The 61,659-nt window shown below is 51.8% G+C and overlaps 1 protein-coding gene across 1 annotated transcript; it reads left to right on the top strand.

Moving 5' to 3' along the window:
• Positions 1-2,366: 2,366 nt before the first annotated feature.
• On the top strand, positions 2,367-51,240 carry LOC139230310 (neuronal pentraxin-2-like). The gene is made up of 7 exons (XM_070862134.1): positions 2,367-2,437; positions 15,210-15,405; positions 15,478-15,903; positions 38,912-39,137; positions 41,641-41,885; positions 47,754-47,933; positions 51,007-51,240. The coding sequence occupies exons 1-7, from the start codon at positions 2,367-2,369 to the stop codon at positions 51,238-51,240; spliced, it is 1,578 nt and encodes a 525-aa protein (XP_070718235.1).
• Positions 51,241-61,659: the final 10,419 nt, after the last annotated feature.

Raw genomic sequence — 61,659 nt, 5'->3', positions numbered from 1 at the left:
GGCGGGAGGGGCTTAGTGCCCCGCTCTGGTGCTGATGGGTGTTGCTGAACAGTCCAATTTCTCCCCCTTGGTTTTCTGTCTCCTTTTTTAACATGCAGTAATTTCGTGACTAGTTAGAAAACGTTGCCAATAATATTCCAGCGGTGACAACAGTCCTTTAAGATTGGTTCATATTTGTCAAACAATTCTCCTCCGAGCTCGTTTATCACACAAAGTGTCTGAGCCTCACTCTTCGTTTGACTCAAGTTACGATGTTGTGCGGCTGAGAGTCTGTCATTTGTAACAGAGACAGCGGAGTTGGTGGTGGTGATCAATTGCCGATAGTCTCAGGGACCCATTTGTTTTCCCACCTTACATCGAGCCGTACACTCGAGAAGTGTTCCAACAAGTCAAAACTCCCTGCTCCCTCACTTGGGCCAATTACCGCTGCATCAAATATAACAGCGGCAGTGAATCTCAGCCACAACTTTTATGAGTTCATAAATCACTTGGACAACTTTAATCCAACTGACTTGGCATCACTGTGAAAACTGTCAGTGTGTACAAAGTTTCAAAAAGGAATTGTATATCTACAGTTCTGGTCACCACATTACAGGAAAGATGTGATTGCACTGGAGAGGGTGCAGAGGGGGTTTACCAGGATGTTGCCAGGACTGGAGAATTTTAGCGATGAGGAAAGATTGGATAGGCTGGGGTTGTTTTCTTTGGAACAGAGGAGGCTGAGGGGAGACCTGATTGAGGTGAATAAAATGATGAGGGGCCTGGATAGAGTGGATAGGACGGACCTGTTTCCCTTAGCAGAGGGGTCAATAACCAGGGGCATAGATTTAAAGTAATTGGGGGGAGGTTTAGAGGGGATTTGAGGGGAAATTTCCTCACCCAGAGGGTGGTGGGGGTCTGGAACTCACGGCCTGAAAGGGTGGTAGAGGCAGAAACCCTCACCACATTTAAAAAGTACCTGGATAAACTTGAAGTGCCGTAACCTACAGGGCTACAGACCGAGAGCTGGAAAGTGGGATTAGGCTGGGTAGCTCTTTGTCGGCCGGCGCGGACACGATGGGCCGAATGGCCTCCTTCTGTACTGTAAATTTCTATGATTCTTGTCTCACTCCAGAGACTTGAGCACATAATCTAGGCTGACACTCCCAGTGCAGTACTGAGGGAACGCCGCACTGTCGGAGTGACAGTACTGAGGGAACACTGCACTGTCGGAGGGGCAGTACTGAGGGAACACTGCACTGTCGGAGGAGCAGTACTGAGGGAACACTGCACTGTCGGAGGGGCAGTACTGAGGGAGCGCCACATGGTCGGAGGGGCAGTACTGAGGGAGCGCCGCACTGTCGGAGGGGTAGTGCTGAGGGAGTGCCGCACTGTTGGAGGGGCAGTACTGAGGGAGTGCCACATGGTCGGAGGGGCAGTACTGAGGGAGCGCCGCACTGTCGGAGGGGCAGTACTGAGGGAGCGCCACATGGTCGGAGGGGCAGTACTGAGGGAGCGCCACATGGTCGGAGGGGCAGTACTGAGGGAGCGCCGCACTGTCGGAGGGGCAGTACTGAGGGAGCGCCGCACTGTCGGAGGGGCAGTACTGAGGGAGTGCCGCACTGTCGGAGAGGCAGTGCTGAGGGAGCGCCGCACTGTCGGAGGGGCAGTACTGAGGGAGCACCGCACTGTCGGAGGGGCAGTACTGAGGGAGCGCCGCACTGTCGGAGGGGCAGTACTGAGGGAGTGACGCACTGTCAGAGGGGCAGTACTGAGGGAGCGCCACACTGTCGGAGGGGCAGTGCTGAGGGAGCGCCGCACTGTCGGAGGGGCAGTACTGAGGGAGCGCTGCACTGTCGGAGGGGCAGTACTGAGGGAGCGCCGCACTGTCGGAGCTGCCGTCTTTCGGATGAGACGTTAAACCGAGGCCCCGTTTGCCCTATTTTGAAGAAGAGCAGGGGAGTTCTCCCCGGTGTCCTGGGGCCAATATTTATCCCTCAACAACATCACTAAAACAGATTATCTGGTCATTATCACATTGCTGTGTGTGGGAGCTTGCTGTGCGCAAATTGACTGCCGCGTTTCCCACATTACAACAGTGACCACACTCCAAAAGTACTTCATTGGCTGTAAAGTGCTTTGGGATGTCCGCTGGTTGTGAAAGGCGCTATAGAAATGCAAGTCTTTGTTTCTTTGATCCATGCTGACACACGATCGTGTTGTTCAGGTGAAGAGAGTGAGAGTTGTTGCCCATCAAAGGAAGGTTTAACCAGATGACGGCTGGTTTTAACTCCTGGCGTCTGGGATAATCGAGCCGGCAGCAGCCTGACCACGGCACGGGGTCGCTTTCCCCGGTTATGCTCTGCCGCCCTGGCCTGGCTCCTACGATGGGCGGCAGCAGAGCCTGTCGACCTCAGGTGGCACCAAGAGACATCCATCATGTTTATACCGACTCTCGGTACGTCCAAAAGTGCTTCCCAGCCAATGAATTACCTTTGCAGTGAAGACACTGCTGCCGTGTAGGCAAACGCGGCCGTCAAGTTGTGCACAGGGAGATCCCACAGGATGCAGTGCCAATTCAACCTGTTTTGACGGTGTGTGTAGAAGGAGGAACGCAGTCCATAGCCCTGGGGGAGCCCTGGTACCACATCAGAAATAGGAGCAGGAGTCGGCCATTCGGCCCCTCGAGCCACTTAATACGATCGCGGCTGATCTGATCTTGGCCTCAGCTCCACTTCCCCGCCCGCTCCCCATAACCCTTCACTCCCTTATCATTCAAAAATCTGTCTATCTCCGACTTAAACATACTCAATGTCCCAGCTTCCACAATGCTCTGGGGCAGAGAATTCCACAGATTCACCAACCTCAGAGAAGAAATTCCTCCTCATCGCAGTCTTAAATGGGCAACCCCTTATTCTGAAACTATGCCCTATAGTTCTAGTCTCCCCCACAAGAGGAAACATCCTCTCAGCATCTACCCTGTCAAGCTCCCTCATTATCTTATATGTTTCAATAAGATGACCCCATTATTCTAAACTCCAATGAGTACAGGCCCAATCTGCTCAATCTTTCCTCATAGGACAACCCCTTCATCCCGGGAATCAACCGAGTGAACCTCCTCTAGTCTGTTGCTCGAGGTGTGAAGGTGATTGACCCAGTGACCCACACTGGCATCTTGATGGCTGTTTGTGTTCTGTGGTCGGTGACAGATCTCACTGATGCGGCTCAGCAAAGTGTATTGACCTGTTTGCTGGTTTTCCCCGGTGACCTGCTGTTGTTGCTCAGACACCGCCTGTCACGGGACGTGTAGTAAGTGTTGTGTATCTGTAAAGCATGCACTCCCATGTTCCGCCACCAGGGAGCTCATCCCCTGAAGTCCCAAGGAATCCCAGCATCCCTTGGGAGCACTGTATATAAGCCGGCCCCTAAGGCCTGTTCCTCACTCTGGAGTGTCTTATTAAAGACTGAGGTCACTGTTACTTTAACCTCCCTGTGTGCAGTCTCATCTGTGTTAGGAACACAACAACTGGCGACGAATATACGAATCCAACGCAAAGATGCAGCAAACTGTGGGCATCCTGGAGAAGTTCTCGGAGGGTGAGGACTGGGAAGCCTATGTCGAATGGCTAGACCAGTACTTTGTAGCCAATGAGCTGGACGGAGAAGGAAGCGCTGCAAAAAGGAGAGCGGTCCTCCTCACAGTCTGCGGGGCACCGACCTACAGCTTCATGAAAAATCTTCTGGCTCCGGTGAAACCCACAGATAAGTCGTATGAGGAGCTGTGTACACTGGTTCGGGAGCAACTTAACCCGAGGGAGAGCGTGCTGATGGCGAGGTATCGGTTCTACACGTGCCAGCGATCTGAAGGTCAGGAAGTGGCGAGCTACGTCGCCAAGCTAAGGCGACTTGCAGGACAATGTGAGTTTGGTGGCTACCTGGAGCAAATGCTCAGAGACTTTTTTGTATTGGGCACTGGCCACGAGATCATCCTACGAAAACCTTTGACTGTAGAGACACCAACCATCAGTAAGGCCATTGCGATAGCACAGGCGTTTATGTCCATCAGTGATAACATCAAACAAATCTCTCAGCACACAAGTGCTAGCAATGTTCATAAATTAACTGGAACTATGTTTGCGAGCAGAAATGTACAGGGCAGAACCCACGAGTCTGCAACTGCCAGCAGGCCTCAGGTGACCCAGATGACTCAGAGTCCACAACAAAGGATGAATGCAAGGCAATTCACACCTTGTTGGCATTGAGGATGCTTCCATTCTGCCTATTCATGCCGCTTCAAAGGGTATGTTTGCAAGATCTGTGGAACAATGGGGCACCTCCAACGAGCTTGCAAATGAGCTGCAAGCTCTGCAAAACCTGCTAACCACCACGTGGCAGAGGAAGATCGGTCCATGGTGGATCAAAGCAATTTCGAGTCTCAGAGCGAGGAGGCAGATGCTGAAGTACACGGGGTGCACACATTTTCGATGAAATGTCCCTATAATGCTAAATGTAAAATTGAATGCCTTACCCATAGCCATGGAACTGGACACTGGCGCTAGCCAATCCATCATGAGTAAAAAGATGTTTGAGAGACTGTGGTGCAACAAGGCACTCAGACCAGCCCTGAGCCCCATCCACACGAAACTGAGAATGTACACCAAAGAGCTTATCACTGTCCTGGGCAGCGCCATGGTCAAGATCACCTACGAGGGCACGGTGCATGAACTGCCACTCTGATTGTCCCGGGCGATGGCCCCACACTGCTTGGAAGGAGCTGGCTGGGAAAAATCCGCTGGAACTGGGATGACATCCGAACGCTATCACATGTCGATGAGGCCTCATGTACCCAGGTTCTGAACAAATTTCCTTCCCTTCTTGAGCCAGGCATTGGAAACTTTTCCGGGGCGAAGGTGCAGATCCACTTGGTCCCAGAGGCATGACCCATTCACCACAAGGCGTGAGCGGTACCTCACATGATGAGGGAGAGAGTGGAAATCGAGCTGGACAAGCTGCAACGCGATGGCATCATCTCCCCAGTGGAATTCAGCGAGTGGGCCAGCCCGATTGTTCCAGTACTCAAAAGTGATGGCACGGTCAGGATTTGCGGCGATTATAAAGTAACTATTAATCGTTTCTTGCTACAGGACCAATACCCACTACCTAAGGCAGACGACCTATTTGCGACGCTGGCAGGAGGCAAGACGTTCACCAAGCTCGACCTGACTTCGGCCTACATGACGCAGGAGCTGGATGAGTCTTCGAAGGGCCTCACCTGCATCAACACGCACAAGGGACTGTTCATCTACAACAGATGCCCGTTTGGAATTTGGTCGGCTGCAGCGATCTTCCAGAGAAACATGGAGAGCCTACTCAAGTCGGTACCACACACGGTGGTCTTTCAGGACAACATATTGGTCACGGGTCGGGACACCGTCGAGCACCTACAAAACCTGGAGGAGGTCCTCCAGCGACTGGATCGCATAGGGCTGCGACTGAAGAGGTCAAAATGCATCTTCATGGCAACAGAAGTGGAGTTTTTGGGGAGAAAGATCGCGGCGGACGGCATTCGGCCCGCAGACGCCAAGACAGAGGCTATCAGGAACGCGCCCAGACCACAGAACGTTACGGAGCTGCGGTCGTTCCTGGGACTCCTCAACTATTTTGGTAACTTCCTACTGGGGTTAAGCACCCTCTTAGAGCCCCTACATGTGTTATTGCAAAAGTGAGAACTGGGTATGGGGAAAAAACAAGTAATTGCTTTTGAGAAAGCCAGAAACATTTTATGCTCCAACAAGCTGCTTGTATTGTATAACCCGTGTGAAAGACTTGTGCTAGCATGTGACGCGTCATCGTACGGAGTCAGGTGTGTATTACAACAAACTAACGTTGCGGGGAAGTTGCAACCTGTCGCCTATGCTTCCAGAAGCTTATCTAAGGCCAAGAGGGCCTACAGCATGATTGAGAAAGAGGCATTAGCGTGTGTGTTCGGGGTAAAGAAAATGCATCAGTAGCTGTTTGGCCTCAATTTTGAGCTGGAAACCGATCACAAGCCCCTCATATCCCTCTCCGCTGAAAACAAGGAGATAAATACTAATGCCTCAGCCCGCATACAAAGGTGGGCACTCGTGCTATCAGCGTATAACTATACCATCCGCCACAGGCCAGGCACCGAGATCTGTGCGGATGCTCTCAGTCGGCGACCATTGGTCACCACGGGGGTGGAAATGGCACAGCCTGCAAACTTGTTGATGGTGGTGCAGCCCGCAGACTTGTTGATGGTCATGGAAGCGTTTGAAAATGATAAATCACCTGTCACAGCTCGCCAGATTAGGACTTGGACCAGCCAAGATCCTCTGCTGTCCCTAGTAAAAAACTGTGTACTGCATGGGAGCTGGGCCAGCATCCCCGTTGAAATGCAAGAGCTAATCAAGCTGTTCCAGCGGCGAAAGGACGAGCTGTCCATTCAAGCAGATGGCCTGTTGTGGGGTAACCGCATAGTGCTACCCAAAAAGGACAGGGAGACGTTCATCTCGGATTGCCACAGCACACACCCGGGTATAGTAATGATGAAAGCGATAATCAGATCCCACGTCTGGTGGCCCGGTATCGACTCTGACTTAGAGGAGTTAGATGTAGTCCTTACTACAAGGGGTATGGCGAGAAAGCAGGAATGGGGTACTGAAGTTGCATGTTCAGCCATGAACTCATTGAATGGTGGTGCAGGCTCGAAGGGCCGAATGGCCGACTCCTGCACCTATTTTCTATGTTTCTATGTTTCTAAGTACGGCAATGCAGCGTGTGCTCAGTTGAGAATGCGCCCAGAGAGGCACCACTAAGTTTGTGGTCCTGACCCTCCAGACCATGGTCGAGGATCCATGTCGACTATGCGGGCCCGTTTCTCGGTAAAATGTTCCTGGTGGTGGTGGATGCTTTTTCAAAATGTATTGAATGTGAAATAATGTCGGGAAGCACCGCCACCGCCACCATTGAAAGCCTGAGGGCCATGTTTGCCACCCACGGCCTGCCTGACATACTGGTCAGTGACAACGGGCCATGTTTCACCAGAGCCGAATTTAAAGAATTCATGACCCACAATGGGATCAAACATGTCACCTCGGCCCTGTTTAAACCAGCCTCCAATGGGCAGGCAGAGCGGGCAGTACAAACCATCAAACAGAGCCTTAAATGAGTCACAGAAGGCTCACTCCAAACCCGCCTGTCCCGAGTACTGCTCAGCTACCGCACGAGACCCCACTCACTCACAGGGGTGCCCCCGGCTGAGCTACTCATGAAAAGGACACTTAAAACCAGACTCTCGCTGGTTCATCCCAACCTGCATGATCAGGTAGAGAGCAGGCGGCAGCAACAAAATGTAAACGATGGTCGCGCCACTGTGTCACGGGAAATTGATCTGAATAACCCTGTCTATGTGCTAAACTATGGACATGGTCCCAAGTGGATCGCGGGCACGGTGATAGCTAAAGAAGGGAATAGGGTGTTTGTAGTCAAACTAGACAATGAACAAATTTGCAGAAAGCACCTGGACCAAACGAGGCTGAGGTTCACAGACTGCCCTGAACAACCCACAGCAGACACCACCTTTTTCGAGCCCACAACACACACCCAAAGAATCAACGACACCACCCACCCCGGACCAGGAAATCGAACCCATTACGCCCAACAGCCCAGCAAGGCCAGGCTCACCCAGCAGCCCTGCAGGGCCAACAACACGCCAGCCCAGCGAGGGCACAGCCAACACACCAGAACAGACATTTGTACCGAGGCGGTCCACCAGGGAAAGAAAGGCTCCCGACCCCCTCACCTTGTAAATAGTTTTCACTTTGAGTTTGGGGCGGGGTGGGGGGGAGTGATGTTGTGTATCTGTAAAGCATGCACTCCCATGTTCCGCCACCAGGGCGCGCATCCCCTGAAGTCCCAAGGAATCCCAGCATCCCTTGGGAGTACTGTATATAAGCCGGCCCCTAAGGCCTGTTACTGACTCTGGAGTGTCTTAATAAAGACTGAGGTCACTGTTACTTTAACCTCCCTGTGTGCAGTCTCACCTGTGTTAGGAGCACTATAGTAAGGATGTTTCAGAGCGATGCAATCAGACTTACTGGATTTCTGTGACCGTGATGCCTTGTACCACTAAAATGAGAGGTGATTAAATTACTGATTCATATTAAAGGAGGTAACTGCCTCTTGTTGCACAATCGCACCATGAGAAAGATTATTGTTGCTGGTGAAGTATCCGTGCTGATTATTGTCCGGGTGACCAGGCCAATACTGGGAGCTGCTGTGGGAACACAACCCTCGGCCACTGTGCAAGACTTCATTTGCAATTTACCCCCTCCCATTTTGTCCCCTCTTCTCCTGAGCACGGCCTCATTCAGCAGTTCAGTCCCAGGGGCTGCCGTCCACTACCTCGCCCATTTTATCCTGTGGGGGTCAGGATGGCCAGCAGGGTATTGAACTGTGGAGGGCATCACAATGATGCCTATTCCAGATCTCACCTAAATGTTCTCTTGCACACATGCACACATGTGCACACATTCACTCGCTTCTTCCTTCTCCTTCTTAGGTGGTCCCTCATGTTGAGAATGACTGGCTTCCAGGCCAAAAAGGGATGAGTTCAATGAGTTCCCTGTGTTTCAATGAAGGACCTAATATTCCAGATCCTGAACTACATCGTGAAGGGTGGAAGATGCCTGTGGGTGGATTTTTTTAACGTGGGGTGACCGTTGCACACCAGCCACCACACGGGCTTGACAGAGCGAGGTCTTGGTCCAGTGGCGAGGGTTGACCAGGACGACTGGAGACCAGCTCTGCTGCACGGACCCAGTGCGCTCACATATCGCACAGTGTGGGCTGGGCCCCTGCTGCCCCGGGCCCTCAGCTCTCCTGGGCCCTGTAACTCACACACACTCACACTCACACACTCTCACTCATACACACACACACAGGCACTCACTCGTATACACACTCACACACATGCACTCACTGACACACTCACACACACTCACTCATATACACACACACACTCACATGCATACTTACACTCACACACTCACACTCACGCACAGTCATTCATACACACACACACTCATAGTCAATCATATACACACTCACACACACTTGCACATGCACTCACACTCACTCACACACTCACACACACACTCATTTATTCACTCATATACACACACACAGACTCACATACTCACTTATATACACACACTCACATGCACAGTCACAGACACACACACACACACACATTCTGATTTGAGGATTTATCCACTAATGAGGCAAGAGCACCAGGAACAGCCCTTTCCAAACCTCTCTCCTGAAACTTCTCCCTCTAAATTACTTCCTTCCTGTCTTCAGAAGGCTCCCAGAAACACTTCGCCTTGAGCACTTTCCGTCTCCTTAACTTTCCTACCTTTACTTGCTATTCCGTGTTTTGGCTGTGATTGGGAGGAGTTAGGGCCTGGGGTGTGGTCAGTGCTGCCCCCAGTGTCTGGAATCGAGAGCAGGGGCATGACTTCATTCCCACCTTCCCTGCCCCCCCCCCCCACTGTCCCATCCTCACTCCCCCCCTCCACCGCCCCATCTCACCGCCCCCCCCCACCGCCCGATCCTCAGCCCCCCCCACCGCCCGTTCCTCAGCCCCACCGCCCGATCCTCAGCCCCCCCCCCCACCGCCCGATCCTCAGCCCCCCCCCCACCGCCCGATCCTCAGCCCCCCCCCCACCGCCCGATCCTCAGCCCCCCCCCCACCGCCCGATCCTCAGCCCCCCCCCCCCACCGCCCGATCCTTAGGCCCCCCCCACCGCCCGATCCTCAGCCCCCCCCCACCGCCCGTTCCTCAGCCCCCCCACCCCCACCGACCGATCCTCAGCCCCCCCCCACCGCCCGATCCTCAGCCCCCCCCCCACCGCCCGATCCTCAGCCCCCCCCCCACCGCCTGATCCTTAGGCCCCCCCCCCACCGCCTGATCCTCAGCCCCCCCCCACCGCCTGATCCTTAGGCCCCCCCCCCACCGCCCGATCCTCAGCCCCCCCCCACCGCCTGATCCTTAGGCCCCCCCCCCACCGCCCGATCCTCAGCCCCCCCCCACCGCCCGATCCTTAGGCCCCCCCCCCCACCGCCCGATCCTTAGGCCCCCCCCCCACCGTCCGGTCCTCAGTCTTCCCCCCCCCCCCCCCCCACACACACACCTCAGGTGGGGGGTGATGTGAGGCAGCAACATAACCCTCAGCTGGGCCGGTTTATTTACCATGCGCTCCACCATTTCGCCCAGTGTTGTGTTTTCACTTTGAGTCATCACAGAGAGGGAGAGCCGAGTCACAAATAGTACAACTACAAGGAATAGAATCATTGGGCACTTTGTTTCATTTTAGAGAAACATCCATCTTTATAAACCACCCCCAGGGTGGGCGGCCAGTAATAGAAACATAGAAAATAGGTGCAGGAGTAGGCCATTCAGCCCTTCGAGCCTGCACCGCCATTCAATGAGTTCATGGCTGAACATGCAACTTCAGTACCCCATTCCTGCTTTCTCACCATACCCCTTGATCCCCCTAGTAGTAAGGACTACATCTAACTCCTTTTTGAATATATTTAGTGAATTGGCCTCAACTACTTTCTGTGGTAGAGAATTCCACAGGTTCACCACTCTCTGGGTGAAGAAGTTTCTCCTCATCTCGGTCCTAAATGGCTTACCCCTTATCCTTAGACTGTGACCCCTGGTTCTGGACTTCCCCAACATCGGGAACATTCTTCCTGCATCTAATCTGTCTAACCCCGTCAGAATTTTAAACATTTCTATGAGATCCCCTCTCATTCTTCTGAACTCCAGTGAATACAAGCCCAGTTGATCCAGTCTTTCTTGATATGTCAGTCCTGCCATCTCGGGAATCAGTCTGGTGAACCTTCGCTGCACTCCCTCAATAGCAAGAATGTCCTTCCTCAAGTTAGGAGACCAAAACTGTACACAATACTCCAGGTGTGGCCTCACCAAGGCCCTGTACAACTGTAGCAACATCTCCCTGCCCCTGTACTCAAATCCCCTCGCTATGAAGGCCATTTGCTTTCTTAACCGCCTGCTGTACCTGCATGCCAACCTTCAATGACTGATGTACCATGACACCCTGGTCTCTTTGCACCTCCCCTTTTCCTAATCTGTCACCATTCAGATAATAGTCTGTCTTTCTGTTTTTACCACCAAAGTGAATAACCTTACATTTATCCACATTATACTTCATCTGTCATGCATTTGCCCACTCACCTAACCTATCCAAGTCACTCTGCAGCCTCATAGCATCCTCCTCGCAGCTCACACTGCCACCCAACTTAGTGTCATACGCAAATTTGGAGATACTACATTTAATCCCCTCATCTAAATCATTAATGTACAATGTAAACAGCTGGGGCCCCAGCACAGAACCCTGCGGTACCCCACTAGTCACTGCCTGCCATTCTGAAAAGTACCCATTTACTCCTACTCTTTGCTTCCTGTCTGCCAACCAGTTCTCAATCCATGTCAGCACACTACCCCCAATCCCATGTGCTTTAACTTTGCACATTAATCTCTTGTGTGGGACCTTGTCAAAAGCCTTCTGAAAGTCCAAATACACCACATCAACTGGTTCTCCCTTGTCCACTCTACTGGAAACATCCTCAGAAAATTCCAGAAGATTTGTCAAGCATGATTTCCCTTTCACAAATCCATGCTGACTTGAACCTATCATGTCACTTCTTTCCAAATGCGCTGCTATGACATCCTTAATAATTGATTCCATCATTTTACCCACTACTGATGTCAGGCTAACCTGTCTATAATTCCCTGTTTTCTCTCTCCCTCCTTTTTTAAAAAGTGGGGTTACATTGGCTACCCTCCACTCCATAGGAACTGATCCAGAGTCTATGGAATGTTGGAAAATGACTGTGAATGCATCTGCTATTTCCAAGGCGACCTCCTTAAGTACTCTGGGATGCAGTCCATCAGGCCCTGAGGATTTATCGGCCTTCAATCCCATCAATTTCCCCAACACAATTTCCCGACTAATAAGGATTTCCCTCAGTTTTTCCTTCTTACTAGACCCTCTGACCCCTTTTATATCCGGAAGGTTGTTTGTATCCTCCTTAGTGAATACCAAACCAAAGTACTTGTTCAATTGGTCTGCCATTTCTTTGTTCCGCGTTATGACTTCCCCTGATTCTGACTGCAGGGGACCTACGTTTGTCTTTACTAACCTTTTTCTCTTTACATAACTATAGAAACTTTTGCAGTCCGTCTTAATTTTCCCTGCAAGCTTCCTCTCGTACTCTATTTTCCCTGCCCTAATCAAACCCTTTGTCCTCCTCTGCTGAGTTCTCCCAGTCCCCAGGTTCGCTGCTATTTCTGGCCAATTTGTATGCCACTTCCTTGGCTTTAATACTATCCCTGATTTCCCTTGATAGCCACGGTTGAGCCACCTTCCCTTTTTTATTTTTACGCCAGACAGGGATGTACAATTGTTGTAGTTCATCCATGCGGTCTCTAAATGTCTGCCATTGTTCATCCACTGTCAACCCCTGAAGTATCATTTGCCAATCTATCCTAGCCAATTCAAGCCTCATACCTTCTTTAAGTTCTGGACCATGGTCTCTGATTAACTGTTTCATTCTCCATCCTAATGTGTAATTCCACCATATTATGGTCACTCTTTCCCAAGGGGCCTCGCACAACGAGATTGCTAACTAATCCTCTCTCATTACACAACACCCAGTCTAAGATGGCCTCCCCCCTAGTTAGTTCCTCAACATATTGGTCTAGAAAACCATCCCTTATGCACTCCAGGAAATCCTCCTCCACCGTATTGCTTCCAGTTTGGTTAACCCAATGGAGTCTCCCCCGGGCACTAGGCGGAGTCAAATTGTAAATCGCCATGTTTATGATTTTTCTACAAATCAAATCCGCCCCCCCCCCCGACCCCCAAAGTGCAGAGAAGCAGCTGGCAGTGTTCACAATGATACAGTAAATGAGAAGAACACTGTGCTTATCATTCATAGAATCACACAGTATTTACAGCACAGAAACAGGTCCTTACCTCAGCTCATCTGCTGCTGAAACCCTCATCCGTGCCTTTGTTACATAGAAACATAGAAACATAGAAAATAGGTGCAGGAGTAGGCCATTCGGCCCTTCTAGCCTGCACCGCCATTCAATGAGTTCATGGCTGAACATGCAACTTCAGTACCCCATTCCTGCTTTCTCACCATACCCCTTGATTCCCCTAGTAGTAAGGACTTCATCTAACTCCTTTTTGAATATATTTAGTGAATTGGCCTCAACAACTTTCTGTGGTAGAGAATTCCACAGGTTCACCACTCTCTGGGTGAAGAAATTCCTCCTCATCTCGGTCCTAAATGGCTTCCCCCTTATCCTTAGACTGTGTCCCCTGGTTCTGGACTTCCCCAACATTGGGAACATTCTTCCTGCATCTAACCTGTCTAACCCCGTCAGAATTTTAAACGTTTCTATGAGGTCCCCTCTCATTCTTCTGAACTCCAGTGAATACAAGCCCAGTTGATCCAGTCTTTCTTGATAGGTCAGTCCCGCCATCCCGGGAATCAGTCTGGTGAACCTTCGCTGCACTCCCTCAATAGCAAGAATGTCCTTCCTCAGGTTAGGAGACCAAAACTGTACACAATACTCCAGGTGTGGCCTCACCAAGGCCCTGTACAATTGTAGCAACACCTCCCTGCCCTTGTACTCAAATCCCCTCGCTATGAAGGCCAACATGCCATTTGCTTTCTTAACCGCCTGCTGTACCTGCATGCCAACCTTCAATGACTGATGTACCATGACACCCAGGTCTCTTTGCACCTCCCCTTTTCCTAATCTGTCACCATTCAGATAATAGTCTGTCTCTCTGTTTTTACCACCAAAGTGGATAACCTCACATTTATCCACATTATACTTCATCTGCCATGCATTTGCCCACTCACCTAACCTATCCAAGTCACTCTGCAGCCTCATAGAATCCTCCTTGCAGCTCACACTGCCACCCAACTTAGTGTCATCCGCAAATTTGGAGATACTACATTTAATCCCCTCGTCTAAATCATTAATGTACAGTGTAAACAGCTGGGGCCCCAGCACAGAACCTTGCGGTACCCCACTAGTCACTGCCTGCCATTCTGAAAAGTCCCCATTTACTCCTACTCTTTGCTTCCTGTCTGACAACCAGTTCTCAATCCATGTTACCTCCAGACTCGACTATTCCAATGCACTCCTGGCTGGCCTCCCACATTCTACCCTACGTAAACTGAAAGTGATCTAAAACTCGGCTACCCGTGTCCTAACTCGCACCAAGTCCCGCTCACCCATCACTCCCTGAGCTCACTGACCTACATTGGCTCCGGTTAAACAATGCCTCAATTCTAATCCTTGTTTTCAAATCCCTCCAAGGCCTCGCCCCTCCCTATCTCTGTAATCTCCTCCAACCCCACAACCTCCTGAGATGTCTGCACTCCTCTAATACTGCCTTCTTGAGCATCCCTGATTATAATCGCTCCACCATCGGTGGCCGTGCCTTCTGTTGCCTGGGCCCCAAGCTCTGGAACTCCCTCCCTAAACCTCTCCGCCTCTCTACCTCTCTTTTGTTGTTTAAGACACTTCTTAAAACCTACATCTTTAGGTCAGCTGGCCTAATTTCTCCTTATATGGCTTGATGTCAAAAAATGTTGTCTTATAACTCTCCTGTGAAGCGCCTTTGGGACATTTCACTATGTTATAGGCGCTATATAAATACCAGTTGTTCTGATTCTTCACACCAGCCCCTCCCACCCCTCTACATCTCACCCTATCAGCAAATCCTTCTATTCCTTTCTCCCTCATGTGTTTATCCCGCTTTCCTGTAAATGCATCTACAATATTCCGGCAGATTGGAGAGTGAGTGTCACTTGGGACCCTGTTGCTGAAGCACCCTTTGCTTTCCTCGCATGATTCCACCCAAGCATTGTTGCCCTTTTAAGGATTAAAGAAAACATTCCCTTTTAAGAACCTCTTGTGGGAATCAATGACGTCTTGGTGGGCAGTGATTGACATCTGATTTGCCAGGATCTCTGGCAGTATCCGTGTCCCCGCTTCCCTGAAGCTGCTGGCTTTTCTAATTCTCTCCCCTGTTATTTTTGTGGGTTTTTTTCCCTGCCGCTGCTCGATTCTTCCTCTGGTTTGTGGCGTGCAGAAACTCCGTCACCCTGAAGTATCTAACCATCCTGATAGGGGCAGGGATGCTTGCTTTTGTGGGTGCAATCACCTGCATCATAGCAAGCATCGCCCTGTGTTCCCCCGGAGCTGTCCCCGGTGCTGAAGATGAGAACGGAGCCTCGCCCAGCAGCCAAGGCGGCGCCGGAGCTGTCCACGGTGCTGAACCTGGAGCTGTCCAGGGTCCTGAAGCTGGGGCTGTCCAGGGTGCTGAATCCGGCGTTGTCCAGGTCGCTGAAGTGGGCAAGGTGGGCACCACGCCGGGGAAAGCCACCCTGTTCCACCCCGGCCAAGCCTCGGTGGGCTCCCAGTTGGTCCAAGGCGGCATGCTGGGTCCGGAACCCTTCCCCAGCACTGCCAGCCGCTTCCTCTGCCTGCCCTTAGCCCAGGACTGCCCGTCGCCCTCCGCCAGGGAGGACCTGCTGCTGCTCCGGACCACGGCCGCACACCTCCGCCTGATGGTCAGCCAGCAGGAGGGCCAGATGGCTCAGGACCAGGAGACCATCCGAGAGCTCACCGTTAAGCTCAGCCGCTGCGAGGGCGGCCAGGGGCCCAGCTCCTTCCAGAACCACCCCGAGGGAGATCCGTGGGAGGGCGGTGAGGGCTCGGAGCAAATGGTGCTGGAGCTGGAGAGGACCATCCACTCCTTGAAGGACAGCATCGCCAACCTGGAGGTAAATGCAGCTGCTGTGAATGTGCAGAAAGCCCGCAGCAACAGTTAGTCATTGGGAAGCGGCGAGGGGGCTAGATCTTGCACAAATCAAATGGTAATTGATTGCAAATGAATATCCTCACCAAAAAAGCTCTAATGTGTGTGTATTCCAGATTGTTCTTGCAATATTCCCGCCCCCTCCTGCAATTGGCATGAAACAGATTAGGGACTTGTTGTGTCAATGGGGCCCTATTCTCTCAGCTCTTAATAAATGCCTTTCAACTCAAATAGGCACATCACTGGCACTTTCGCCAGTGGATATGCACTTCAGACTCACCGCCTTATTCTCAGTGTGTCACTCAGCCCACACTGCCTTTTCCCTGGGGCACCCTGCTCCCCTCTCATCCCCCCCACCCTGACCCCCACCCCCCGTGCTTTGCCTCCTGAATACACCTGGTCATAATGGTTTTATCTGCTTAATACGCAGCCAGTAATCCTCAGTGTTACTGAGCTGCACAGGAAGGTCCTGGGGTTGTCATCTGTCCGGCAAGCTGATCTCGGGTGGGAGGGTAGCATGTCTGAAGGCACTGCCATTGGCCTCAGGACCCTGGTCCAGGAAAGGGAAACCCACCCAGGTTCTGCTAATCTGCTCCCAAACATGGAACTTTACAGCACAGCAAGAGATAATTCAGCGCACCGTGCCTGTGCCAGCTCTGTGAAACAGTGAGCCACTCAGTCCCATTCCCCTGCTCTTTCCCCACACCCTTATTCATGTTTTTTTATTTGTCATTGTACAGTGAGCCCCGCTTGAAGTATATGTGTCTGGATATTGGGTGAGGACAGGAGGAGGTCTGGCTGGAATACTCACTCCCTCTATGGTGTAATAACCCTCTGGCAATCATCGTGTAGACTAACACATGTACAACCAGCTTTTCCATGAGCCTTGCCAATAGCCCTGTTTCTGAACTCCCAGCTTTGATCATTGCTTTCAGAACAAGAGAAGAGATGTTCTTTCATTAAGAAGAACAACAACTTGTATTTATACAGCACCTTTAATGTAGTAAAATGTCCCTAGGCACTTCACAGGAGCGTAAGCAGACAAAATTTGACACCGAGCCACAGGAGGAGATATTAGGGCAGGTTAACCAAAAGCTGGGTCAAGGAGTGTCTTAAAGGAAGAGAGAGAGAGAGGCAGAGAGGTTTAGAAAGGGAATTCCAGAGCTTAGGGCCCAGGCAGCTGAAGGCACGGCCACCGATGGTTGAGCGATGGAAATCGGGAGATGGGCAAGAGGCCAGAACTGGAGGAGCACAGAGATCTTGGGGAGGGGGGGGGGGGTTGTGGGTCTGGAGGAGGTTACAGAGATAGGGAGGGGTGAGGGCCATGGAGGGATTTGAAAACTGCAGAAATATTTTCTAAACCTCAAAAACATAGTCAGCATACTAAGCAGAATGTTCAGTGTGTTGTGGGAAATATGTTTTACATTTCCAATTGTTACACTGCAACTTATGCTCCATTTTATTACTATCACATTTCCTGCCAAATCTCGCTGCTAATAAAATGATATTTCCCAGGGATGCACTGAGCATTCTGTTTGTCAGTCTGATGTTGGGAATTATGGACATTTTTCACTCGTGAGTGAAAGCAAACGTCTTCACAACTTGCCGGTGCAAGCTCTCCTCAGGATGAGTCTTTTGACACTTATACAACAACAACTTTCATTTTTGTAGCACCTTTAATGTAGTAATATGTCCCAAGACATTTCAGACAAAAAACTGACACTGAGAAGGCGACATTAGTACTGGTGACTGAAAGCTTGGTCAAAGAGGTAGGTTTTAAGCAGTGCCTTAAAGGAGGAGAGAGAGGCGGAGAGGTTTAGGGAGGGAATTCAAGAACTTAGAGCCCAGGCAGCTGAAGGCACGGCCATCGATGAAGGTGTGAGAGGAGTGGGGGAGGCACACGAGGGATATTTAGAGGATTGCAGAGATCTTGGAGGGTTGTAGGGCTGGAGGAGTGAGAACATGGAGGGATTTGAACATGAGGATGATAATTCGGCAAGCACAGGGGTTTTGAATGAACTCAAGTTTATGGAGAATGGGAACTGGGAGGTCATCCAGGAAAGCTTTGGAATAGTTGAGTCTGGGCGTAACAAGAGCATGGATGAGGGTTTCAGAGCTGAGGTAGGGGTGGAGAGGCATGGTAAAAATAGTCACAGTGCATGGCAATTAGGGCTCTGACAGGGTAGATGCAGAGAGGATGTTTCCCCTCGTGGGGAAATCTAGAACTAGGGGGCATAGTTTCAGAATAAGGGGCCGCCCATTTAAAACTAAGATGAGGAGAAATTTCTTCTCTCAAAGGGTCATGAATCTTTGGAATTCACTGCCCCAGAGAGCTGTGGAGGCTGGGTCATTGAATATATTTAAGGTGGAGATAGACAGATTTTTGAGCGATAAGAGAATAAAGGATAATGGGGAGTGGGCAGGGAAGTGGAGCTGAGTCCATGATCAGATCTGCCATGATCTTATAGAATGGCAGAGCAGGCTCGAGGGGCCGAATGACTGACTCCTGCTCCTATTTCTTATGTTCTTATGTATATGAATTATAATCACATCCATAAGGATTCTTCAGGTAAACATGATGAACATTTTGTGATATGTAAATCAGGAGATATTGGCGGAGAGAATAGTTTGCTCAGCACAGAGGCATTTGTGTAATGTTTTAAAATTGCAGCAAATTCAGATTTGTGGGCAGAGCGGAATTGATTTGTGGGCAGATGCTGTTGATGAACAGTACAGATGGCCTCAGTGAGGTGAATTCCCATACTCACTCTTATCCAACAAGAAAACGACGTTAGCATTTAGCTGGTCTATGAAGCTTTCATGTAAATGTGTGATTCATGTAATGCAGAAGGTCACATTTACAGCCTGCCCTCCATCACAGTAATAAATAATGATGCTCAAATGTTATACTTCTAATTTACAAGCTTAGTAATCTGGGCTGTTCATTGGTGGGATGAGTGGTGTTTGACAGCTAACTGAAGATTTATAACTCATCGGGCTTAAAGTGTAATAAATGCACATGTGATGTTATGAAAGTGAATGTGTGCTCTATATACTCTCTACTTTTATATTTTTTCCAAGTCCTTTCAGACTTTTGCTCCCAATATGATTCAGTTAACAGTGTAGATGAGTAACTGTTGAAAAAAGGATAATTTCTATAGCACCTTTCACCATCTCAGGACGTCCCAAAGCGCTTTACAGCCAATGAAGTACTTTTTTGAAGCTTTTACAGATATATAAAATGAAAAAGAGTGACTAAAGTAAATGTTGGTCCCTTAGAAGATGAGAAGGGGATTTAATAATGGGAAATGTGGAAATGGCTGAGACCTTAACAATTATTTTGCTTCGGTCTTCACAGTGGAAGACACAAAAACCATGGCAAAAATTGCTGGTCATGGGAATGTGGGAAAGGAGGACCTTGAGATAATCACTATCACTAGGGGGGTAGTGCTGGATAGGCTAAAGGGACTCAAGGTAGACAAGTCCCCTGGTCCTGATGAAATGCATCCCAGGGTATTAAAAGAGATGGCGGAAGTTATAGCAGATGCATTCGTTATAATCTACCAAAATTCTCTGGACTCTGGGGAGGTACCAGCAGATTGGAAAGCAGCTAATGTAACACCTCTGTTTAAAAAAGGGGGCAGACAAAAGGCAGGTAACTATAGGCCGGTTAGTTTAACATCTGTAGTGGGGAAAATGCTTGAAGCTATCATTAAGGAAGAAATAGCAGGACATCTAGATAGCAATAGTGCAATCAAGCAGACGCAACATGGATTCATGAAGGGGAAATCATGTTTAACTAATTTACTGGAATTCTTTGAGGATATAACGAGCATAGTGGTTAGAGGTGTACCGATAGATGTGGTGTATTTAGATTTCCAAAAGGCATTCGATAAGGTGCCACACAAAAGGTTACTGCAGAAGATAGAGGTACGCGGTGTCAGAGGAAATGTATTAGCATGGATAGAGAATTGGCTGGCTAACAGAAAGTAAAGAGTCGGGATAAATGGGTCCTTTTTGGGTTGGAAATTGGTGGTTAGTGGTGTGCCACAGGGATCGGTGCTGGGACCACAACTGTTTACAATATACATAGATGACCTGGAAGAGGGGACAGAGTGTAGTGTAACAAAATTTGCAGATGACACAAAGATTAGTGGGAAAGCGGGTTGTGTAGAGGACACAGAGAGGCTGCAAAGAGATTTAGATAGGTTAAGCGAATGGGCAAAGGTTTGGCAGATGGAATACAATGTCGGAAAATGTGAGGTCACCCACCTTGGAAAAAAAAACAGTAAAAGGGAATATTATTTGAATGGGGAGAAATTACAACATGCTGCAGTGCAGAGGGACCTGGGGGTCCTTGTGCATGAATCCTAAAAAGTTAGTTTGCAGGTGCAGCAGGTAATCAGGAAGGCGAATAGAATGTTGGCCTTCATTGCGAGAGGGATGGAGTACAGAAGCAGGGAAGTCCTTCTGCAACTGTATAGGGTATTGGTGAGGCCACACCTGGAGTACTGTGTGCAGTTTTGGTCACCTTACTTAAGGAAGGATATACTAGCTTTGGAGGGGGTACAGAGACGATTCACTAGGCTGATTCCGGAGATGAGGGGGTTACCTTATGATGATAGATTGAGTGGATTGGGTCTTTACTCGTTGGAGTTCAGAAGGATGAGGGGTGATCTTATAGAAACATTTAAAATAATGAAAGGGTTAGACAAGATAGAGGCAGAGAGGTTGTTTCCACTGGTCGGGGAGACTAGAACTAGGGGGCACAGCCTCAAAATACGGGGGAGCCAATTTAAAACCGAGTTGAGAAGGAATTTCTTCTCCCAGAGGGTTGTGAATCTGTGGAATTCTCTGCCCAGGGAAGCAGTTGAGGCTAGCTCATCGAATGTATTCAAATCACAGATAGATAGATTTTTAACCAATAAGGGAATTAAGGGTTATGGGGAGCGGGCGGGTAAGTGGAGCTGAGTCCACGGCCAGATCAGCCATGATCTTGTTGAATGGCGGAGCAGGCTCGAGGGGCTAGATGGACTACTCCTGTTCTTAATTCTTATGTTCTTATGTTATGTAAAGCGGAATTTACCTGCACCTAAGGAGATTGCTCACACGAGGCTCGACGTTCTATAGCCATATTAGTCCATGCAGACACGGAGCAAGACAACCAAGGGCTTGAAAGCAGAGTCAACGATTGTTTATGGAACTATGATAGAGTGATTATATATTGAACTGAAAATTGTCAATTGACAGAACCAACTCTGTCTCAAATTCCTACTTACCATTGGAAATTGATCAGGACAATCACACCTGCAGTTCTCTGAAGTACATGTGTGTGCATCTGTAGCCATGTCTGCATGCCTGTGTTTTGGCATTTATCGGTATAATCGACTTAGCACTCCGTCCAGTGAAGTGCTAACCTCCCACAACAGTTATGAGAATGTGTGCATGTGTGTGTGTGTGCATATGTGTAAGTACATGTGTACATACATGTATGTGTGTGTGTGTGTGTACATGTGAGTGTGTATTTACGTGAGTGTGTATTTACGTGAGTGTATGTGTGTGTGTGTATGTGTGAATGTGTGTGTGTGGGAGTGTGTGTGTGTGTGAGTGTGTGTGGGTACATGAGTGTACGTGTGTGTGTGTGTATGTGTGAGTGTGTGTGTGTGAGTGTGTGTGTGTGTGGGTGTGTGGGTGTGTATGTGAGTGTGTTGGTGTGTGTGTGTGTGTGAGTGAGTGTGTGTGGATGTGTGTGTGTGAGTGTGTGTGAATGTGTGTGTGAGTGTGTGTGGGTGTGTGTGAATGTGTGTGAATGTGTGTGGGTGTGTGTGTGAGTGTGTGAGTGTGTGTGAAGGTGTGTGTGTGTGGGTGTGTGTGAATGTGTGTGAGTGTGTGTGTGTGGATGTGTGCGTGAGTGTGTGTATGTGTGTGTGTGTGTGTGAGTGTATGTGAGTGTGTGTGGATGTGTGAGTGTGTGGGTGTGTGTGACTGTGTGTGAGAAAGCGTGTGTGTGTGAGTGTGTGAGGGTGTGTGTGGGTGTGTGTATGTGTGCATGCACTAGTGTGATGTTTTTAAATTCTGTTGTTCCCTGTTTGATATCAGAATCTCGTTACTTTCAGATGGCTTTAGGCTGTAACCCAGTGGGTATCTCCCCCATTGCCTTTCTGAGTGTGATTGCGAATTTAAATGCCTCAGGTGCTGACTGGCGAGGGGGGCGGAGGCGATACATTCATTCTGCCCCACATCCTCTGGGAACTGGATTAAGCCGCTCAGACACATTTTGCACAGGGCACCTGTAGCCAGACACAGAGAAGCCTTTTACCTGCCTGGACCTGGGTTTGAACTTTGATTAAAGGCTAATAATTAACTTGCCTCACCCAGCCTCCCTCTTTTATTTGTTGAAACTTTCTTCCGGGTATATTCTTTCTGTGGGTGTGACATTGCTGGGTTCATCAGGCTACCCACTTCAAATAGAAAGGTCACATTAGATCTCGGCCTTTGAAGATTAGGAAGGCTCTGAAATGTCAGATGGATTGAATGCAAACGAGGCTGAAGGGGGAGGGCAAGAAGAGATTGCATTATCGAGGCTGAGAACAGTGAGGGCTGGCTGGTTATTAAATTCACAGCAAATTCACAGCGAGCGAGAAAGGTTTTGAAATTCGAGCCCCCGGAGCTGGAGAAGATCTCAGGGACCGTCTCTCTGCTCTGCCCCTGAACATGGGGCCCACACTGAGAGCACTGATTCTGTGCTCTCTTCCATTCGGTACGATTTTGAGAAGAATGTCGATCTGAAAGGATTCTGATTCTCAAGTTCACAATTTGAGGGAGAAATTTAAGGATACAAAAGCTTATTTAAAAAATATATTATTTGTAGTTTGCTCTGTGTGTGTGCTGACACATGTGTATATCTGTGGGTTAGTCTGTATATGTGCACTTGTAATTGTGTACCCGTTTGTGTGTGTGGGTGTGTACATGTGTCCATGCAAGTCTGAGTATGTGTGTTCCAACACGTTAAGTAAAAGCAGAAAATTCTGCAAATACACAACAAGTGTACTAGTCTGTCATTGAAACGTATAAAATTATTACAGAATTTGACAGGGTAGATGCAGAGAGGATGTTTCCCCCGGGCTGGGAAGTCTAGAACCAGGGGTCACAGTCTCAGGATAAGGGGTCGGCCATTTAGGACTGAGATGAGGAGAAACTTCTTCACTCAGAGGGTGGTGAATCTTTGGAATTCTCTGCCCCAGAGAGTTGTGGAGGCTCAGTCTCTGAGTATATTCAAGGCTGAGATCGATAGATTTTTGGATATTAAGGGAATCGAGGGATATGGGGATCGGGCGGGAAAGTGGAGTTGAGGTCGAAGATCAGCCATGATCTTATTGAATGGCGGAGCAGGCTCGAGGGGCCGAATGGCCGACTCCTGCTCCTAATCCTTCTGTTCTCTGAAAGAGAAGGATTGCTGGTCGACTCGGTTCATGCTGCTTGTCTGGGACACCGGTTGTGACTGAGGAATCCCAACCCAAGTACATGGGTAGCCTTGGAGTCAGAAGGTCAGGGGTTCAAATCTTTCCCAGTTCAGACACTGACCTGCTGAGTATTTCCAGCGTTTGTTCTCATGTTAAATGTATTTTCTCCGCCGGAGCAAAGTGCTCAATGAGTTGTTTCTCCAAACGCCTCCATTTTTGCTTCTTGGGTTTTATTTCCAGTTTTTGCCCATTGCAGCGTGTATTCCTGGGACAGACTGGGACAAAGGGACTAGGATGTAGATTTTAAATGCAGGGATGAGAATTGACGGGACTTCCTTAGGAACATATGGGAACGACCAGACAGGAAAGGACCAGCTGGTCCTTCTAACCTTGCCCAACAGTCAGGGTATAACTGAATATCGTCGAGCTCCCATTGACCTCAGCCGCCAGTAATCACTGACACCCCGGGACAGGCGATTGCAGTGACCATGAAACAACTCACCTACCTTCTCTAGGCTGTGATAGCAGCCACAGCCAGCAACTCACCCAGCTCTCTGAGTACAGGAGACACACTCGCAGATTGCCGAGTGCTTTTTATGCTGCAGTCACAATGGTGGAACTGGTGAGAAATGCAGGCTGTGCCCCCTGTAGCCTTAGCTCACTGGGTCGCACTCCGACCGTGGAGTCAGACGGTCATGGGTTCAAATCTTACCTCAGAGATTTGAACCCATAATCTAGACTAACACTCCCAGTGCAGTTCTGAGGGAGCGGGCAGTGCTGAGGGAGTGCCGCACTGTCGGAGGGGCAGTACTGAGGGAGTGCCGCACTGTCGGAGGGACAGTACTGAGGGAACGCCGCACTGTCGGAGGGGCAGTACTGAGGGAGCACCATACTGTTGGAGGGACAGTACTGAGGGAGTGCTGCACTGTCAGAGGGGCAGTACTGAGGGAGCGCCGCACTGTCGGAGGGGCAGTACTGAGGGAGTGCCGCACTGTCGGAGGGGCAGTACTGAGGGAGTGCCGCACTGTCGGAGGGACAGTACTGAGGGAGCGCCGCACTATCAGAGGGGCAGTACTGAGGGAACGCCGCACTGTCGGAGGGGCAGTACTGAGGGAGCGCCGCACTGTCGGAGGGACAGTACTGAGGGAGCGCCGCACTGTTGGAGGGGCAGTACTGAGGGAGTGCCGCACTGTCGGAGGGACAGTACTGAGGGAACGCCGCACTGTCGGAGGGGCAGTACTGAGGGAGCACCATACTGTTGGAGGGACAGTACTGAGGGAGTGCTGCACTGTCAGAGGGGCAGTACTGAGGGAGCGCCGCACTGTCGGAGGGGCAGTACTGAGGGAGTGCCGCACTGTCGGAGGGGCAGTACTGAGGGAGTGCCGCACTGTCGGAGGGACAGTACTGAGGGAGCGCCGCACTGTTGGAGGGGCAGTACTGAGGGAGCGCCGCACTGTCGGAGGGGCAGTACTGAGGGAGCGCCGCACTGTCGGAGGGGCAGTACTGAGGGAGTGCCGCACTGTCGGAGGGGCAGTACTGAGGGAGCGCCGCACTGTCGGAGGGGCAGTACTGAGGGAGCGCCGCACTGTCGGAGGGGCAGTACTGAGGGAGCGCCGCACTGTCGGAGGGGCAGTACTGAGGGAGCGCCGCACTGTCGGAGTAGCTGTCTTTCAGACGAGACGTTAAACCGAGGCCCCGTCTGCGCTCTCAGATGGATGTAAAAAATCCCATGGCACTATTTCAAAGAAGAGCAGGGCATAACCCGATATTTATCCCTCAACAAACATCACAAAAACAGAATATCTGTTCATTATCACATCGCTGTGTGTGGGAGCTTGCTTTGCACAAACTGGCTGCTGCGTTTCCCACATTACGTCAGTGACTGCACTTTGAGAGTACCTCATTGGCTGTAAAGTGCTTTGGGACCTTCTGAGGTTGTCAAAGGTGCTATATAAATGCAAGATCTTTCTTTTTTTTGAATTGCTGCTGTTGCTGGGCGTTCCTGCGATTGAGCGATCCTTTCCCGAGAGAGGCCGGGTTATCTGACCATCAGACGTTCGGGAGAAGTGATGGTCTTCATTCCCTCGTTTGCCGACTTTGTTCACTTGTGGTTTTTTTTTTGGTGTTTTTACAAACAGTGAGATGTAGAGCGTGACAGACCCAGTAAAATACATCGATGGGTCAGTGCACAATCCAATAGAATCATTTCTCTTTTAAATCATCACAACCTAAACTAATACAATCACGGTAATGTTGTGTCAAGCGCATTGAACTGATTTGGTTACAGTCCTGACTGCTCATTTAGTGCTTCCAGTCAGTGGCTGCCTTCATATCTGGTACCACCGTGGGGGGAGTTCGAAACCCATTCCCCCAGCAGAAACTGTGTGATTTCCCCACCCTCCTTCCCTTCCTTCTTTCTTTCTTCTCTTCCCATGACCCGGTTATAAAACGGTGTGTAGAGTTAGCACAGGGTGGGCAGCGAAGATTAAAATAGAGTTGACCGTCGGTAATCTCCGAGTGTGCTTGTACACCAATCATTGAAAGTTAACAGCAGGCACAGCAAGCAATTAGGAGAGCAAATGGTATGTTGGCCTTTATTGCGAGGGGGTTGGAGTACAGGAGTAAGGCAGCTTTGCTGCAATTATATCGGGCCCTGGTGAGACCACACCTGGAGTATTGTGCACCGTTCTGGTCTCCTTACCTAAGGAAGGAAATACTTGTCACAGAGGGAGTGCAGCGAAGGTTCACCAGACTGATTCCTGGGATGGGGGGATTGTCCTATGAGGAGAGATTGAGTAGACTAGGCTGATATTCTCTAGCGTTTAGAAGAATGAGGTGATCTCATTGAAACATACAACATTCTTACAGGGCTTGTCAGGGTAGATGCAGGGAGTGTGTTTCCCCCGGGCTGGGGAGTCTAGAACCAGGGGTCACAGTCTCAGGATAAGGGGTCGGCCATTTAGGACTGAGATGAGGAGAAATTTCTTCACTCAGAGGGTGGTGAATCTTTGGAATTCTCTGCCCCAGAGGGATCTGGAGGCTCAGTCGTTGAGTATATTCAAGGCTGAGATCGATAGATTTTTGTATATTAAGGGAATCGAGGGATATGGGGATCGGGCGGGAAAGTGGAGTTGAGGTCGAAGATCAGCCGTGATCTCATTGAATGGTGGAGCAGGCTCGAGGGGCCGAATGGCTGACTCCTGCTCCTATTTCTTATGTTCTTACTTGTGATTTAATGTGTTTGCGTGACATCCCTGTCTGTTATTTAAACAGATGTTAACCTGTTTATGGTCAAAGAGAGAAATCACATCATAAAATCCACTGGGTCCCTATACGTGATACACGGAAAAATGGTCCACCTCTCGGATGTATCCCAGTTACAGAATCATTGGGGCCCATAAGCAGCTCATTAGAACCATACCAAGTGAGACCAATAGGTGGGAGAGAGATTGTCAATGGGTCAGACAGAGACTGTCAGTAGGGCCGGGTCACATTGTGGAATGGATGTGCATCAGTCCAATTAGCAGATTAATCACACAAGCCGCAGGAACTCAGTGCCTCTCGGTCCTGTGGGTATCGAAGCTGCTAATTGAATTGGCCCCTTGCCAAAGCATAAAATTGGTCATTTGCTTTGTCAATAAAAAGATTTAATCCCGCGGCTTGAATTGAATTCCAATTCAGAGATCCCTCATGATGATACTTAAGCCATGTGTTTGAGGGACAGCTCATCCATTCCCTTCTGCTTCTTGCCGAAGATACAGTTTAGTGAGAAGCAGACACCGAGTGATCACCTGGGCTGGTCCCGATCACCGGACAGGGTCCTGGGGGATGTCGGTGGGTCCTGGGGGGTATTGGTGGTTCGGGGAGGTATTGGTGGGTTGGGGGGGCGGTGGGGTTGATGGGTCGGGAGGTTATCGGTGGGTCCTGGGGGAATCGGTGGGTCGGGGGGGGGGATTAGTGGGTCGGGGGGGGGGGGATTGGTGGGTCGGGGGGTATCGGTGGATCGGGGTGGGGAGTGTATCGGTGGGTCCTGGGGGAATTGGTGAGTCCTGGGGGGGATCGGTGGGTCCTGGGGGGGGGGGGGGATTGGTGGGTCGGGGGGAATCGGTGGGTCGGGGGGGTATCGGTGGGTCGGGGGGGATCGGTGGGTCGGGGGGTATCGGTGGGTCGGGGGGGATCGGTGGGTCGGGGGGGATCGGTGGGTCGGGGGGGATCGGTGGGTCGGGGGGGATCGGTGGGTCGGGGGGAATCGGTGGGTCAGAGGGAATCGGTGGGTCGGGGGGGATCGGTGGGTCGGGGGGGATCGGTGGGTCGGGGGGGATCGGTGGGTCGGGGGGGATCGGTGGGTCGGGGGGGTATCGGTGGGTCGGGGGGGGGATCGGTGGGTCGGGGGGGGATCGGTGGGTCGGGGGGGATCGGTGGGTCGGGGGGGGATCGGTGGGTCGGGGGGTATCGGTGGGTCGGGGGGTATCGGTGGGTCGGGGGGATCGGTGGGTCGGGGGGGGTATCGGTGGGTCGGGGGGGGATCGGTGGGTCGGGGGGGATCGGTGGGTCGGGGGGATCGGTGGGTCGGGGGGGATCGGTGGGTCGGGGGGGGATCGGTGGGTCTGAGGGGTATCGGTGGGTCGGGGGGGATCGGTGGGTTGGGGGGGGATCGGTGGGTCGGGGGGATCGGTGGGTCGGGGGGGATCGGTGGGTCGGGGGGGGATCGGTGGGTCTGAGGGGTATCGGTGGGTCGGGGGGGATCGGTGGGTCGGGGGGGATCGGTGGGTCTGAGGGGTATCGGTGGGTCGGGGGGGATCGGTGGGTTGGGGGGGGATCGGTGGGTCGGGGGGGGATCGGTGGGTCGGGGGGGATCGGTGAGTCGGGGGGGGATCGGTGGGTCGGGGGGGGATCGGTGGGTCGGGGGGGATCGGTGGGTCTGAGGGGGATCGGTGGGTCGGGGGGGGGATCGGTGGGTCGGGGGGGGATCGGTGGGTCGGGGGGGGGATCGGTGGGTCGGGGGGGATCGGTGGGTCGGGGGGATCGGTGTGTTGGGGGGGATCGGTGGGTCGGGGGGGGATCGGTGGGTCGGGGGGGGGATCGGTGGGTCGGGGGGGGATCGGTGGGTCGGGGGGGGATCGGTGGGTCGGGGGGGATCGGTGGGTCGGGGGGGATCGGTGGGTCGGGGGGGATCGGTGGGTCGGGGGGGGATCGGTGGGTCGGGGGGGATCGGTGGGTCGGGGGGGATCGGTGGGTCGGGGGGGATCGGTGGGTCGGGGGGATCGGTGGGTCGGGGGGGATCGGTGGGTCGGGGGGGGGATCGGTGGGTCGGGGGGGGATCGGTGGGTCGGGGGGGGATCGGTGGGTCGGGGGGGGGATCGGTGGGTCGGGGGGGTATCGGTGGGTCGGGGGGGTATCGGTGGGTCGGGGGGGATCGGTGGGTCGGGGGGGATCGGTGGGTCTGAGGGGGATCGGTGGGTCGGGGGGGGGATCGGTGGGTCGGGGGGGGGATCGGTGGGTCGGGGGGGATCGGTGGGTCGGGGGGGGATCGGTGGGTCGGGGGATCGGTGGGTCGGGGGGGGATCGGTGGGTCGGGGGGATCGGTGGGTCGGGGGGGATCGGTGTGTTGGGGGGGATCGGTGGGTCGGGGGGGGGATCGGTGGGTCGGGGGGGGATCGGTGGGTCGGGGGGGATCGGTGGGTCGGGGGGGATCGGTGGGTCGGGGGGGGATCGGTGGGTCGGGGGGGGGATCGGTGGGTCGGGGGGGGATCGGTGGGTCGGGGGGGATCGGTGGGTCGGGGGGGATCGGTGAGTTGGGGGGGGATCGGTGGGTCGGGGGGGATCGGTGGGTCGGGGGGATCGATGGGTCGGGGGGATCGATGGGTCGGGGGGGGGATCGGTGGGTCGGGGGGTATCGGTGGGTCGGGGGGATCGATGGGTCGGGGGGGATCGGTGGGTCGGGGGGATCGATGGGTCGGGGGGGATCGGTGGGTCGGGGGGTATCGGTGGGTCGGGGGGATCGATGGGTCGGGGGGGGATCGGTGGGTCGGGGGGGATCGGTGGGTCGGGGGGGATCGGTGGGTCGGGGGGGGATCGGTGGGTCGGGGGGTATCGGTGGGTCGGGGGGGGATCGGTGGGTCGGGGGGGGATCGGTGGGTCGGGGGGGATCGGTGGGTCGGGGGGTATCGGTGGGTCGGGGGGATCGATGGGTCGGGGGGGGATCGGTGGGTCGGGGGGGATCGGTGGGTCGGGGGGGATCGGTGGGTCGGGGGGGATCGGTGGGTCGGGGGGGGATCGGTGGGTCGGGGGGTATCGGTGGGTTGGGGGGGATCCGTGGGGTGGGGTGGGGGGAGGTGGTATTGTTCGGTTGGGGGGAGGGGTTCTAATCTTCATGGATCGTGACTGTGTAGGTTGGATCGATGGGCCAGGTGATCGTGTCCTGCCCCTTATTTTCGTGTGTTGGGGACCTGAAGCGTTTGCGCCCCATGTTGGGAGCCTCAGGCTTTTCCCCCTCGCCTCGTGAGATAAACAATCGCAAACAGTCCAACAATTTATTGTTCTCTGTATGTGAAGTAATCGTGAATTGTACCCCCCCCCACCTCCAAGTGGCACAGTCCGGGGCGGGGCCACACTGAACCAATCACTTCGATCCTGGACTGGAGCCGCCTGCACCAACAGTCCCACAGGGGGGGATAATCCACCGTCACCCCCGCTGGAGGACAAGGGCGGGCTCGTTTGTGGTGCCCTCCTGGTCGAATAGCCTGTCAACACTTCCTGACGAATCAGCACTGCGGGTTACGGTGGCATTGTGATTATTGTAATGTATGCACCCGTGCGTATGCTCATAGGTTTGTAGAGCTGTCGCCCAAATCGGACAGCCTCCTCGTGGGACTGCTCCTGATCTTTGGGCACCCTGTGCGGAGGGGAGCGGGTAGGTCCGAGGGCCTCCTCGTAGGACTGCTCCTGGGCCTGGCCAAGGGGGCCATCAGCCGGTCCAGGCAGCGGGCGGTCGAGGGGGTCGTTCAGCCCGACTGCCTGCTTCTCTTCCGCGGTTACATCCGGGCCAGGGTGTCCCTGGAGATGGAGCACGCGGTGTCCACCGGTACGCTCGCGGCCTTCCTCGAGAGGTGGGCGCCGGAGGGACTGGAGTGCATCATCACCCCCGGCAACCAAATTTTAATTTGATCCATTTAATGCTAAAAGTTTAATTTGTATAATTTGTCGGTTTTAGTGCCCCTTTAATAAGGGGCACTTGATTTATAGTTTTGCACAAAAGTAGTTGTAGAGCTGTTGAGTTGTGAGTGCTTTAGCCAGTCACGTGATATTCACAAGACTCAATAAAACCCCAGCCAGTTGGGTTTGGGGGATCCACGATGGGGCAGGTGGTTGTGAGACCCGATGGATGAACGGGTATTGTGTAGCGTGATTGTTAAACCTTTGCTGATAAACCAACGAGTTCTTAATAGCAATGTGTCGCTATGGATTCTTCAGCAAAGAACCCACGAAGCGAATACATTACAGGTACGTTACTGGACCAGTAATACAGAGACCCAGATTAATGATCCGGAGACGAGAGTTCAAATCCCACCAAGGCAGCTGGGGAATTTAAATTCAATAAAATATTTTAAAAGCTAGCATCAGTAAAGATGGCCACGGAACTACTGGGTTTTGTAAAACCCCAAACCACATCTGTTTTTACTAATATCCTTCAGGGTAGTACCTGGTCTGAACCGATATGTTGACTGTTAACTGGCCTGTGAAATGGGCCAGCAAGGCACCACCAAGGTGGTTCACCTTCTCGAGGGCGATTCGGGACGGCCAATCAACTCTGGCCTTGCCGGCAATGCCTGCCTCCTGTGAATGAATTTTAAAAATGGTGTGAGCAAGGTAGGGAGGACATCGAAGAAATGAAAGAAGCACAGTATTGTTACACTTTGAAAGAATGAATTAATAAAATTATAACTATTTCCTCCAGTGCTCTACAGTCTTACCCTGATGTAATGATTTTTTTTCTTCTTTATAAATATGCATCATTATGAATTTATATCCTTGGGCTTTGCAGATTGATTAAACACCCTCTGTCTGGTGAGAGGCCGTAACAAGGAGCACTGCATCTGAATAGAAAGAGCTGAGAGCCATTGCTAACAGAGACAGGAACTGGTCTCATCAAATGTGTTAATAAATAATTGAAAAGCTATTTCAAAATCCTGCAGCCAGCTTCAAGGAAATGAATTTCAGTCTCAATTAAAAAAAAAATTGTTCCTGGGATGTGGGCGTTGCTGGCCAGGCCGGCATTTATTGCCCTTCCCTAATTGCCCCTTGAGAAGGTGGTGGTGAGCCGCCTTCTTGAACCGCTGCAGTCCGTGTGGTGAAGGTGCTCCCACAGTGCTGTTAGGGAGGGAGTTCCAGGATTGTGACCCAGCGACGATGAAGGAACGGCCGATATATTTCCCAGTCGGGATGGTGTGTGACTGGGAGGGGAACGTGGAGGTGGTGGTGTTCCCATGCGCCTGCTGCCCTTGTCCTTCTAGGGGGTAGAGGTCGCGGGTTTGTGAGGTGCTGGTGCCCCTGTTTTCTCCCAATAGCTAGAATCTAACAGACCATCTCTTCCCATTCATTCCCAACTGCAATGTATTTGCTTCATGGGTCGATCAAACCTCGGATAAAAGCAAAGCTTCCAGTTTGTTCTTGTCATCAGATTCTGCCTTGCTGGTCTTTTTTGGGCTGTGTAATGTATTCGCTTCATTGGTTCTTTGCTGAAGAATCCATAGCAACACATTGCTATTAAGAACTAGTTGGTTTATTAGCAAAGGTTTAACAATCACACTACCCATTACCGGTTCATCCACCAGGCTCACAACCACCTGACCCATCGTGGATCCCCCGAACCCAACCGGCCGGGCTTTTATTGAACATCACGTGACTGGCTGAGCCACTCCCAACTCAACAGCTCTACCAACCCGTGAGCATGCTCACTGGGGCACACATTACACCAAAATAAAAAGAAAGAAAGACTTGCATTTATATAGCGCCTTTCACGATCGTCAGACATCCCAAAGTGTTATACAGCCAATGAAGTACTATTGAAATGTAGTCACTGTCGTAATGTAGGAAACATGTAGGCAGCCAGTATGCGCACAGCAAGCTCCCACAGATACTGAATTCCCATCACGCACTGTCAATTCTGTCTAATTTGTGTTGAATTCTAATGAACTCATTTCCAATCAGACCTCTTGCAGCGAACTCCTGCTTGGAGTACTAAGTTGATAAATAAACCTGTGGCCCAGGCACTCATGCTCCCAGTTAGTAGGGTCTTGTTCTCATGTTGTGTACTCCTGTTAGGTTTCACCTTGAGAGAATACCAAGTTCTAATGAGCTTTATGAGATGCCTTTATTGCAAAGGGGATGGAGTATAAAAGCAGAGAAGTCTTGCTACAGTTATACAGGATATTGGTGAGGCCACACCTGGAATACTGCGTGCAGTTTTGGTTTCCATATTTACGAAAGGATATACTTGCTTTGGAGGCAGTTCAGAGAAGGTTCACTCGGTTGATTCTGGGGATGAGGGGGTTGACTTATGAGGAAAGGTTGAGTAGGTTGGGCTTCTACTCATTGGAATTCAGAAGAATGAGGTGATCTTATCGAAACGTATAAGATTCCGAGGGGGCTTGACAAGGTGGATGCAGAGAGGATGTTTCCACTGATGGGGGAGACTAGAACTAGGGGGCATAATCTTAAAATAAGGGGCTGCCCATTTAAAACTGAGATGAGAAGAAATTTCTTCTCTCAGAGGGTTGTGAATCTGTGGAATTCACTGCCTCAGAGAGCTGTGGAAGCTGGGACATTGAATATATTTAAGACAGAAATAGACAGTTTCTTAACCGATAAGGGGATAAGGGGTTATGGGGAGCGGGCAGGGAAGTGGAGCTGAGTCCATAATTGGATCAGCCATGATCGTATTAAATGGCGGAGCAGGCTCGAGGGGCCGAATAGCCGACTCCTGCTCCTATTTCTTATGTTCTTATGCACTATTTATTAAGTGCTCCTGTTGTTCATGCTTACAGTGTACTGCCGTTTGTGTCTAAACTACAGTGTATAATCTGCAAACTGGCTCCTGTTAATCTGTTGAATAAGCCCTGATCCAAGCATACTCGTTATTCAACAACAATAATTTCCATTTATATAGCCACTTTAACATAGTAAAATCTCCCAAAGTGAGTATTATAAAGCAAAATTTGACACTGAGCCACATAAGGCAATATTAGGGCAGGTGACGAGGTCGGTTTTAAGGAGGAGAGAGAGGTAGAGAGGCGGAGAGGTTTAGGGAGGGAGTTCCAGAGCTTGGGGCCCAGGCAACAGAAGGCACGGCCACCGATGGTGGAGCGATTATAATCAGGGATGCTCAGGAGGGCAGAATTAGAGGAGTGCAGATATCTCGGGGGGTTGTGGGGTTGGAGGAGATTACAGAGATAGGGAGGGGTGAAGGTCATGGAGGGATTTGTAAACAAGGATGAGAATTCTTTAATCGAGGCGTTGCCGGACCAGGTGATGTGTGAGCGGGACTCGGTGCGAGTTAGGACACAGGCAGCCGAGTTTTGAATTACCTTAAGTTTACGGAGGGCAGAATGTGGGAGGCCAGCCAGGAGTGAGTTGGAATAGTGGAGTCTAGAGGCAACAGAGGCACGGATGAGGGTTTCAGCAGCAGATGAGCTGAGGCACGGAGGACGGAGATGAACATTGCTGTTTGTGGGAGCTTGCCGTGCGCAAATTGGCTGGCGTGTTTCCTACATTACGACAGTGACTGCACTTCAAAGAAGTATTTAATTGGCTGTGCAGTGCTTTGGGACGTCTGGTGATGGTGAAGGGCGCTATAGAAATTCAGGGCTTTCTTTTAGTGAACCAGTTGGGTTTTTGCGACAAGCATCACCCGGCTTGGCAGTTACCCTGACTGAGACCAGCTTTGTATTTCCAGATTGTGTTAGAAAATTCAGCTTGAATTCACAAACTGCCCTGGTGGGGTTTGAACGCACGGATTATTAGTCCAGCCACATAACTACTGCATGCCCCTCAGGCTAGCCGTCTCGCTCACTGCTGGTACATTGCCATTACATATTGAACACCTGCAGCACATCAGCCCAATGTTATTTTTAACCCTCTCCCACACCGTCTCAGTGATTAGACGCACGCACTTTATTACACACAGTTCAGGCGTAACTCTTGCAATACATGAATCATTTCTCACTCAGAGGAAAGTCCCAGATTGCCATTAAAGAATTCTCCGAAGGCATCAACAGTCGCATCATTTTATAATGAATTTCCGAACACTAAGGGGAAATGTCAGCGTAGACCTGGATAAAGCAGAACCCCAGGACGAGGGGGCCCGGGGGTAGGGAGGGTTCAACGTCTCAATCTTAGCAACACCACTTGTGAGTGGACCTGAATCAGGCAGAATGGAGAGTGATCCCACTCCCGGAGTGATCCCACTCCCGGAGCAGGTTCCCAGTCACCTTGGGATCCTTGTGCTGTGAAACTGGCACTGCCTGCCATCTACCATCCCCCTCTCTCTCTCCTCCACTCCCACCATCGCAAATCAAAGAGCAAGTTATTATTTAAATGGAGAAAGATTGCAAAGTGCCGCAGTACAGCGGGACCTGGGGGGTACTTGTGCATGAAACACAAAAGGATAGTATGCAGGTACAGCAAGTGATCAGGAAGGCCAATGGTATCTTGGCCTTTATTGCAAAAGGGATGGAGTATAAAAGCAGGGAAGTCTTGCTACAGTTATACAGGGTATTGGTGAGGCCACACCTGGAGTACTGCGTGCAGTTTTGGTTTCCATATTTACAAAAGGATATACTTGCTTTGGAGGCAGTTCAGAGAAGGTTCACTCGGTTGATTCCGGGGATGAGGGGGTTGACTTATGAGGAAAGGTTGAGTAGGTTGGGCCTCTACTCATTGGAATTCAGAAGAATGAGAGGTGATCTTATCGAAATGTATAAGATTATGAGGGGGCTTGACAAGGTGGTTGCAGAGAGGATGTTTCCACTGATGGGGGAGACTAGAACTAGGGGGCATGATCTGAGAATAAGGGGCCGTCCATTGTAAATCTGTGGAATCTGTGGAAGCTGGGACATTGAATAAATTTAAGACAGAGATAGACAGTTCTTGAACGATAAGGGGACAAGGGGTTATGGGGAGCGGGCGGGGAAGTGAACCTGAGTCCATGATCAGATCAGCCATGATCGTATTGAATGGCGGAGCAGGCTCGAGGGGCCGTATGGCCTACTCCTGTTTCTATTTCTTATGTTCTTATCCCTCTCTCTCTCCTCTACTTCCACCTTCCCTCTCTCTCTCCTCCACTCCCTCCATCCCCTCCCTTCCTTCAGTTGTCCCCCATATCTCTCTCCTTCACTGTTCTTTGTCTTTCTCTCTCTCCCTCTTTCTCTCCCTCTTCTCCGCTCTCTCTGATTCTGTCTTTGCTCTCTCTGTCTCTTGTATTTATTTCTCTTTTATCTCCTTACATGTTCTTTCCTTCTCCTTCCATTCTGACGTCTGATTTTACTCTGTTTGAATGTGCAGTTATGTGTTTGTATAGACTGCAGCACTCTCTCGCTCTCGCTCTCTATCCTACTCTCTCTATCTCTCCTGCTCTTTCTCTCGTTCTCTCTCTCTGTCTCTCCCTCGCTCTCCTTCTCTTTCTGTCTCTATCTATTTCTCTCTCTCTATCTCTCTCTCTCTCTCCTGCTCTGTCTCTCTCTCTCTCTCTCTATCTCTCCTGCTCTGTCTCTCTCTCTCTCTCTCTCTGTCTCTCTCTCGCTCTCCTTCACATTCACCCTTTCTCTCTCCCTTTCTCTCTCTCTCTCTCTTTCTCTCTCTCTGTCTCTCTATCTCTCTGTCTCTCTCTCTCTCCTGTTCTCTCTCTGTCTCTCTATCTCTGTCTCTCTCTCTCTCCTGCTCTTTCTCTCTCTCTCTCTGTCTCTCTCTCTCTCTGTCGCTCGCTCTCTGTCTCTCTCTCTCTCCTGCTATCTCGCTCTCTCTCTGTCTCTCTCTCTCTCCTGCTCTCTCTCTCTCTCTCTGTCTCTCCCTCTCTCCTGCTCCCTCTCTCTCTCTCTCTCTATCTCTATCTCTCTCCCTCTCCTGTTCTCTCTCTCTCTCTCTCTCTGTTGAGTTGCTTTGCTGTGAAAGATTTAATAACAGATGATGTCATTACTCCAGGGAAACAGAAAAATGCATCAATTCAGCACGGAATCTGAATAGAGGAAGAACAAATAAGTTATCCTATGGCTGACCGTGCACAGAGCTCCTGATACACACTGCTGCAGATAGAATCACACAATCGTACAGCACAAGAGGAGGCCATTCAGTCCATCGAGTCTGCACCACAATGCGCCTCTGAGTCAGAAGGTCGCGGGTTCAAGTCCCCACTTCAGAGACTGAGCACAAAACCAGGCCGACTCTCCCAGTGCAGTACTGGGGGAGCGCCGCACTGTCAGAGGGGCAGTACTGAGGGAGCGCCGGAGGGGCAGTACTGAGGGAGTGCCACACTGTCGGAGGGGCAGTACTGAGGTAGCGCCGCACTGTCGGAGGTGCCGTCTTTTGGATGAGACGTTAAACCGAGGCCCCGTCTGCTCTCTCAGGTGGGTGTAAAAGATCCCATGGCACTATTTTGAAGAAGAGGAGGGGAGTTCTCCCCGGTGTCCTGGGGCCAATATTTATCCCTCATTCAACATCACTAAAACAGATTATCTGGGTCATTATCACATTGCTGTGTGTGGGAGCTTGCTGTGCGTAAATTGGCTGCTGTGTTTCCCACATTACAACAGTGACTACACTCCAAAAGTACTTAATTGGCTGTAAAGCGCTTTGCGAAGCCTTGAGGAGGCTATAGAAATGCAGGTGTTTTTGGGATGAGGTGCTGCATGTTGCAGGCAGTTGGACGGAGGCTGAGAACAGATGGAGTGTCACAGACTGTGAAGGTGTGTCGGCACTGACGGCTCCAGGAAGCCCATCTGTCAACCCGTGGTTTGATTGGCGACGAGGTGCTGGGCTGGTGCAGGAACCATTCCCGCTGCCACTTTCTGTGGCCAACCCAGTCAGCCGAGGAGATCTTTTGCAGTTGCTGCAGTCCGTGTTCAAACATTAACCGCACTCCAATCAAACTCTGTCGCATTAGAATGTAAGGAAAAGGAAAGACTTGCATTTATATAGCGCCTTTCATCACCACCGGACGTCTCAAAACGCTTTACAGCCAATGAAGTACTTTTGGAGTGTAGTCACTGTTGTAATGTGGGAAACACAGCAGCCAATTTGCGCACAGCAAGCTCCCACACACAGCAATGTGATAATGACCAGATAATCTGTTTTAGTGATGTTGATTGAGGATAAATATTGGCCAGGACACCGGGGAGAACTCCCCTGCTCTTCCTCAAAATAATGCCACGGGATCTTTTACATCCACCTGAGAGAGCAGACGGGGCCTCGGTTTAACGTCTCATCTGAAAGATGAGATCTCCGACAGTGCAGCGCTCCCTCAGTACTGCTCCTTCGACAGTGCGGCGCTCCCTCAGTACTGCCCCTCCGACAGTGCGGCACTCCCTCAGTACTGCCCCTCCGACAGTGCAGCGCTCCCTCAGTACTGCTCCTCCGACAGTGCGGCGCTCCCTCAGTACTGCCCCTCCGACAGTGCGGCGCTCCCTCAGTACTGCCCTTCCGACAGTGCGGCGCTCCCTCAGTACTGCTCCTCCGACAGTGCGGCGCTCCCTCAGTACTGCCCCTCCAACAGTGCGGCGCTCCCTCAGTACTGCCCCTCCGACAGTGCAGCGCTCCCTCAGTACTGCTCCTCCGACAGTGCGGCGCTCCCTCAGTACTGCCCCTCCGACAGTGCGGCACTCCCTCAGTACTGCTCCTCCGACAGTGCGGCGCTCCCTCAGTACTGCCCCTCTGACAGTGCGGCGCTCCCTCAGTACTGCCCCTCCGACAGTGCAGCGCTCCCTCAGTACTGCCCCTCCGACAGTGCGGCGCTCCCTCAGTACTGCACTGGAGTGTCAGCCTAGAATTTTGTGCTCAAGTTCTTGGAGCCGGAGAATTGAACCCACAACCCTCTGACTCAGAGACGAGAGTGAGACCCACTGAGCCACAGCTAACGATATATCAGAGAGGAATTTGATCGAATGTTAAATACTGGTATGGAATACCATTATGGCAACGTTCCCCTCTGTCTGACCCCATCTTCCATTCTCTGACCCCACCGTCTGAAATTTGAATTTGTGTCTTAAAGTTGAGAATTGTACAATTGGATGCCACGGGGTCAGCCGACTGGAGCCTAGGTGGTGACCTGTGATCTGTGACCTAAGGTAGAGTGGGCCAACCAGGGCCCAGGTCAGTGCTGGTCAGGTGAGGCCTAGTGTCCAGTGTCCAGGCACGGTTACCGTGACTACGCCCACCAGCCTGGTGATAATCGCTGTTCTCTGGCCTGTGATCGCAATGATGGTGATTGTTCTTTTGTTCCCCCCCACCCTCGGGGAGCAGGGGGAGCTGCTGGCTCGGGGCAACATTTCCTCGACCATGGCACTGCCTGGCGCCCTCCGGGGACACCTCTACCTGAAGGTCCAGGAGCTGGAGGCGCAGCTGCTCGCCAAACTCTCGGAGCTGGAAAAAGAGCGGTCCTTCCTGCAGAGCAGGAGTGAGCGGCAAAGGCAACAGCTGGAGGAACAGCTGGAATCCCTGCACCAACGCATCGATCACCTGGAGAAAGGTAGGGCTGGGGGGGTAGGTCAAAGGTTAATGGTCAGACCAGGGGTGGGGGAGGTACTGAGGCTGGATTTCCCATGGGCACCCCTGGCACAGAGCATTGCCTCCCGGGGGCGGGTATCGAGGGAACGCAGGTGTGCGTCTCCCCACGGTTTGATGTTCATTAAATTTCAGCTGGTAGAGCCTATGTTACCTCCGCCCCTGCCTCTGCTCATCCGCTGCTGAAGCCCTCATCCGTGCCTCTGTTACCTCCAGACTCGAGTACTCCAATGCACTCCTGGCTGGCCTCCCACATTCTACCCGACGTAAACTGAAGATGATCCAAAACTCGGCTGCCCCGTGTCCTAACTCACACCGAGTCCCGCTCACCTATCACCCCCTGTGCTCGCTGCCCCGTGTCCTAACTCACACCGAGTCCCGCTCACCCATCACCCGCTGTGCTCGCTGCCCCGTGTCCTAACTCGCACCGAGTCCCGCTCACCCATCACCCCTTGTGCTCGCTGCCCCGTGTCCTAACTCACACCGAGTCCCGCTCACCCATCACCCCCTGTGCTCGCTGCCCCGTGTCCTAACTCGCACCAAGTCCCGCTCACCTATCACCCCCTGTGCTCGCTGCCCCGTGTCCTAACTCGCACCGAGTCCCACTCACCCATCACCCCCTGTGCTCGCTGCCCCGTGTCCTAACTCACACCGAGTCCCGCTCACCCATCACTCCCTGTGCTCGCTGCCCCGTGTCCTAACTCACACCGATTCCCACTCACCCATCACCCCTGTGCTCGCTGCCCCGTATCCTAACTCACACCGAGTCCCACTCACCCATCACCCCCTGTGCTCACTGCCCCGTGTCCTAACTCGCACCAAGTCCCACTCACCCATCACCCCCTGTGCTCGCTGCCCCGTGTCCTAACTCGCACTCAGTCCCACTCACCCATCACCCCCTGTGCTCGCTGACCTACATTGGCTCCCGGTTAAGCAATGCCTCAATTTCAAAATTCTCATCCTTGTTTACAAATCCCTCCATGGCCCTCGCCCCTCCCTATCTCTGTAATCTCCTCCAGCCCCACAACCCCCCGAGATGTCTGCGCTCCTCTAATTCTGCCCTCCTGAGCATCCCTGATTATAATCACTCCACCATCGGTGGCCGTGCCTTCTGTTGCCTGGGCCCCAAGCTCTGGAACTCCCTCCCTAAACCTCTCCACCTCTCTATCTCTCTGTCCTCCTTCAAGATGCTCCTTAAAGCCCACCTCTTTGACCAAGCTTTTGGCCACCTGCCCTAATTTCTCCTTATGCATATTGTTTGTCTCATAACACTCCTGTGAAGGATCTTGGGACGTTTCACTACATTAAAGGCGCTATACAAATACAAGTTGTTGTTGTTGTTGTAGCAGGGAAGTGGGTCAGGTCAAGGCCTTTAGACTGGAGGTATACTGCAGTGAGTGCAAACCAGTGTGACTCCAGGATCTAGCTTGAATCCCGAGTTACAATGGCCACTTTTGAGTCAACTGCTTCATACCAACAATACCTTGCATTTATTAAAAAATAGGTCAGATATTTCCTTAAAGTGCTGCTCGAGTCCAACAACCCTCCGAGAATTCTGCGTCCCTCCAACTGTCGCCTCATGCATCCAACTCTTCCTTTGCCCCACAATGGGCTCGGAGGCAGAGAGGTTTAGGGAGGGAATTCCAGAGCTTAGGGTCCAGGCAGCACACCCTCAGTACTGTCCCTCCGACAGTGCGGCACTCCCTCAGCACTGCCCCTCCGACAGTACGGCGCTCCCTCAGTACTGTCCCTCCGACCGTGCGGCGCTCCCTCAGTACTGCCCCTCCGACAGTACGGCGCTCCCTCAGTACTGTCCCTCCGACAGTGCGGCACTCCCTCAGTACTGTCCCTCCGACAGTGCGGCGCTCCCTCAGTACTGTCCCTCCGACAGTGCGGCGTTCCCTCAGTACTGCCCCTCCAACAGTGCGGCGCTCCCTCAGCACTGCCCCTCCGACAGTGCGGCACTCCCTCAGCACTGCCCCTCCGACAGTGCGGCGCTCCCTCAGTACTGCCTCTCCGACAGTGTGGCACTCCCTCAGCATTGCTCCTCCGACAGTGCGGCGCTCCCTCAGCACTGCCCCTCCGACAGTATGGTGCTCCCTCAGTACTACCCCTCCGACAGTGCGGCACTCCCTCAGCACTGCCCCTCCGACAGTGTGGCACTCCCTCAGCACTGCCCCTCCGACAGTGCGGCACTCCCTCAGTACTGCCCCTCTGACAGTGCGGCACTCCCTCAGCACTGCCCCTCCGACAGTGCGGCACTCCCTCAGCACTGCCCCTCCGACAGTGCGGCACTCCCTCAGCACTGCTCCTCTGACTGTGCGGCGCTCCCTCAGCACTCACTGGGAGTGTCGGACCTGGATTCCGTGCTCAAGTCTCTGGAGCGATACTCGAACCCGTGATCTTCTGACTCCGAGACGTGCGATCGCAAAGGCTAAAATCAGGCATTTTTCATTCTTCCCCGACAGAAACGGCAGTGTATAAATTGCAGGAAGGTTACAAAATCTCCTTCCCAGTGCGGACCAACTACATGTATGCCAGGCTGAAGGGGACCCTGCCGGAGCTGTTCAAGCTGACCATCTGCCTCTGGCTGCGGACCATGACCACCGCGGGGATTGGAACCCCTTTCTCCTACGCCGTGTCCGGACAAGCCAATGAGCTCGTCCTGCTGGAGAGGCGGAAGCGACCCATGGAACTGCTGGTGAATAACAAAGTGAGTGCTGATTGTGTTTGTAACGAAGCTGATGAATGATTCCGTACAGTGACGGTGAGCGTGGTTTGGGCCAGTGCCCAGGTGGCTACAAATGTACCCTGTTAGTGACTTTACACTCAGCTGCAGTTATCTTGTGTAATGTATTTGCTTCATGGGTTCTTTGCTGAAGAATTCATAGCAACATATTGCTATTAACACAGAAACATAGAAACATAGAAAATAGGTGCAGGAGTAGGCCATTCAGCCCTTCTAGCCTGCATCTCCATTCAATGAGTTCATGGCTGAACATGCAACTTCAGTACCCCATTCCTGCTTTCTCGCCATACCCCTTGATCCCCCTAGTAGTAAGGACTTCATCTAACTCCCTTTTGAATATATTTAGTGAACTGGCCTCAACAACTTTCTGTGGTAGAGAATTCCACAGGTTCACCACTCTCTGGGTGAAGAAGTTTCTCCTCATCTCGGTCCTAAATGGCTTACCCCTTATCCTTAGACTGTGACCCCTGGTTCTGGACTTCCCCAACATTGGGAACATTCTTCCTGCATCTAACCTGTCTAAACCCGTCAGAATTTTAAACGTTTCTACGAGGTCCCCTCTCATTCTTCTGAACTCCAGTGAATAAAAGCCCAGTTGATCCAGTCTTTCTTGATATGTCAGTCCCACCATCCCGGGAATCAGTCTGGTGAACCTTCGCTGCACTCCCTCAATAGCAAGAATGTCCTTCCTCAAGTTAGGAGACCAAAACTGTACACAATACTCCAGGTGTGGCCTCACCAAGGCCCTGTACAACTGTAGCAACACCTCCCTGCCCCTGTACTCAAATCCCCTCGCTATGAAGGCCAACATGCCATTTGCTTTCTTAACCGCCTGCTGTACCTGCATGCCAACCTTCAATGACTGATGTACCATGACACCCAGGTCTCGTTGCACCTCCCCTTTTCCTAATCTGTCACCATTCAGATAATAGTCTGTCTCTCTGTTTTTACCACCAAAGTGGATAACCTCACATTTATCCACATTATACTTCATCTGCCATGCATTTGCCCACTCACCTAACCTATCCAAGTCACTCTGCAGCCTCATAGCATCCTCCTCGCAGCTCACACTGCCACCCAATTTAGTGTCATCCACAAATTTGGAGATACTACATTTAATCCCCTCGTCTAAATCATTAATGTAAACAGCTGGGGCCCCAGCACAGAACCTTGCGGTACCCCACTAGTCACTGCCTGCTATTCTGAAAAGTACCCATTTACTCCTACTCTTTGCTTCCTGTCTGACAACCAGTTCTCAATCCACGTCAGCACACTATCCCCAATCCCATGTGCTTTAACTTTGCACATTAATCTCTTGTGTGGGACCTTGTCGAAAGCCTTCTGAAAGTCCAAATACACCACATCAACTGGTTCTCCCTTGTCCACTTTACTGGAAACATCCTCAAAAAATTCCAGAAGATTTGTCAAGCATGATTTCCCTTTCACAAATCCATACTGACTTGGACCTATCATGTCACCTCTTTCCAAATGCGCTGCTATGACATCCTTAATAATTGATTCCATCATTTTACCCACTACTGAGGTCAGGCTGACCGGTCTATAATTCCCTGTTTTCTCTCTCCCTCCTTTTTTAACAAGTGGGGTTACATTGGCTACCTTCCACTCGATAGGAACTGATCCAGAGTCAATGGAATGTTGGAAAATGACTGTCAATGCATCCGCTATTTCCAAGGCCACCTCCTTAAGTACTCTGGGATGCAGTCCATCAGGCCCTGGGGATTTATCGGCCTTCAATCCCATCAATTTCCCCAACACAATTTCCCGACTAATAAAGATTTCCCTCAGTTCCTCCTCCTTACTAGACCCTCTGACCCCTTTTATATCCGGAAGGTTGTTTGTGTCCTCCTTAGTGAATACCGAACCAAAGTACTTGTTCAATTGGTCTGCCATTTCTTTGTTCCCTGTTATGACTTCCCCTGATTCTGACTGCAGGGGACCTACGTTTGTCTTTACTAACCTTTTTCTCTTTACATATCTATAGAAACTTTTGCAATCCGCCTTAATGTTCCCTGCAAGCTTCTTCTCGTACTCCATTTTCCCTGCCCTAATCAAACCCTTTGTCCTCCTCTGCTGAGTTCTAAATTTCTCCCAGTCCGCAGGTTCGCTGCTATTTCTGGCCAATTTGTATGCCACTTCCTTGGCTTTAATACTATCCCTGATTTCCCTTGATAGCCACGGTTAAGCCACCTTCCCTTTTTTATTTTTACGCCAGACAGGAATGTACAATTGTTGTAGTTCATCCATGCGGTCTCTAAATGTCTGCCATTGCCCATCCACAGTCAACCCCTTAAGTATCATTCACCAATCTATCCTAGCCAATTCACGCCTCATACCTTCAAAGTTACCCTTCTTTAAGTTCTGGACCATGGTCTCTGAATTAACTGTTTCATTCTCCATCCTAATGCAGAATTCCACCATATTATGGTCACTCTTCCCCAAGGGACTTCACACAATGAGATTGCTAATGAATCCTCTCTCATTACACAATACCCAGTCTAAGATGGCCTCCCCCCTAGTTGGTTCCTCGACATATTGGTCTAGAAAACCATCCCTTATGCACTCCAGGAAATCCTCCTTCACCGTATTGCTTCCAGTTTGGTTAGCCCAATCTATGTGCATATTAAAGTCACCCATTATAACTGCTGCACCTTTATTGCATGCACCCCTAATTTCCTGTTTGATGCCCTCCCCAACATCACTACTACTGTTTGGAGGTCTGTACACAACTCCCACTAACGTTTTTTGCCCTTTGGTGTTCTGCAGCTCTACCCATATAGATTCCACATCATCCAAGCTAATGTCTTTCCTAACTATTGCATTAATCTCCTCTTTAACCAGCAATGCTACCCCACCTCCTTTTCCTTTTATTCTATCCTTCCTGAATGTTGAATACTCCTGGATGTTGAGTTCCCAGCCCTGATCATCCTGGAGCCACGTCTCCGTAATCCCAATCACATCATATTTGTTAACATCTATTTGCACAGTTAATTCATCCACCTTATTACGGATACTCCTTGCATTAAGACACAAAGCCTTCAGGCTTGTTTTTTTAACACCCTTTGTCCTTTTAGAATTTTGCTGTACAGTGGCCCTTTTTGTTCTTTGCCTTGGGTTTCTCTGCCCTCCACTTTTCCTCATCTCCTTTCTGTCTTTTGCTTTTGCCTCCTTTTTGTCTCCCTCTGTCTCCCTGCATTGGTTCCCATCCCCCTGCCATATTAGTTTAACTCCTCCCCAACAGCACTAGCAAACACTCCCCCTCGGACATTGGTTCCGGTCCTGCCCAGGTGCAGACCGTCCGGTTTGTACTGGTCCCACCTCTCCCAAAACCGGTTCCAATGCCCCAGGAATTTGAATCCCTCCCTGCTGCTCCACTGCTCAAGCCACGTATTCATCTGTGCTATCCTGCGATTCCTACTCTGACTAGCTCGTGGCACTGGTAGCAATCCCGAGATTACTACTTTTGAGGTCCTACTTTTTAATTTAGCTCCTAGCTCCTTAAATTCGTTTTGTAGGACCTCATCCCTTTTTTTACCTATGTCGTTGGTACCAATATCCACCACGACAACTGGCTATTCTCCCTCCCTTTTTAGAATGTCCTGCACCCGCTCCGAGACATCCTTGACCCTTGAACCAGGGAGGCGACATACCATCCTGGAGTCTCGGTTGCGGCCGCAGAAATGCCTATCTATTCCCCTCACCATTGAATCCCCAATCACTATCACTCTCCCACTCTTTTTCCTGCCCTCCTGTGCAACAGAGCCAGCCACGGTGCCATGAACTTGGCTGCTGCTGCCCTCCCCTGATGAGTCATCCCCCTCAACAGCACTCAAAGCAGTGTATCTGTTTTGCAGGGGGATGACCACAGGGGACTCCTGCACTACCTTCCTTGCACTGCTCTTCCTGCTGGTCTTCCATTCCCTATCTGGCTGTGGATCCTTCTCCTGCGGTAAGACCAACTCGCTACACGTGCTACTCACGTCATTCTCAGCATCGTGGATGCTCCAGAGTGAATCCACCCTCAGCTCCAATTCCGCAACGCGGACCGTCAGGAGCTGGAGGCGGATACACTTCCCGCACACGTAGTCGTCAGGGACACCGGAAGTGACCCTGAGTTCCCACATGGTACAGGAGGAGCATAACACCCGACCGAGCTCTCCTGCCATGAATTAACCCTTAGATACACTTAAATTGGCAACAACAATGTTAAAAGTTACTGACTGATATAAAAAGAAAAAGAAAAACTACTCACCAATCACCAGCCAATCACTTACCCCCTAGGGTGTGACGTCACCTTTCTGTTTCTTTCTACTTCTTTTTTACCTTCTCTCTGTAGCTGCACAAGTCACGCCTTTTATAGGCCTCTGCTGATCCCTGGACTCATTCCTCAGTGACCACGAACTCCCGCTGCCTCTCGCGGCCTTTTATATGCCTCTGCTGGTTTATTAGCAAAGGTTTAACAATCACACTACACATTACCGGTTCATCCACCAGGCTCACAACCACCTGCCCCATCGTGGATCCCCCGAACCCAACTGGCTGGGGTTTTATTGAGTCTTGTGAACATCACATGACTGGCTAAGCCACTCCCAACTCAACAGCTCGACAACTATTTTAAAGGTAACTTTAATTCAATTGTCCCATTTTGTAAGGGCTCAAAAATCCACAAATAAACCAATAAACATTAAAAGGAATCTTGACAAATCGAATTAAATTCTGTTGAAACGATGCACTCCAGTCCCTCCGGCGCCCACCTCTCGCGGAAGGCCGCGAGCGTACCGGTGGACACTGCGCGCTCCATCTCCAGGGACATCCTGGCTCGGATGTAACCGTGGAAGAGAGGCAGGCAGTCGGGCTGAACGACCCCCTCGACCGCCCGCTGCCTGGACCGGCTGATGGCCCCCTTGGCCAGGCCCAGGAGCAGTCCTACGAGAAGGCCCTCCGACCTGCCCGCTCCCCCCCGCACAGGGTGCCCAAAGATCAGAAGCGGGGCACTGAAGTGCAACCAGAAATCGAGGAGCAGGGCCTTTAAATGCATCAGCTCTACAAACCGGTGAGCGTACATTACAGTGAGGAAAGGCCATTGGGCCCATCTTACTTCATCCACCCTGACAGAGTCACATGTCCAGAGTGCTGTTTATGGGGAGATTCCTGTTTATTGAGGAGATTGTTGTATATCGGGGGCTGCTGTATATCGGGGGCCGCTGTATATCGGGGGCCAATGTATATCGGGGGCCGCTGTATATCGGGGCCGCTGTATATCGGGGGCCGCTGTATATCGGGGGCCGATGTATATCGGGGGCTGCTGTATATCGGGTGGTTGCTGTATATCGGGTGGTTGCTGTATATCGGGGGCTGATGTATATCGGGGGCCGTTGTATATCGGGGGCCGCTGTATATCGGGGGCCGCTGTATATCGGGGGCTGATGTATATCGGGTGGTTGCTGTATATCGGGGGCTGATGTATATCGGGGGCCGTTGTATATCGGGGGCCGCTGTATATCGGGTTCTGCTGTATATCGGGGGCTGCTGTATATCGGGGGCTGATGTATATCGGGGGCCGCTGTATATCGGGTGGTTGCTGTATATTGGGGGCTGCTGTATATCGGGTGGTTGCTGTATATCGGGTGGTTGCTATATATCGGGGGCCGCTGTATATCGGGAGCCGCTGTATATCGGGTGGTTGCTGTATATTGGGGGCTGCTGTATATCGGGTGGTTGTTGTATATCGGGGGCTGCTGTATATCGGGGGCCGCTGTACCTGGTCACCTGGGAAAGGACGGACACAGTAAGATGGAATTGTTGTGTCTGCAGGTGGCACGTCTCCCGCTGGAGTTTAAAGATGGCGAGTGGCACCACCTGTGCGTTACCTGGACAACCCGGGACGGTGTATGGGAGGCTTACCAGGACGGCACACGCCAAGGATCGGGAGATAACCTGGCACCTTGGCACCCGATCAAACCAGGCGGGACCCTGGTCCTTGGCCAGGAGCAGGTACGTAGCGAGAGTCTCAGCGGCGTTCAGCCACACGCTCGCTGAGTCGTGCTGATTCGTGTGTCGATGGCAGAGAGGAAATATTTTTGGACAAGTGAGACGTGGTCCACAGTTTTCTGTCTCACCCACTGTCCAGGACCAGGACTCAGTGAGGGTCCCTGTGGTCAATGTCCCACCTGGGAATGGACCAGACTCCTCCGCTCACAGCCCGCAGCAGAGTCTCGCACACTCCGATCGTGCCGGCTTTGCACCGAGACGTTGGTTGGTGGGTGAGTCCCGGCCTGGTCTCAGACACCAACCATCACCGCTCTCCGACCCGCAATACCGTCCACTCCCGATCTCCCACTGGGAAAAGCCCCATCATTCAGCCGATTACAGAGTCACCAACATCTTACAGATAAAGCCCCAAACACAGTCACATGGGGACCGAAGTTGTCCCGCTCCTTAAGGCCTGTTACCCTCGGCAAATCTCCGCCCGCCCGGTGCTGCCAAAACCTGCTTTTCCCCGATGGTCCGGTGAGGTCAAGGCCTTCTGCAACGGTGGGGCGGCTTCCGTTAAAGGGGAGGTGCACTGCCGCGACCACCATGTTTAATTAAAGGGGAGGTGCACTGCCGCGGCCACCATGTTTAATTAAAGGGGAGGTGCACTGCCGCGACCACCATGTTTAATTAAAGGGGAGGTGCACTGCCGCGACCACCATGTTTAATTAAAGGGGAGGTGCACTGCCGCGGCCACCATGTTTAATTAAAGGGGAGGTGCACTGCCGCGACCACCATGTTTAATTAAAGGGGAGGTGCACTGCCGCGACCACCATGTTTAATTAAAGGGGAGGTGCACTGCCGCGGCCACCATGTTTAATTAAAGGGGAGGTGCACTGCCGCGACCACCATGTTTAATTAAAGGGGAGTTGCACTGCCGCGACCACCATGTTTAATTAAAGGGGAGGTGCACTGCCGCGACCACCATGTTTAATTAAAGGGGAGGTGCACTGTCGCGACCACCATGTTTAATTAAAGGGGAGGTGCACTGCCGCGACCACCATGTTTAATTAAAGGGGAGGTGCACTGCCGCGACCACCATGTTTAATTAAAGGGGAGTTGCACTGCCGCGACCACCATGTTTAATTAAAGGGGAGTTGCACTGTCGCGACCACCATGTTTAATTAAAGGGGAGGTGCACTGCCGCGACCACCATGTTTAATTAAAGGGGAGGTGCACTGTCGCGACCACCATGTTTAATTAAAGGGGAGGTGCACTGTCGCGACCACCATGTTTAGTTAAAGGGGAGGTGCATTGTCGCGGCCACCATGTTTAGTTAAAGGGGAGGTGCACTGTCGCGACCACCATGTTTAGTTAAAGGGGAGGTGCACTGTCGCGGCCACCATGTTTAATTTGTCGGCTGACTACCAGGTCGGGTGGACAATTGTGCCCCGGGTTTGGCCGGGATGTCAGCAGGCAGACTGGCACACATCTCCCCCTCTTGGGTGCCAGGCTGCTGGCCCGGCCAAAACCCTCCCTGGTGGCCCAGTGGGCTGAAGTGTTAATTAAATGAAGGGGAGAGCCATGGTGCTGCGTTGCCATGATGACACCATTGCAGCAGTCACTCTGCTCCGCCCCCAACTTCCGCCCTTCTCGTGTAATCACCGCCCTTCACGTGTAATCACCGCCCTTCTCGTGTAATCACCGCCCTTCTCGTGTAATCACCGCCCTTCTCGTGTAATCACCGCCCCATTAAGAGCGACTTCCGGATCCAGGTAACAAAAGCCAACGAAGAGTTGAATTTCACACAGAAGGCGACCTGGACCACAGCTGTGGTGAAAAACCATTGAACTGGGGTGTGTGAGCCCTGTTTCAGGCAGGGGGCAATTTCGGCAGTTTAGTAACAACCAAAATAATAATACTAATCCCTTCCCTCTCCTCCCCACACACCTCCATCCCTTCTCTCCATCTCCTCCCTTGCTACGTGGCTAAGTTACAAAGACAAGAAAGGTCTGGACGATTCCCCCACTGTTGACCATGATCGAATTGATGGTGGGACAGGCTGGAGGGGCTGAATGGTCTGCTCCCGTTCCTAACGTTATGTGACAGGTGGAGCCCCTTCCTCAGCTCCGACCAGCGCCTGCGACAACCCGGCCAGAATCGGGAACTCCGTGCGCGGAGGCACAGAGCCATTCCCGTCACATAACGTTAGGAATGGGAGCAGGCCATTCAGCCTCTCCGACCCGTTCCGCCATCAATTCCCCTCCCCACCTGGTGCTGCCCGGTGCGGGAAACATTCTCAGGGTTAGGCTGCGAAAGCTGTGGGCGTTTCGTGCGTTGCATGTAAATGTGATGCCAAACTGGCCAAGATCCACAGATCGCTGAAGGTAGCAGGCCAGGTGGATAAGGTGGTTAAGAAGGCATACGGAATACTTGCCTTTATTAGCCGAGGCATCGAATACAAGAGCAGGGGGTTATGCTGGAACTGTATAAAACACTGGTTAGGCCACAGCTGGAGTACTGCGTGCAGTTCTGGTCATCACATTACAGGAAAGATGTGATTGCACTGGAGAGGGCGCAGAGGGGATTTACCAGGATGTTGCCAGGACTGGAGAATTTTGGCGATGAGGAAAGATTGGATAGGCTGGGGTTGTTTTCTTTAGAACAGAGGAGGCTGAGGGGAGACCTGATTGAGGTGAATAAAATGATGAGGGGCCTGGATAGAATGGATAGGAAGGACCTGTTTCCCTTAGCAAAGGGGTCAACAATTATGGGGCATAGATTTAAAGTAATTGGGGGGAGGTTTAGAGGGGATTTGAGGGGAAATTTCCTCACCCAGAGGGTGGTGGGGGTCTGGAACTCACGGCCTGAAAGGGTGGTAGAGGCAGAAACCCTCACCACATTTAAAAAGTACCTGGATGTGCACCTGAAGTGCTGTAACCCACAGGGCTACGGACCGAGAGCTGGAAAGTGGGATTAGGCCGGGTAGCTCTTTGTCGGCCTGCGCGGACACGATGGGCCGAATGGCCTCCTTCCGTGCTGTAACTTTCTGTGACTGTATTGACACGGGTTTGTGTGTCCTTTAATGGTGCAGGACGTGGCTGGGGGAAGGTACGACGCAACGCAAGCCTTTGTCGGCGAGCTGGCAGAGTTCAACGTGTGGGACCGGATTCTGACGGCGGCCGAGATCCAGAGGGCGGCCAACTGCTCATCTGCCGCGCCGGGCAATGTGCTGTCGTGGGGGGCCAGTGCCGTCGAGCTGTTCGGGGGGGCCAGCAAGTGGCCCTTCCAGCGGTGCCGAGAACACAAAGACTCCAAGGAGAATTAACCGAGGGTCGCCCCCCGTGACCCCGGCCGCCACTTTCCGGCGCCGGGCACGGCCAAACCAGCTTCTGCACTCCACCATCCCGCGAGTGTGGTACGGGCACCTATAGGGGAACAGAACCACCAGTGAGCGGGCCAAAGTATCGATCGTCCAGGGCTCAGCCGCGCACCAATCCCGTCAAAACCGGCTCACCTTTCTTCAACGGCCGATATTCCGACAGGAAGCCTCGCCCGCTGAGAGCTCCACCCGCTCACAGTCTCGCCATCGTGTGTTGCGCGCGCCATTTCCCCGCGCACGCTCCCAGCGGGCAGGGCGGACGCCCGGAGTACTCGATGGGAAACTGTACCCCTGTAATCACCAGTACGTCACCGTAAACCATCACAGTGTATATAGCAGCTCACATGTCCCTAGTGTGGAGCGATGGGCTGGCGGTGAGGGGTGGGGGCTAGTGGGGGGGAGGGGGATTTCCTCTGACCGTTGTGCGTTATAACATCGTGGGTGGATGCCCTCACAGCCTTGCCTCTGCTGAGATCATAAACATCCTCCTTTCTGATACACTTATGATTTTGAACGCAGGAAATCTTCAGTTTCCGACGTCACGGACTCACGGCCCCCCGGGTGAATTTCGTCCCCTCCTCCCGCAACACACAATTATTTGCCAAGCTCCAGGATTTCGCTTTCTGCTTTTGCTCCTGATGTGCTCATGGACCGAGGTTTTCCCATTGCCCCTCCGTTCACCCATCGACCCACCATTCTTAGATTCCGAGAAATACAGACTCACAGCACAGGAGGAGGCCATTCGGCCCGTCGAGCCTGTGCCGGCCCTGTGAAAGGGCAGTGGTGCTCAGTCCCACTGCCTCCCCCTTGTCCGTAACACTGTCCGTTCCTCATCCTCCAGAACCCGGCCAACACCCTGGTAAAAATTATTCATGAAATCAGCTTCTACCACCATCCCTGGTCGAGTGATCCAGATCCTCACAATTCATTGACCCTCGGCTTTTCCAATTGACCCCAATTAACCCTCAAATGACCCTCAATTCTTAGATTGACTCGATTTTCTGATTGACCCTTGTTTGACCCTCCATTCCCCGAGTGACCCTCGATTGACCCCCGATTGACCCTTGGCTGACCCCCGAGTGACCTCGATTGACCCACGAGTGACCCTCAATTGACCCACGAGTGACCCTCAATTGACCCCCGATTGACCCCTGATTGACCCCAATTGACCCTCGATTGATCCCCAATTTGACCCTCGATTGGCCCACGAATGATCCTCGATTGACCCCGATTGACCCTCAATTGACCCCCGATTGAACCTCGATTGACCCACGAATGACCCTCGATTCCCCGATCGCCGTCCCATCGGGGTCAGCAGCAAAAAGCCCCCCCCCCCACCCCGATGAATTGCTCGATGCCCCAAGTACAAAAACCCTCAAGTTGCTCCGATTCCCCAGGAGGGGACTTCACTTTCTACCGTTTATTCTCAATGTTTCGCGGGATTGCGATGTCTTTTAACGGTAAGTTTAAAGCTCCGATGTGAAACGGCCAACACCGGAGCTTCAGCCCCCTGACCTCTCCTGTCGGTCCGAGACACGCAGGGTGCGTAGGGCAGCACGGGGACAGTACAAAACACTCGGTCACACGGCACGGCTACAATCAGTGTTAGAGTGATCCTAATCACTCACATTTATCATCGCCTCGTTCCCATGTGGCCGTTACTTTTTGCCGATTTCACTATTGCCGCCAAAGTTACTCGGTTGCAAATATTTCTGCTGCGTTTGGTGTGAGAGGGTGTGGGAATAGCGGAGATTATCCGGCACTCTAACACTGATTGGCCGAGGAGGTGTCACATAGCAACACCAGAATCAGGAGCCGGAGTCGGCCATTCGGCCCCTCGAGCCTGCTCCACCAGTCAATAAGCTCACGGCTTGTCATCCACCTCAACTCCACTTTCCCGCCCAATCCCCAAATCAATTCATTTCCTTCGTTCCCAAAAATCTACCGATCTCGGACTTGAATATACTCAAAGACTGAGCCTCCACAGCCCTCTGGGGCAGAGAATTCCAAAGATTCACCACTCTCTGAGTGAAGAAATTTCTCCTCATCTCAGTCCTAAATGGCCGACCCCTTATCCTGAGACAGTGACCCCTGGTTCTAGACCCCCCAGCCCGGGGGGGATACATCCTCCCTGCATCTACTCTGTCAAGCCCTGTAAGAATTTTGTGTGTTTCAATGAGATCACCTCTCATTCTTCTAAACTCAAGAGAATATCGGCCTAGTCTCCTCAATCCCTCCTCATAGGACAATCCCCCCATCCCAGGAATCAGTCTGGTGAACCTTCGTTGCACTCCCTCAGTGGCAAGTATACCCTTCCTCAGGTAAGGAGACCAAAACTGTACACAATACTCCAGGTGTGGTCTCACCAGGGCCCGATATAGTTGTAGTAAGACATCTTGGGGCAGAAATTGCCCCTTTGTAAGACTCTGGCCGGCTGAAAGTGGCGGGCTGGCATGGATTGGCTGACCCGTGCGTTGGGGCGGCCGGAACACTTCACCAGCGGTCAGTGCGACTCGTTACGGCTAAAGGGATCAAGGGGTATGGAGAGAAAGCAGGAAAGGGGTACTGAGGGAATGATCAGCCATGATCATATTAAATGGTGGTGCAGGCTCGAAGGTCCGAATGGCCTGCTCCTGCACCTATTTTCTATGTTTCTATGTTACGGGCGGTGGCCGATTTTGGCTCCTTTACTCTTGTCATGGCACAGGAAAGCACTTTACACAGCGGCCTGTGAACTGGGGTCAGTACGTTAGCGGGGACAGACCGTGCCCCTCACACTCTGATCGCTCCGTCTGATCCCCGCGTGTGAGCGCTGCACCGTGCACAAATCCATGTCTCACCCACGGCCTGACCATCGCAGTCCGTTGCCCAACATCGCATCACTGTCAATACAATCAGAGAATGGTGACAGCACGGAAGGCCATTTGGCCCCTTGAGCCCGCGCTGACTCTCAGCTAGTCCCACTGCCCTGCCCTTCTCCCACAGCCCTGCCAAAAAATCTCCTTCAGGCACTTATCCAACTCCCTTTTGAAAGCCGCGATCGAGTCTGCCTCCACCACCCTCTCAGGCAGCGCATTCCCGATCCTAACCACTCGCCGCGTACAAACGTTTTTTCTTCCATTGCCTTTGGTTGTTCTGCCAATCACCTTAATTGTGCTCAAGAACCAAATGTGTTCAAGTGATACAAGGTCGCCAACTCCTGATTGGATGTATTCCCGGAGGTCTTAATCACATGACTTCCCGTCCCCACCCGCCTCTCCCGGTCAAACAGCTGTTTTTTCCTCCTCATTGCCAATATTTTTTATAACTAAAGTATTTCAAAGACGAGTTTTTGTTAACACCGCTCCGATGTTTCTCCCCGGCTTTGTCCTGGGGATTAATCTTCCGTTCCCGGAGCCTCCTCGGACAATCCCGGGGATTGGTGAGCCCAGAGAGAGGACACGCTGCTCATTAAAGCAGGCAGTAAGTGTAATGTATTTGCTTCATGGGTTCTTTGCTGAAGAATCCATAGCAACACGTTGCTATTAAGAACTAGTTGGTTTATTAGCAAAGGTTTAACAATCACACTACACATTACCAGTTCATCCACCAGGCTCACAACCACCTGCCCCATCGTGGATCCCCCGAACCCAACTGGCCGGGGTTTTATTGAGTCTTGTGAACATCACGTGACTGGCTAAGTCACTCCCAACTCACCAGCTCCACAAACCTGTGAGCGTACACACAGGGGCACACATTTACAGTGAGATAATCTGGACATGGAGGACTGTCCTACAAGCCCGTTAGGTGACCGTCTCTTTGCTCATATCACCGGCAGTAGTATGTAGATCGATGCTCGTAATTGGCACAAGAATTTAGTTTCTAGATTTTCCTCAGAAGTGGAGCCACAGTGAATATGGAGACCTGTCTCATCAGCAAGTGTTAATCTGTTGGTCATTGCTTGTAACACGATATAACTGCGAGGAAACTCACACCGACGCACTGAGCCCCGCTCTGGGTGTGAGCTTTGCTCCAGTTCCCCCGCTCCTCCATCCCCAGAGGCTGAATATCATTGATCTGTCAAAGCCTTTTTAAATGATAGCTTGTACATATCTTTTACTACTGTGAAGTAATTTGTGGTGTTTTAATATTGATTCCGTTACATCCTGAATCATTAAACGGGCTTAAGTACAAATGCAGCACAATTTGTCGTCTTTTTTTCCCAATCCGGATATCGCCTCTGTCCAGTTTTTGAAATGTACTTCCCCCACTTGGTCCCGGTCCCCTCCTGTGGTGTCGAGCTCCCTCACTTTTATTTTCAGCCTCCATCTGAGAGAGCAGATGGGGCCCCAGTTTACATCTCATCCAGAAGGCAGCACCTCCGACAGTGCAGCACTCCCTCAGTACTGCCTCTCCGATAGTGCGGCACTCCCTCAGCACTGCCCCTCCGACAGTGCGGCACTCCCTCAGTACTGCCCCTCCGACAGTGCGGCACTCCCTCAGTACTGCCCCTCCGACAGTGCGGCGCTCCCTCAGTACTGCCCCTCCGACAGTGCGGCACTCCCTCAGTACTGCCCCTCCGACAGTGCGGCACTCCCTCAGTACTGCCCCTCCGACAGTGCGGCGCTCCCTCAGTACTGCCACTCCGACAGTGCGGCGCTCCCTCAGCACTGCCCCTCCGACAGTGCGGCACTCCCTCAGCACTGCCCCTCCGACAGTGCGGCACTCCCTCAGCACTGCCCCTCCGACAGTGCGGCACTCCCTCAGTACTGCCCCTCCGACAGTGCGGCGCTCTCTCAGTACTGCCCCTCCGACAGTGCGGCACTCCCTCAGTACTGCCCCTCCGACAGTGCGGCGCTCCCTCAGTACTGCCCCTCCGACAGTGCAGCACTCCCTCAGTACTGCCCCTCCGACAGTGCGGCACTCCCTCAGTACTGTCCCTCCGACAGTGCGGCGCTCCCTCAGTACTGAACTGAGACTATAGGGCTATATTTTGTGCTCAGGTCCCTGGAGTGGGACTTGAACCCAAACCTTGTGACTCAGAGGCGAGAGTGCTGCCCACTGAGCCATAACAGACATTTTTAACCTTGAGGCTTAATGTCTTCGCTGTGTCTTATAAAAGCCGAAGTGGAAACAGCGCTGATGCTGAGGGCTGTGCAGAATGTGAGTTCCTTCGAGTCGTGGTGCAGGTGAAGTTCAGGAAGATCCAAATCTCGAGGACACCCAATAGTTGCCATGGTTTCCACCAATCAGCTTTGTGGCTTGAAGTAAGTGATCTTTCTGGGGTCAGGATCTGAACATGACATATTTTAATTCCAATTTACCAGACTGGAGATTGCAAATTCCATAAGTGTACAATCGTTTTCTCCTCCTGTGGGGCAGGAGCCTTCAATAAAGTGCGTCTTCGGCAGCACCTCCCAAACCCGCGACCTCTACCCCCGAGAAGGACAAGGGCAGCAGGCGCATGGGAACACCACCACCTCCACGTTCCCCTCCCAGTCACACACCATCCCGACTGGGAAATATATCGGCCGTTCCTTCATCGTCGCTGGGTCACAATCCTGGAACTCCCTCCCTAACAGCACTGTGGGAGCACCTTCACCACACGGACTGCAGCGGTTCAAGAAGGCGGCTCACCACCACCTTCTCAAGGGGCAATTAGGGATGGGCAATAAATGCCGGCCTGGCCAGCGACGCCCACAATTCGAGAACGAATAAAAAACACCCATTTCCATCCCTCTCTCCCGGCGACCCCAGGCAGTGCCACAATCTCAGGGGCTAGGTATGTCTGTATCCTTCATCGACTGAACATCTGGAGTCACACACAGCCGCTAAATACAATCTGATTTATGGGTACATTACTGAGCAAAGTGCGGAGGAGTGACACATCTCAGTGACGGCTTGAAGAATGCCAACTGTGCAGCTCTCATTTCAATAATCAGATGGCCACTTAACTTCAGACATCGTTCGGGTGTGCACATAGTGTTCAGACTAGTGACTGTATCGGCATCCCCTTGGGACATTTAACATCTGCTGCAGCAGAAAGGAACTCAAATGTCCCTCATCTGAGATCGCAATTCACGGAGCAGCTTGAATAATAACAGACAGACAAGAAATTATTTCTTCTCCAAATTGTTTTGGCCAGATTCTGTGCCAACTATTGCTATGTATTTTTTTTAGTCAATTTCCATTTTAGGATGTTAAGGGAATCGAGGAATTCAGGGACAGTGCAGGAAAGTGGAGTTGAGGTCGAAGATCAGCCATGATCTCATTGAATGGCGGAGCAGGCTCGAGGGGCCGAATGGCCGACTCCTGCTCCTAATTTCTTATTTTGCATCTTTGTCCTTTTACATGTACATAAAGTGTGAGTAATGTTCCTGTGACACGCGATTCAGTTGCTAACGGTTGGGTAGCACAGGATGGCCTTCGGTGGTCCCATCCTTGCTGAAGGTCAGTGTCAGTGGCTCAGTGGGTAGCACTCTCTCCCGATTCGGAGTCAGAAGGTTGTGGGTTCAAGTCCCACTCCAGGGGACACAAACACATAAATCCAGGCTGAAACTCCCAGTGCAGTACTGAGGGAGCGCTGCACTGTCGGAGGGGCAGTACTGAGGGAGCGCTGCACTGTCGGAGGGGCAGTACTGAGGGAGCACTGCACTGTCGGAGGTGCCGTCTTTCAGATGAGATGTTAAACCGAGGCCCCGTCTGCTCTCTCAGGTGAATGTAAAAGATCCTATGGCACTATTTAGAAGAAGAGCAGGGGAGTTCTTCCTGGGGCCAATATTTATCCCTCAATCAACCTCACTAAAACAGATTATCTGCTCATTATCACATTTTTGTTTGTGGGAGCTTGCTGTGTGCAAATTGGCTGCCGCGTTTCTCAGATTACAACAGTGTCTGCATTCTAAAAGTACTTCAATGGCTGTAAAGTGCTTTGTGACGTGTGGTGGCCGTGAAAGACGCTATATTAATGCAAGTCTTTCTTTAAGGTGTGTTCTCTGGTCAGTTCCCGAAGCCTGAATTGCAGTCTCAGGGAGACACGTGCTTCCCCTGGCTGCTGAATCCAATGTGCCCAACATTTCCAGCACCATGCATAACCTTCCCATTCACCGAATGATCACCCCACAGGTCCTCACAGCCCGGCCCCCCCCCCAAATACTCTGCACACACATGGCTTGTCTGACCGACTATGCGCATGTGACATTCCCTTTTGTGGCCCTCAGTCGGAAACATTCAGGGATAATTGCATTGATGAGCTCAGTATTGCCCTGTGACCCTCACTGGGGAAATCTCACACGCAGATTACCAACTAATCAGCGACACGGGCTCGATGGGCCGAATGGCCTCCTTCTATCCTGTAACCGTTCTATGATTCTATGATAAAGTGTTTGGTGTAACTAAGGGCTGGGAGCTTGCTGATGATACAATGATGGGTGGGAAAGCAAGTTGTGAGGAGGACGCAAAGAATCTGCAAAGGGATATAGACAGGCTAAGTGAGTGGGCAAACATTTGGCAGATGGAGTATAATGTGGGAAAATGTGAGGTTATCCACTTTGGTAGGAAGAATAAAAATGCAAATTATTATTTAAATGGAGAGAGACTGCAGAATGTTGTGGTACAGACGGATCTGGGGGATCCTTATGCATGAAACACAAACAGTTAGTATACAGGTACAGCAAGTAATCAGAAAGGCAAATGGAATGCTGGCCTTTATTGCAAGGGGGATGGAGTATAAAAGCAGAGAAGTCCTGCTACAACTGTACAGGGTATTGGTGAGGCCACACCTGGAGGACTGCGTATAGTTTTGGTCTCCGTATTTAAGGAGGGATATACTTGCACTGGAGGCAGTTCAGAGAAGGTTCATGAGGTTGATTCCTGAGATGAAGGGGTTGTCCTATGCAGAAAGGTTGAGCAGATTGGGCCTGTACTCATTGGAGTTTAGAAGAATAAGAAGTAATTTTATTGAAACGTATAAGATTCTGAGGTGGCTGGACAGGGTGGATGCAGAGAGGATGTTTCCCCTCATGGGGGAATCTAGAACTAGGGGACATAGTTTCAGAATAAGGGGTCGCCCATGTAAGACAGAGATGAGGAGGAATTTCTTCTCTCAGAGGGTTGTAATTCTGTGGAATTCTTTATCCCAGAGAGCTGCCAATGTTCAGTTGTTGAGTATAGTCAAGACTGAGATCGATATATTTTTGGCCACTAATGGAATTAAGGGTTATGGGGAGCGGGCAGGGAAGTGGAGTTGAGGACAAGATCAGATCAGCCATGGTCTCATTGAATGGCGGAGCAGGCTCGAGGGGCCGAATGGCCGACTCCTGCTCCTATTTCTGATGCATCCTTGGCGATCAAGCCAAACGCTGATCGGGCCCAGCCGGTGTCCACATCCACACTTTAAAGAAGGGGTCATTGTCTGGCGATCAGGAGCCAGGAACCCTGGCTGAAATCCTCCTCCGGAACCTGAGAACTGGGACTAACTGTTGCCCCGCAAACCGTCGCTCCCAGCGGGGATCAGCCAACTCGGCAAACAGCGGGTATCGATTCCCAGAATCTGTGGCTTGTGCGACTCAGAACCTCCCCAAACACCTCGTCAATCATCGGGGATACCTGATTGACAGCACGTTTCTACCCCGACTGTGGTGTGTGCTTTGGGGCTGGGAGAATACCGGGCAATGCTGATGTTCTTGTGAGGTTATTACCCAGTCCTCCTCGCAATTAATGTCCTGGGAGCGTTTTACCTCGCACTGACAGTCACCCAAAGCATGGAGACCCCGAGAGAACAGTGGCCCCATGAAACTACAGCAGAAGGAGGAACAATAAGAACATAAGAAATAGGAGCAGGAGTCGGCCATTTGGCCCCTCGAGCCTGCTCCACCATTTTATATGATCATGGCTGATCTAATCTTGGACTCAGCTCCACTTCCCCGTCCGCTCCCCATAACCCTTCACTCCCTTATCGCTCAAAAATCTGTCTATCTCCACCTTAAATATATTCAATGACCCAGCCTCCACAGCTCTCTGGGGCAGAGAATTCCACAGATTCACGAACCTCTGAGAGAAGAAATTCCTCCTCATCTCAGTTTTAAATGGGCGACCCCTTATTCTGAGACTCTGCCCCCTAGTTCTAGCCTCCCCCACGAGGGGAAACATCCTCTAAATAGTAGAAATGATCTCAAGCCCTTTCAACTCACAACCATCAACTGAGCCTGTCAACACACCAGCTTGACCCCAGTCCCTTCACACAGGGATTCAAGGAGGCCTCGTTCTCAATTCCATAATCGTGTGCTAGGACGGTGAAAATCAGCAAGTTGTGGACACTGTGCCGGGAGCTGGTGAGGAGGGTGTGTGCAGATTGCAAGGGGGCAGGCACACAGGCGAGGTGCTGGTCGCTGGCATTCAGCTCACAGCCGGAGATTACACTGAACCGAGAGAAGCTCAGTCCCTTGGCCCATCACCGAGCTTTACACAATCTGCTCTGACCCACTCAGTGACCGGAATATTTCACAGCACTTTCCCCTCACCCTGATGGATGGTTCCCTGAGTCTCCAAATTGTCCATCAGTCCTCTATTCTTCCATCACACGTTCTCTCCCTTACATAGAAACATAGAAAATAGGTGCAGGAACAGGCCATTCGGCCCTTCGAGCCTGCACCACCATTCAATAAGATCATGGCTGATCATTCCCTCAGTACCCCATTCCTGCTTTCTCTCCATACCCCTTGATCCCTTTAGCCGTAAGGGCCATATCTAACTCCCTCTTGAATATATCCAATGAATTGGCCTCAACAACTCTCTGCGGTAGGGAATTCCACAGGTTAACAACTCTCTGAGTGAAGAAGTTTCTCCTCATCTCAGTCCTAAATGGCTTACCCCTTATCCTTAGACTGTAACCCCTGGTTCTGGACTTCCCCAACATCGGGAACATTCTTCCCGCATCTAACCTGTCCCGTCCCGTCAGAATGTTATATGTTTCTATGAGATCCCCTCTCTTCCTTCTAAACTCCAGTGAATACAGGCCCAGTCGATCCAGACTCTCCTCATATGTCAGTCCTGCCATCCCGGGAATCAGTCTGGTGAACCTTCGCTGCACTCCCTCAATAGCAAGAACGTCCTTCCTCAGATTAGGAGACCAAAACTGAACACAATATTCCAGGTGAGGCCTCACCAAGGCCCTGTACAACTGCAGTAAGACTTCCCTGCTCCTATACTCAAATCCCCTAGCTATGAAGACCAACATACCATTTGCCTTCTTCACTGCCTGCTGTACCTGTATGCCAACTTTCAATGACTGATGTACCATGACACCCAGGTCTCGCTGCACCTCCCCTTTTTCTAATCTGCCGCCATTCAGATAATATTCTGCCTTTGTGTTTTTGCCACCAAATT

Source organism: Pristiophorus japonicus, chromosome 19 (genome assembly GCF_044704955.1).
Source record: "Pristiophorus japonicus isolate sPriJap1 chromosome 19, sPriJap1.hap1, whole genome shotgun sequence".
NCBI lineage: Eukaryota > Metazoa > Chordata > Chondrichthyes > Pristiophoridae > Pristiophorus > Pristiophorus japonicus.
Note: the sequence above shows the minus strand (reverse complement) of the source record. Positions and strands in the feature narration are given on the sequence as shown.

Excerpts from the sequence above, each read along its gene's own strand:
- LOC139230310 (XM_070862134.1), top strand. The coding sequence starts at position 2,367 with ATGGGCGGCAGCAGAGCCTGTCGACCTCAGGTGGCACCAAGAGACATC. Across the intron at positions 15,406-15,477 it reads ACGGTGCTGAACCTGGAGCT|GTGGGCACCACGCCGGGGAA; the intron begins GTCCAGGGTCCT and ends GAAGTGGGCAAG. Across the intron at positions 39,138-41,640 it reads CATCGATCACCTGGAGAAAG|AAACGGCAGTGTATAAATTG; the intron begins GTAGGGCTGGGG and ends CTTCCCCGACAG.